The sequence below is a fragment of the Solanum dulcamara genome, chromosome 4 (assembly GCF_947179165.1).
Source record: "Solanum dulcamara chromosome 4, daSolDulc1.2, whole genome shotgun sequence".
Classification (NCBI taxonomy): Eukaryota; Viridiplantae; Streptophyta; class Magnoliopsida; order Solanales; family Solanaceae; genus Solanum; species Solanum dulcamara.
In genome coordinates this window covers 31,023,738-31,095,826 of record NC_077240.1, presented here as the reverse complement: position 1 = coordinate 31,095,826, position 72,089 = coordinate 31,023,738, and the positions used below count along the sequence as shown (strand labels likewise).

At 32.0% G+C, this 72,089-nt stretch overlaps 2 protein-coding genes across 5 annotated transcripts; one reads left to right on the top strand and one right to left on the bottom strand.

The window, feature by feature from the left end:
- Positions 1-16,155: 16,155 nt before the first annotated feature.
- On the top strand, positions 16,156-21,432 carry LOC129887247 (sodium/hydrogen exchanger 1-like). Its single transcript, XM_055962268.1, has 15 exons — positions 16,156-16,453; positions 16,727-16,915; positions 17,016-17,134; positions 17,864-17,961; positions 18,077-18,136; positions 18,224-18,270; positions 18,384-18,578; positions 18,682-18,728; positions 19,011-19,077; positions 19,209-19,309; positions 19,419-19,520; positions 19,623-19,761; positions 19,845-19,907; positions 20,022-20,105; positions 20,665-21,432. Exons 2-15 carry the CDS (start codon positions 16,742-16,744, stop codon positions 20,980-20,982), a joined length of 1,614 nt encoding a protein of 537 aa, XP_055818243.1. The 5' UTR covers positions 16,156-16,453; positions 16,727-16,741; the 3' UTR covers positions 20,983-21,432.
- A 27,320-nt stretch (positions 21,433-48,752) lies between these two features.
- On the bottom strand, positions 48,753-54,276 carry LOC129887245 (vesicle-associated protein 2-2). Of its 4 annotated transcripts, XM_055962265.1 has the most exons (12): positions 53,985-54,272; positions 53,696-53,886; positions 53,376-53,427; positions 53,148-53,209; positions 52,408-52,478; positions 52,189-52,270; positions 51,656-51,771; positions 51,401-51,583; positions 50,964-51,125; positions 50,664-50,888; positions 50,289-50,366; positions 48,753-49,168 (listed from the first exon to the last, which is right to left on the bottom strand). In XM_055962265.1, the coding sequence occupies exons 4-12, from the start codon at positions 53,197-53,199 to the stop codon at positions 49,055-49,057; spliced, it is 1,083 nt and encodes a 360-aa protein (XP_055818240.1). In that variant the 5' UTR covers positions 53,200-53,209; positions 53,376-53,427; positions 53,696-53,886; positions 53,985-54,272; the 3' UTR covers positions 48,753-49,054. The 4 variants fall into 4 exon arrangements, with proteins under 4 accessions (XP_055818240.1, XP_055818242.1, XP_055818239.1 ...); XM_055962267.1 differs by lacking the exon at positions 53,696-53,886 and having other exon boundaries at positions 51,701-51,771; positions 53,985-54,276; XM_055962264.1 differs by lacking the exon at positions 53,696-53,886.
- Positions 54,277-72,089: the final 17,813 nt, after the last annotated feature.

Here is a 72,089-nt window from a genome sequence, read left to right as displayed (position 1 = left end):
TCAAGCCAGTAAATAAACACAGAAAGATAAAGACTCAAGAGCGCCTCTGAGTGTAAAGAGGTCTCACCAATTGCTGGATGGAAATCTGATCTTCAACGATGTGCATGTTGAGGATCTCTATCACCTATGTCTGCATCCTAAAAAGATGCAATGTCAAATGGCGTTAGTACATGAAATATACGGTATGTAAAATAACTTAAAATGAAACTTACTCAAGATACTTAACTCAAGAAAATCAACTCTGAAAAATAGATCAACCCACTAAAGCATGCAGTATATGTAAAAGAATGCTTTAAAGGATATAAATAAGTAAATTACAACTTTGTATATAAAAATATAATACTTTTCTCTTGGGGAGTTTCTTTAATCGACAATCATCACTCATGAGCTACGTGATGATACAATGAAGAATGAACTATTGTCGTTACCACAACCGTCCAATACTTTGCCAGGGTAAGGGACACAAACTAATCTCTGGATCCAATAAAAGTCCTCTTTGGAACTATGAGGAGTCGTCAGAATGAACGGAACGATCATATCCTACGCTGGTTATGTAGTTTATGGGATTCAAGTTGTTCTATATACTCTTACCCAAATCGGTGCCCAATACTACTCTCAAAAATATATTTATTATACTCATATCTCAAGTGAGTATATTTATTCAATTAACTCATTTGGTCTCTTTTTAGACTTAGCTCAAAACTCAACTCATCTCTTCTCTTTAAAATAGGCATAGACTCAACTCAATGAATGCATTTAAAAGCAAAATTTGACTTCTCAACTCAATCTCAAAATAGTTATTTAAAATGGTCAACTCATTTATACTCAATAATTCTCATTCTCAAAATAGTGATTAAGAGACTTCTCAACTCATGCTCAAAATGATGAATAAAAGACTTATGAAACTTAACTCATGCGCAACTCTTTTTCAACTAAATGATGAAAATAATTACTCATTCTTTAACTCAATCAGTGTATAAAATAATTGATGCAAAACTTATCTAGGGTTCATGTGAATGCAAATATGAATCCATAATCTAACAAAAAGAACTCAAATCCAGAAATCCATTAAGGTATATTCGAATATATACAAGAACACAATGGAATTTATATAGATAACTCAAGAATCCACATTATCGGAAGTAAAACTCAAACTTAAAACTCAACTTGACTATATAGAAATGTAGGGCACGAGGATGAATTTAGTGCAATGTTCTAATAGCCTTACATACCTGGAACGAAGATTATCCGAGCGAAACTTGAACTCTGGCTTGAAACTCTTTAACTCTAGCTTCTCTTTTTCTCCTCAGTCCTTGCTCTCAAATATTCTAAGTAATAATGAGAGAAAATGCATGTTGAGTACTAATAAGGGACTGATTTTTATCCCAAAATGACCTGGGTTTAGTTTGAAAAAGGTGGAAAAAGATCAAACTAACCCTCATTAAAATACTGGACGGGAGGTCACTACGGCTCGTGAAACTCACCACGGTCCGTGGTGACGGTCGTGGTGAGGAGGTTCTACTAGTCTAGGAGGGGTTGACTTCTACGGAGGCCACCACGGTCCATGAAGTACTCTACGGTCCGTGGAGCCTGTCGTGGTTGTCTCTCATATAAGGAGTCTTGGGGGGTCAAGTCCACTGATGAGTCTACGGTCTGTGGAGTCCACCACGAGCTGTAAACCCTATCGTGGACCCTTTCCCCTTTTTCTCAAATTTCCAAGCTCCTACCATGGTGCTCTTCACGACTCGTGGTGTCTTATACGGACCGTACACCTTGCCCGTGCAAACCATCAGGTGCACAAAAAGCTAAGATTTTCCTAAGACTTCCTTTAAACTCCATTTTCCCGACTTTCCAACTCTCGAGGCCTCACACCTTAAAACATCTCCAAATCTATCTCTACACTAAAAAATTTGACTTTAACACCTATGCATAATTAAGAATCACCTGGTACGACCCTATAGTCATATATATGAAGAATGATTCAGGTCTTAGCTTAAAAATTTTGGGTGTTACTGTCCCTCCATGGCAAGCCAGTACGGTTAACAGAGGAGCCTTAACCCACCTAAATGTTGCACTTTTGAAAGTGAGATGCTAATTATTCTAGGGTCAAGTGTTGGTGTGAAAGCTTAAGGAAAGTAGACTGGTTAGATAGAGTTAGTGGTGATCCATAGTTCGAAAACTCCTCTATATGATAAAAGGGCTAATTCTTGATCTATATTAGAGTTGACAGCAGACCAAGTAGAAGGGATAAGTGTTAGGCTTGAAGACATTGGGAGGTTAATGGAAATGGTGAGAGTTGTGGATAAGGTTTGGAGGGAGTATTTTCCTTAAGTGCATGTTTTTTTTGTTGATTTCTTTATGTTATGTAGTGAACATCGATTTGACCGATGACGCCTACCAATACATGTTGTTTGTACTGATACTACTTTTGCTATGTCACTTGGCATAGTTTGGTTGTAGGTTTAGTAAAGTTTCATAGGTGAAAACGAAGATGATTCTCCAACTGTTTCTTCTCTTCCTTTCTTATGGTGGGAGTTGTGATATTATTCTATTTAATATACTGTATCTTTAGAAGCTCTTGTATCTATTTAAATTAGTATCTTTGGAAGTGTTAGAGTGTCTCTTGTAATTAATCTTGGAGCTTTAATTTAATATATAGCGGCTCCATAATCTTTTTAGCCTATTATTTGTATTTTTGTTAAACTTTCGCATGATATTTCTATTGAGGATTCTCCAACTTAGGTGTTAGAATAGGTATCCGCATGGCCTGGTGAGTTGGATCGTGACACTCATGCTCTGGATTTCAAGTGCCTTTTAATTGTCCGCCATTTGAGCACAGCTGGGGCTCCCCACTGTTTCAAAAAATTGCTACAAAGCTGGTTAAGATCAAGCACCATAGCTAATCACAGCTTTGTGTTTGTTCTTTTAAATTTGATGAGACAATTGGTAATTCCTCTTACTCTGAAAGTGTCAAATGAAATTGTACTGTGGTGATAATTTATTCAACACAATTATAAGTTAGGTGAGAATAAGCAAAATCAACTCAACACTAGATTATAAACACTTTTATATGACCAAAATTTTAGTAATTTTATCTCTAATATTTTTTTAACTCCTATCTACCTCTCTGTTTTATTTTCATCATTCTTATAAAAATAGTTTGATTTATTATCATAAATTATTCCTTCTTTTTTTTTCGCAACACACCAAATGTTTATTACTGATTTAACGTTTATATCCAAACATACAATAACTTATTTATAAAATCACTTTTAGCACTTTTAAGTGGTTTTTCAAGGGAAACTTACTGAATTTCCACTAGTTTAGGAGCTAATTACTTTGATACACGTTAGTTTGCAATATTACAATCTTATCAGATTTTCGTGCGTCCAGATACATGTATTTCTAGATATTTGAGATCAAAATTAGGTGTAATTTGTTCTAGATACACTATATTCAAGTGAATTCGCATGTATTTGAGATACATAGACAAATCTCACTTGCCTCACTCGCCTCCTTCCCATCTCGCTCGCCACTATCCTATGTATCTGGTATTATAGATACATGAGAATCACATTAGATATACACCAGATACATGTATCTGGTGTGATTCGCATGTATCTGGGATACATGACTATCTCGCTTGCCTCTCTCCCTATTTTTAGTGTATCTGATAACAAAAATGTATATATCTAGGTGTATCTTCCTCAATATATGATAAAAAAACTCTTAATTAGTGATAAGATACATAATTATTTGAAAGTATAGATAAAATTACTATATATGATATGGATGCATGCCTAATAAGGTAGTTTTTTTATTTTTCAACAGTTGACGCTTATTAAAACTTTATATAAATATAGAGTACGAGTAAATTTTTATGCCCCGAGAATGAGATATGGGCAAATTAGTCCATACAAATGGTTGATATATTCAATACGATTAATTATAGAATATTTTCTTTTTAAAAAATAATAATAAAAAAAAAGAACTTCATTGAAAACATGTTGACCTCATATGACTTAATAGCAAACATTGAGATTACCTTGATGATCTGTAAACATGTTGATTTAAACAAATTTATATAAATGTAAATCATCCATGAGTCATCCATGGGCCAAGTGACGCACAACTCATAGCATGCACTATTTGTCGCATTGATTAGATTTGTAACCAAAAATTCACCAACTAAACTTTTCATTGTCTTGTAGGATTAAGCCAAAAATAAACACTAATCATAATTATGCTTCCCTTGCATTGAAAAGGGCCAGAAGAGTGGTAGAGTCTAATGTTCCAAAGTTGCAAACATCCGTAACACACAGGCACTAAAATATGCTATTCAAACAAATTCAGTTCTGCTTGCTACATTAGTGGATATCATCATGATGAATTACCCACCACTAATGAGTTCCTCCACCTATAATCAAAAACATATTGAATTGGATTTTTGAATTATTATTATTTTTTGCCACGGAGAGTTTTGTCTCGTTTTAATTTTGTTTGTCTTACTTTTTTTTAGTTCATTTTGTCAACTTCTTAATTTTAACATTTCATACGATATTTTTAAGATCACGAGAATAAAGGACATTTTGGTGTATCCTACATATCTTTGTCTTAAGATTATAAATTCAAAAGTCATCTTTTACTTCCTCAAATTTCATGTCAAGTTAAAATCACACAATCAAATTAGAACATAGGAAGTACTATTCATAGAAAAAGTAAATCTTTTCATATAAAAAGAGAGAAACAATTTTGCATCTCAAAAATAGTTTATTAAGAAATATATTACTAACAACTTTGTATCTTAAAAGATTAGACAAATAGACATTAAATCAAAAAAATGTTAATTCTTTTTCAAAAATTTATGACCCTCAATTCATTTTGTCTGTAGGCTATTAATGTGCTTGAGCCGCTTATATTCATAATATTGTCTATTTTTCAAAGACAGAATCGAAAAAAGGCCACTGAATGTTATTATTTCTGCATGTGTTACCCCTTGTAGTGAGCAAATACTATTACTACAGCAACAACATCCCATTGAATCCTAGCTACTGAGTGGGTCTGAAGAGAGTAGAGTATATGCAGACTTTATCATTACTTTGTAGAGGTAGAGAGGTTGTTTTCGAAAGATTTCGGCTCAAGTGCGTCAAATTCAAGTAAAAGAAGAAGGAAACGATGAAGAAAGCATAGTAATTAAATAAGAAAACCAGTGTATAGCCGACAAAAGAAATAATTACATCAACAAAATAGTGTGGTAATCGAAACACAATAAAACAACATATGGCGATAAACACCAAAAGTAAGAACTACAAGTGTACGATGACAGACACTAATAAGTTTAAACCCTCACTGATAAGACAACACTCTACATCTACTAACTTTTTACCCTAATACGTGACCTCCACTATTCTTTTTTATCTAAAGTCATGTTCTCGATAATATGAAATTGTGTCATGTTCTGTCTAATCATCTCTCTCATTTATATATCCCTTGTAGTTAACTAATGTGAATCTAAATAAATTTTATTAGTAAATTTCGAATATCAAATATATATATATATATATATAATTAAGAAAAGAAAAAGATATGATGATGATGAATTGGCAAAGTATTATACTAGCAAAGATGACCATTCGTGCAGGAAGAGTGGCAAACCATATCAAATTAATGTTGCTTTCGGCATGGGCGTGGTCGATGAGCTTTTTCTTCTCTCACTTAACCTTTTTTTTTTCTATCATACCAAAAGCTGACATATATTTTTCAAAACTACATAAAACTCATTAAGAGAAGGTTTCTAAAGGACATCTGTTTGAGTACTAGAAATAATTAAAAATAAGGTTTTTTGCTCTTATTATATTGTATAGAGTAACATTTTTGCACTTATTTATACTATATGAAACTACTTTTACTCAGGGAGTATATATTTTAAATTTTTAACTCATATAGTAGTATATGTGAACGAAAGCTATTAAGTTTTATTGAACTCTACTTTATTATCTCTCATTATTATATAGGCTTGAGTCATCGATAGACATTTAAAGTTGTCTGTATATTTCACTTAAACACTTCAACTAAGGCTTGTATCTATTGAACACCTTTATCATTTTAAATTTGAACTATTTAAATATTTTTTGACAATCAGCTAAAAATGTAAAATATGTGTAAGTCAATTCGTAGTGACATGACGAAGTGACAAATTAAATAATGACATTTGTCATATGAAATTGAAAAAAAATATTAAAAAAATAAAATGTGAAAAAGAAAAAAAATATATTTTTAATTTCATTACTTAATATATATATTAAAAAGAAACCACCCATCCACCTACCCCCCCCCCCCCCCCCCCGCTTTATTCCGATACCCCTCAACACACCACTGCCATTTCTCCGATTCTCAAATATCAATTCAAATTTATTGATATTGTCTTTTTTTTGTGGGTTCTTTAGATTTAATTCTTTAACAATTTCAAAGGAAAAAAAAAATCAGATTCTTGCCAGAAAAAATAAAGTATAGCTGAATTCTTTTGACCCAATTTAATTTTTATATTTCTGATGAAATTATGTTCTACAACCTAAATGAAATCTTTGTCAATCAACTTTTTTGATTCTTTTTATTTTGACTAGTCATTTGTTAAGTTGGTGCTTCTGCGGCGGCGAAGATCACGACGGCGACGACGACATTGATGGTGTCGGAATGATGATAGAATAAAAGAATAAAGAAGAATATAGAAAAGGGTTGTGGCGAGGGATGGTGAAAAGGAATTCGTCGGTGAGGAAATGCAAAGTATTTGGATGGTATGGCATTGGGGAAGACACATGTTGCTGGGAATTGGGGAAGACGCAGGTTGTTGGGGATTTGTTTTTGGTTTAAATTTTGACTTTTCTAATGTTGACATGTCATTTTTTGATTGGTTTGTAAATTTTTTGTTTGCTTCACACGCATTTTAAATGTGCATTACACTCATGATGTCATGTCATCAAAAAGTATTTAATAGATACATGTTTTGAATGGTAAAAATGTTCAATAGGTACATATATACATGTTTATCTCTCTCTTCAAAATGTGAAAAACGAAACACTTCAATTTATCACGTCATAAGTCTACCAACACAATGTTATCTCCTGTATTATGGTTAATAAACCATAAACAATTAAGATGAAAAAAAAGAAATAGTATCTGAGTCCACAAAATTTATTATGTGTCCTTAAGGAATTTAACCTCCTTACTGTATCCGAGGTTATGAATTATTTCCTTCCAGAATAAAATAAATAGAATATTAAAGAAGTACGGTACCTCAAACTTCTTCAATTTCAACAAACTCAGAAAGTAGCAACGTAATCACACAAAGACACAACTTTGTTGTAAGAAAATATATGCAGAAGAGGGAGAGATTTCGATGTCGAAAACTAAGAGAAGACCTCTCTATTTATAGCCAACAATGGGTTAGAATATGCATATTCAGAATAATTTCATCTGTTCAAAATAGGCATAGTTTCTTATGGGAAAGAAATGTCTTTTCGGAAGGAACAGATCCTTTCCGAAACATTTTCGCAAAATTTAAATAAATTCTGTTTTAGTTAATTCGGTTATTTAGTTAATTCCATGAATTTAATTAATTCAAATTAATCCACAAATTAATTAATTAATAATCAGTAATTCCGAATTAATACTAAGAAAAAGGAAATCAAATAATGAGATTAATAAATAAATTTTGTCTAAAAAATTATCAGTCAATCACATCATTTGCCGAAGTCGAAGCTGAAGCGGAGTGACGACGACAGCATGAGGGGCACCTTCTACTTAACCCTTTATGAGGTAAAGAAAAATTTTCTTAATATAAGGACAAGACTTTTTATTTCTTCTATCAATGAGGAGAAATAACTTTTCATTTTTCCTTCACTTGATTTCCCCACATTTCTCAATTCTTATTTCTCATTCACACTTCATTTAAACTCTCATAAATATACTCTTGAAAGATAAGCAGATATAAGAAGTTGTGTTGTTGCGAGCTATCTGGCTGTAAATATCTGTGAAATTCTTCTATTTAAAATTCGCTTTGAACCAATAGATCAATGTATAATCTTTGAATGAATAATTTTAGAAAAATAATGGAGTTTCCAAATTAATCGAGTATTTCTGCTTTTTAATAATTGAAAAAAGTCTTTGACGATTCAAATTTTTTAATATTATTTATTTTATTAGGCCTAATGTCTATTCGAGGAGTTCCTTAACACACCAACAAATAATACATGGATAGCAATTAATTCAAAGCATGAAGTGTGTGGACGGTCTTGATGACTGATTAATATTTCAAAACCGACCTAAATTAACAAATAATAAATTAAATTAGCAAAAAGGCAAAATGAGGATTGATTGATTATGGCGAAGATTTCAAAGCTAAGATAATTCCATAATTCACATATCGTATCTGCAGATCCTTTTAAAAATAATATTTCTAATTCTCTATGTTATCACAATCAAGTCTACGCCACGTTTACTTTATTATTTTTGGAAATGCTAGAATTCAGACATTATTGTGAGTGGCCAAATACAATTATTACAACTATTAAAAGTATTTTAGAAGTATTCAAATGCTTCCCCAAGTAAACCTCTCCTAGTTTTTATTTTTTAATTTTTCATTTGATATTTGATATTTATAATGGGGTCCTATAGATTAATCTGAATTCACGTTATGTAAGACTTATTTAAAGTTTCTAATTAAATTCTCTTTAATAAGATTTTCTTTTTATATCCAAAGCTTGAATTCAATTTTTCTAATTAAATAAGAAAAACTTTTATTTATCTCATCGCAACTCCAGTTGCTCCTAATTATCACTCGCCTTATTAGGATGATATCTGAGTTGAAGTTGGACAAACTTAGTTAGAAGAAAATTTAGAGTAAAATAATAATATATTAATAAAATATTAATTTTTTTTCAAATATAAGTCATATTTAAACCTAATTTAACTTTCAATATTTTTTTTAAACTCCAATCAGAGATCATGATATATAAAGCCTAAGGGGGCTGATAAAAACAAGACAAAGGGTATGATTTCTTATTGTTGCTTCTCAAAATAAATGGTTACGATTATTTGATAGGATGCAAAGAATAATATTAAATAAGTTATATTATTAATATTGAAATTAATAGTAAGATTAGTTATGTTAAAATTATTTTTTATAAATTATTTGATTATTGTATTGCATAAATAGAGTGTATGAAAATAGTAATATGTACTAAAATAAACTAAGATTTATGTCTTGTAACATCACGACCTAAAACATCAAAGAAATAAATTTGAAAAATATTTCTAATGTTTGTGAATTTTAATTAACATATAAGTAAAAAAGAAGAATCCAAATATACTGGATCTCCACATGATTTATGAAAGTGATTAACCATCTAGTCAACTGTTACTCATTCTATTTACTAGATACATGAGCCCGTATTATTATTTTGTTTCAGTTTATGTAATATAGATAAAATTTAGAGAGTTAATTAAATTTTAATATAATTTTTAGATATTTTAAGTTGTTAATTATTGTAATTTGTAGTAATTTTTTTTTACGTAATTTTAAAATAATATATGTTACTCCCTCTGTCCTAATTTATGTGGTACTGATAGAATTTTGAGAGTCAACCAAGTTTTTATTTATCTTTTAAATATTTTAAGTTGTTAATTATTGTGATTTATAGTATTTTTTATGAAATTTTCAAAAAATATATGTTACTTCCTCTTTTCCAATTTTTGTGGCACTAATAGAATTTTGAGAATCAATCAAACTCTTTATATATCTTCTAAATAATTTAAGTTGTTAAGTATTGTGATTTCTAGTAGTTTTTACGTAATTTTTAAATAATATACATTACTCATTTGTTCCAATTTATGTGGAATATATAAAATTTCAAGAGTCAATCAAATTTTTTATATGTTTTTAAATATCTCAAGTTGTTAATTATTGAATTTACAATACTTTTTACGTCACTTTCAAATAATACATGTTACTTCATCCGTCCCATTTTATTTGACACCAATAAAATTTTAAGAATCAATCGATTTTCTTATATTTTTTAAAAAATTTAAATTATTAATTATCATGGATAGTAATGGAGAAGGTTTTGTTCTGAGGGGAGAACACTAAAAAGCATCTGTGGACAAAGAAGTCCATACAAGTTGTACCAAAGGTTTACAGAATTTTTATATATAAAAAAGACCAAAAAAATAAGACCACCAAATTAAAATGAAGGAACCAGAAAATTACCGAACTAACTTTAAGTGCCAAAGCAGGCATGTTGACTTGCTGTCTGTTTTGCACTTTGAAACTCCCTCTTATATAATATGTGTTTAAAAAATTATTATTTGCTTTTAAAGTTCAATACTTTTCTTATCATTGAAAAATTACACAATGCATTAATAATCAAATTTAAATTTTCAATATATATTTAGGTTAATTTAGTAAAATAAATTTTTCTTTAGAGAATATCAAGTCAACAACGGTCAAACAAAATAAAACAGAAAAAGTGGATTATAATTGTCTTAGAACTTGTTTGGAGTTAATTTCCCAAATAGTCATCTAACTTGAGAAATAACCTAATATTTTTTTTAATTCCAATAAAGTCATTCAAATATATGCATTTTTCTTACAAAAAAAAAACTGTTAAAAGTCATTTAAAAAGTTAGAATAGAAGGATCAAAATAGTTTTTAAAATTTAAACTTTGTATTGAAATAATCCTTATTCTTCAACATGGAATATTAATAGTCTTTCTTACTATTTTTCACTTCTTTTGCTTCATAAATAAGATTTCTTTGGTTGTATAGGCAAGTCCATAGATACGTCAAAAAAAGGAAACAAATCATAATATTGAAAAAGCAAAAAGAGAAAAAGGGTGTTAATCTAGAGGATAAAATAGATAGTTATATTTTTAATTATATAAGGGAAGAGTATTTATTGCTCAAAATTGAGAGTGATATTTAATTTTTAAAGCATTAAAGAGGAAATATGATTTTCTATCAAATAATATTACAAGATTGGTAAAAATGTTTTTTTCAAAACCTTAACATTTTTATTATACAATGGTGATATGAAATCTCCCAACTTTATTTAGTGTCAAATAATTTTTACTATTATCATGAGTGGATGAATTTTGAGCAACACACGAATCTGAACAGGTTTTTTATGGCACATCTCTATTGCACGATCTAGAATATGAAAGAATAGAAAACATCTCTTAAATGTTCCATAGCCTCCTGATTATAAGTATGGTGTAAGACACATGCATAAACAAGACTCTACTAGACGCGGTCCCTATGACACTTGAACTCTGTGATCTAATAACAAGTTTGTCAAGCCTTGAGCCTATATTCTGGACATGATCAACACTAGAAATTACTGCTGGCCCGAGCGAACCCCTAGCCTGGCATACTGTAAAACTAAATACTGACTAGTGCGAAAGATTTTAAAAGATGAGCATGCAATACACTAACATAGAAAACAAACTCAATAATTTTATACATAAAAAACTGAAATCTATATAATATGCATATGTTTGTAAAACAACTAAAGTTGTAACTCAACTGAAAAGATTATGGGGACAAGACCCCAGGCTACCTAAATACTCTACTAACAATATTTAATAACTATTTATACTCCGGATAAATTGGAGCCCTCCGAAAGCGAGGAGGTCTCACCAAAGTTGGATGAAAGTGACATCCTAGAGATGTGGCTACTACCGATCCTGAGTACCTGAATCTACATCATAAAATGATGCAGCGTCGAATGATGTTAGTACATGAAATGTACGGTATGTAAAATAACTGAATGAAATAACTGGCTAAAACTGAACATAACAAGTTGAATAAATAACTCTGAATAAAAACTGAAATAAACTCAATTGGTTAGTAAAACATACATATGTGCTTTACCAACAAAACTTGTAAAAATGACTATATGCAATAGTAGCAAATACTATAAATAATATTAACTTTACTTCTTTTGGAGAGTTTCTCTAACTAATAACATTCACTATGAGCCTCGTGATGATACAAAGTCTAGCCCACGTTGCCAGAGCCATTCAATACCTTCCTAGAGTAAGGAACAATAAAACTGGACTTATGGATTCATCTAAAAGCCCTTATCAGGGGTTGGGTGAGGAGTCGACACAATTCTATCTACACTGATGGGGCAATTTATGAAATTTAAGTTATTTGAACTCATATTCAAATCGGTACTCAATACTACTTCTAAAACATGCAATAACACTAATAATAATATCAGCGTGAGTAAATACTTAAAATACTTCTTTATAAGAAGATATTGATCTTTACTTTAACTGACTGAACTTTCTTTTAAATCTGTTTATGCTTCTTTAAATGATTTTTCAATCACCCAACCAGCGTTTGATCGATGAAACACCTATTCAAAATTGTTCAACACCAATGAAACGCATGCTCAAAATAGAAAACCTCCTAATTTTTCCTCAATTGGCGCTAGACCTTCGTTTCGCCTATTGAGAATTATTCAATGCCGGAGAAACATATGTTAACGACAGAATGTCTGACAAAATTAAAATGATCATAACTTTTAACTCAAAATCAATTTAACGAGAGATCGACGACTTTGAAAAGAAGAGTCAAAGTCCTTTAATTTGATAGGTAATGTGACACATAACTCTTCATATTCTATGAGATATGCTCCTTTGAAGTTGATCCAAGTAAAATCTTGCTTCGAAACACAGTCTGTAAGGAAGCTTTCAACTCAACTTTGTACTAAAGGATTCATATGACTTAAATTCCTCTCTAAAATATTCCACACACTTAAGAATTGATCTTAATACTTATACACAATTAGAAATCACCTAATACAAACCTATATGCATACGTAAAATATTTGGGTGTTAACTTAAATTTTTTTGGAATGTTACAATTGTAATACTACATTTAGGAGTTGAACTAAAATTATGTTACTGGAAAAAAACACTAAGTTATGTTATTTTGTATGGTTGAAAGGTTATTGACATTTCATGTTAACGAATAAGGAATATTTTAATTTAAAGTTTAAACTTAAGGGACCATTTTGGCCCTTTTTTGACCATACGAAAAAATTGACTATTTCATTTGGGAAGTCATATTACAATTGGATTTAGAGTAATGGAATGAAATTATATTTTTTTATTTACTTATTTGGTTAGTAATTACTTGATCAACATCAAAATTAATGTAATTGAAAGGAGCATTAATAAATAATAAAAACATAAATATATTTCACTTTATAAAATGGAAGTTTTTTTTCCACTTTATAAGAAAATTTTACTTTATCAAAGAAAAAATCACTTTCTTGATCTTCACATTCATACTTTATTAAATATTTTTTGGTGTTAACACCAAATATTGGAACAACATTCTCCATGATCGTCGTGAGACTAGGATCCGTGGTGAATAAAAGCCCCGTAGTATGAATCTAAAAATAAAATTAAAAGTTAATTTAATATAAGGCATTAATAAATAATAAAAACAGTTAAATATTTTAAAATAAATAAATAATTAAAATAAACCTGTGTTACATCAGAATCCCCAATAAATGAAGGAATGGCATCTGCCATGGTCGTCGTGGGGCTAGGATCCATAGCAGATGAAGGCCCCATAATATAAATCTAAAAAAAAGTTAATTTAATATAAATTTAAGATATTAATAAATAAGAAAAACATAAAAAAATTTGGTAAAATATGAAACATGAAAAAAAAAAGTGAAAAGTTTTCATAAAATAAAATTTTCTTATAAAGTGAAAGATTTAATTGACTGTTGTGCGGAAAAGAGTTTTTAACTGTTTTAAAGTTTTTGTGAGTATTCTTTTTTCTGATGGCACATAAAATTCTTACTACCAAACAAAAAATAAGAAGATGCATCAACACCCATCTGTCTGGACAACTGGAAATGTTGGAGACTATTTTGTACTTTTGCATTAATTACCAAAAATTTAAAAACCATATAATAAACATTTTATATGATAAATGAAAAGATATCTACAAAAGAAGGGTATATAGTGGTCCTGTTATAATATATCCAATCTTATGTCGATCTGATTATCATGTGAAAGGAGAGAAGGGGTAGTGCTTATATATATGTTTCAATTTTGAAAATCCAATTACTTTTATTGAGAAAAAAACAAATTCTTATTATTCCTAATAACAAGTACTCATCTGTTCTAAAATAGTCGTTATATTTCACTTTTTATAAATCACTAAATTCAATAAGGTTAATTTAGATACTCAAAAATTATACGTAAAGTATTATAAATTATAACTTTTTCATATCACATTTTAATATATTGATCAAAATTCATACCGTTTGACTCTAAAAAAATAAAATTATAATCAATATTTTGTTACGGAGCGAGTAAAACTCAATTCTAACTTGTCTTCTTATTACAACCTATGGGATCTTTTTTTTTGATAGCCAAACATGTGAACATGTTCATGTATGACTATTTTTATGAAGCACATTTATGTGTATATATATATATACAAGTACAATTATTGAAAGATAGTTGTTTGTATTGCTAAAAATAAAAATGAACATGGAATCGTTTCATCACGACCACAATTTATGCGGTAAATTTGATTACATATCATACAGAATAATTAATCAAGATCAAAATTAAGTATATTTAATTTGTGAATCAACAAAGATTAATTATTGAAATATTTCATATGGTATGTTAAATGTTTTTCACTTGTATAGTAAAAATAAAACAAAAAGAAAGAAACGCCATAAGTCGGGGCTACAGCCTAAGATTCCAAAAGACACAATCATCGCCATGGTGGGTGCCTCTTCTTCCTCTTCATTTTTATTAATTCCTCTTGGTCTTGATAGATCGATTCGATTCACTTTTAAGTATTAAAGATTCAATTTACTATTTTTTGGTTTTTAAATAAACTAAATCGCTAACTAAATTAATAAGATATTTATTATCAGTTTTTGATTTATCGGCTTCTAGTATTTAATGATTCGGTTTTCAATTTAACCAATAAGAAAATGCTTTCAAAACAAATATATGACTTCTCCAATAATTTAATGCGATAAAGACATACAACGAAGCAAGAAAATTAGACGTTCCTATTGTGAATACTCACAATTCATAACCCTAGTCGTCTTGCAATTCGTAGCCGTCACCGTTCTTAATTCTTTAGATTTCGACGTTGTGAACCTTAACTAATACTAAAGATTAAGGGAACGTTTGGCGTAAGGGATAAACATAAATGGTCCTGGGATAAAAAAATAGTACATAGATAAAATTTTGATGTCTTGTTTGGTTGACAAGTTTGGGGTAACTTATTCCACCATTTATACTATAGTGATGGGTTAAGTTATACCATATATATGATGGGATAAATTATCTCACTTTATTCCAGGATAACTAATCTCAAGATAATTAATCCTGGAATAACTTGTGCCAAACCAAACAATCCCTAAAGGGTAAATATAATCTGATATAGTGATTCTAATAATATTTTTTGTTTGATACTTTGATATTTATGTATGAATAAAAGTTAAAATAGTAAATTCTTATAGTCTTGATGGGTTATCGGTTTACTCAATAATTCAATATTAAAAAATCAATACCGAATCAATAAGCCAATAATTTTTTTTATATGAATCCATTAAATAACCGTTAACCCAATAATTCAATAATAATAAATCAATAACACTTTTTTGAATTTGATTTATCGGTTGATTCAATTTTTGCACTCCCCTACCTACCTCTGTCCCATTTACGTGATACTCTCTCCTCAGTCAAAAAATAAATAAATCACCTTATTATAATTTTATTATAATTAAATAACTTTAAGATTTTTCTTTTATTCTTAATGGAATGAATTTCAACTACAAAAATATTTAAGAATAATGAGACGGAGGAAATAATAAATAATAGAAGATTTTTCCTTTATTTTAGTAAGTAAATCTAATTCATTTTGATAATGTTTTACTTACTTTCCTTATAGTTAATTAAGTAAGTAGTAATAGAAATTAGCAAGTGACCAGATAGAGAAAAACGGTCACAAATGCATCATTAAGCGGTCAAAAATATATTAGAAAGAGAAGTGTGTGTGTATCTGAATTCCATCTAAACTATAAATTACTCTTTAATTCCATCTGTCCTTAATCCTTCCTCTCCTTTCTCATCTCTCTCTTAATCATTTCTCTACAACTCTTTGATTCTGAATTTGATTTTTCAAAGCGCCAGAATTTCCTACTCAATTTTGCGCTTTCTACAACTACTTCTGATTTTCTGTTCCTTTCCAGTTTTCTGAATTCTGTTGCTGTTTGATTTTGAAAAGATTTGACTGTTGAATCTGCAGCGCTTTCAGTTTTTGCCAAGTTTCATCTGAGATCTGATTCAATTTCCAGTCGTTATAACCTCAATTCGACTGCCAATTTTCATCGGAATATTGGTAAAGTTTTGTTATCTTCATTCATTTTGATTTTTTTTTCTATTTTTCTTCTGATTAAGTTTATTTATACTTTGATATAAATGCTAATTTGAAGAAATAAAGAAAGAATATCTACGAGTTTAATTCATGTGGCTAGTTTTGATCCTGAATTTTGAGTATTTTATTTATTTAATATTCACAAGCGCCACGGAATTGTTTGTAGCTGCATTTATACGCTTTGTATATATGTGGATTTTGTGAACTGTGTGTTATTTATTGGTTTCTTTGTTGCAGGAATTGGTTGCAAAAATGGCGTTTGACTTTGGGACGCTGTTGGCAAGTTTGAACAGATTATCAACTTCTGATCATCAATCTGTTGTGTCAATTAACTTGTTTGTTGCGCTTATCTGTGCGTGTATCGTTATCGGTCATCTACTAGAGGAAAATAGATGGATGAATGAGTCCATAACGGCCCTTGCTATCGTGAGTTGGTTTGGTTGATGCTATTACTGTTTTTTGTGATATATAATGAACTGACTGATCTCTCTATATGTGTTTGTGGTTCTTCGCCTTTCGATGACAGGGACTTTGCACTGGAGTTGTCATTCTACTAATAAGTGGAGGAAAGAACTCACATATTTTAGTCTTCAGCGAAGATCTTTTCTTCATTTACCTTCTTCCGCCCATCATTTTTAATGCTGGGTAAGTTTTGCATTTAAAATATGTATCATCTTTCCGCAGAACAAAATGTTTAGTCCATAATGTTTATGTAGCATTATAGATTGCAGTAATTACCCAATGACTGCTTACGAGTAACTGATGCATTATCTTGAAAGCTTAGAGCTCAATTTTTAGAAGGGAAGGTATTCATTAGTCAATCTTGTTCTTTAAGCTTTGTGCAATGCAAACTAAGCAAGGTATATAAGTGGAGAAGGGTAATGGGGTGAGTCTATTATCCTCAGTTTTGAAGTGCTGCGGATGGTCATATTTGTCAATTCATTAAAGAAAGTATTACTTGTTCATAGTAAACAACTTCGAATTTTTTAATTGATGTTTGGACAAAACAGATCTGTCATTAAGTCTGGCTTGTAGAACCGACTTTCGGATAACTATTAATCTTAGCCGGTTAGCCCCTTACTCAAAAGTTTCATCAAAACACCATATGATATTACTAATTTATACTATATATAGCTTCTACATAAAATATTTCCCACCACCAACCAAACAGAGAAAATCATATTTTGGAAAGTAATACCAAACACAAACTAATGCTTTTTTCTTTTACAATGTTGAAGTTCTTGTGGCCTTCGGAACTCATTGGCCTTTTACACGGCAAGCTACTCGGTAGCATGTGATATTTGTTTGATTTGACTAGGTTTTAAATTGTTCAAGCGATGAGTTAATTTTTCTCCTTCTTGTTCTGTTCCTCAGGTTCCAGGTGAAAAAGAAATCATTTTTCCGCAATTTCAGCACTATTATGCTTTTTGGGGCCGTTGGCACCTTGATATCATTCATTATCATATCATTTGGTGTGTATTTCTATCCTTTCCATCCTTTGTTTTTGTTTCCCTGTGTAGGAAGTTTCATAGCATTTATTACACTCATGTTTCACCCATTAGTAATAATGTCTATTTTCCTTATCAGGTGCTATTGGCATTTTCAAGAAAATGAATATTGGGAACCTTGAAATTGGAGATTACCTTGGTACTTCCTGTTGGTTCCTCTATGTTATTTATTTTCGAAACTGTGATTGATTCTGCTTGTCTCTCATCTATCTCTGTTCGTTTCCAGCTATTGGAGCAATCTTCTCTGCAACAGATTCTGTTTGCACCTTACAAGTCAGTATAAGTCGAACTTACATAATAAAACAACTACAAAGTCGTAGCATTGTAGGCTGTCAGACTAGCTTTTCTCTTACTGATCAGGCATATTCTATTTGGAAAATGTGTAGGTGCTTAGTCAGGATGAAACACCCTTACTGTACAGTCTAGTGTTTGGGGAAGGTGTAGTGAATGATGCCACATCTGTAGTTCTGTTCAATGCTGTCCAGAACTTTGACTTATCTCATATCAGCACAAGCAAAGCTCTGGAATTAGTTGGAAACTTTCTATACTTGTTTGCGTCAAGCACCATCTTAGGGGTTGCTGTGAGTCTCTCTCTCTCTCTGCACATGCTTGTGTGTCCTTATTTGTGACTTTGTGTGTGTGCATGTTGCAGCAACACTGACATTTAATATTTCCCTGATGCAGGCTGGTCTACTGAGCGCCTATATAATTAAAAAACTCTACTTTGGAAGGTTCGTGTATATTTGCTTTCACTAATAAACATCCTTTTGTATGCTCTTCTTAGTTAGTTGCAATAGGCAAATATTTGTATATATATATATATATATATATATATATTAGTCCTGAAGTTGGTAAATTGGGGTTTGTGCAAAAGACTAGTCAAGAAAATTGACTACTGGTGTCTTCTTAGAAATTTTGTACTCTTAGATTGCACAATTTGAAGCTTACATGATAGACAAGAAAGATGTCTGTTTATAAAGGTCTTTGATTACTTACTTCTTGATGATCTCCAGGCACTCCACTGACCGTGAGGTTGCTATAATGATACTTATGGCTTACCTGTCATACATGCTTGCTGAAGTAAGTTTCTTGACTATGGGCTTGCTAACATTTTTTCCTTCCGAAAAGAAAATTAACCACTTCCTTTCTTGGAAATATTTATCTTTCTATAAAGTTATTACGCTGAAAGTCTGAAACTATGTCGATTGCAGTTATTCTATTTAAGTGCAATCCTCACTGTGTTTTTCTCTGGGATCGTCATGTCTCACTACACCTGGCATAATGTGACTGAGAGCTCAAGAGTCACCACCAAGTATGTTTGTACAACTTTCGGAACTATATTGATGGAGTGTGTTCAATTGCTCCTATTTCTGCCCTTAAGATGGTTTAATCCTAACATATCATCTTCATCTGTTTCCCAGGCACGCTTTTGCTACGTTATCATTTATTGCTGAAATATTCATATTCCTTTATGTTGGGATGGATGCCTTGGACATTGAGAAGTGGAGATTTGTAAGCGACAGGTGAATTTCTATATCATTGAAGTTGATTATTTACTATTGATTATATGTAAGTGGAAAAAGTCTTACATGATTGATGGTTTTTTGTTTCATATCTATTTGCAGCCCTCAATTATCAGTTCAGGTTAGCTCAATATTGATGGGTCTTGTTTTGGTTGGAAGGGCAGCCTTTGTTTTCCCCCTGTCATTTTTGTCCAACTTGATCAAGAAGTCTTCGGATGAGAGGATTAGCTTTAACCAGCAAGTATGCTCTAATAACCTGTTAGTTACTCAAAAAGTCCTTCAAATCATATGGCCTCTCGTTATATCCCTTTGCTGATTTTGCAGATTACAATATGGTGGGCTGGACTTATGCGAGGTGCTGTTTCAGTGGCACTTGCTTATAATCAGGTAAAATACAAGTATCTGATATCACTCTGGTATCAAATTTGATGGATTCTTTTATCACGTTGCATATAGTCTTGAGAAAGTTTTTTGACTGTTTACTCAATTTTGTGCTTGCAGTTTACCAGGGCAGGTCATACTCAGTTACGTGCCAACGCAATAATGATCACAAGTACTATCACTGTTGTCCTTTTCAGCACAGGGGTAAGATATCTTACCTCTTTGTATACATTTAACAAACATATATGAAGTAGAGAAACACACACCAAAAAACATGCTCCTTCATGGTCAAGAAATTGAGCATCTGAATTTTTTTTCTTCTGGAAACTTCAGTGCATACATTCAAACAAAATTTTAAACCAGACTTGTCTGATACTTCCCAACTTGTAAAAGATTTAGAAACAGCTTTCCAAAATTCATGTGTTTGCCTTGTTATGCATGTAGAAAAAAACCTTGGAACCAAAGCCTGGGTGGCTCCAAATTATAAATTACAAGCCCCTTAGTCGAGCTCTAATATTGTTGATGGTGCTCATGCTGGCGCCCTGTGGTAGGTAGGGAGCAGAATCGGAGTGAAACATATCAGAAATGGTTTTAGATTACATCAGATGTGAACATTTTATTGAGAATCACTATGTCCTGATTCAAATGATTTTATTTGAGACCTCATTCTTTCAACAAGAAACAATTCTAGAAAAAGAAAATACTCTAGGAAAAGTCAAACATTTTGAATGGTGTTTTTACCTTCTGTTTTTGGCCTTTACAGGTGTTTGGATTGATGACAAAACCTTTAATTAGATTATTGCTACCCTCACCAAAACACTTGAGCAGAATGATCTCTTCTGAACCAACGACCCCAAAATCCTTCATTGTGCCACTTCTTGAAAGTGCACAAGACTCAGAAGCTGATCTGGGCCAAAATGTACCCCGTCCCCACAGTTTGCGGATGCTCCTATCAACACCATCTCATACTGTGCATCGTTACTGGAGAAAATTTGACAACGCATTCATGCGTCCTGTTTTCGGTGGACGAGGTTTTGTACCTTTTGTTCCAGGATCACCAACTGAACCAAGTGATCATTAATTGCATTGCTGGAGTTGCAGATTACAGAAAATCATTTCTGTCTTGGAGAGTGAAGATGGGAGTTTTTCGGTTCGAGTTTTTGTTTACTGTTAATAGCTTTTGAGTGTGTCCATGTGGTTAAAAAGGGGTTGTCTAGTTTATAGGTTGATGCTAAGTATATTCATTTGGGTGATCATGTTTTCAGCTCAGTTCTCTCTTTTGGTCATTGCTGACAATTTCTGTCTGAATTCCTAGGTTTTCTCCGGGACAGTTATTTTCTTTCTTTTTTGGGGGGTAATTTATCAGAACACCAGATAGGTGTATATTCTGTAAGGCATATGGCATAGCTACATTAATTATCTTGTAAAATCCTTCTACAGGTTAGAGAGTGGTTCTTGATGATGTAGATTTCACATGGTTGTAACATTGTCATTGCTCAGTAAAGTTGCTTAGATACAAATTCCTTGTGAATTCTTTTGCAAATTTCTAGGTTAATTTATTAGTTATTAATGTCGTGGATGAGTTTTATAATTATATCCCTTCCTCATACCACCACCACATTGCACTTAAGTTTACAACTATATTAGGAAGAAGAACAACTTTTTTACCTAGCTAGGTAGTGTATTATTTACCAGTTATAGTATAGCTTTTACTCTTATAGATTATAGACGTAGTTTTCTTATTGAAAATAGCAAAATCAGTAAACGTGTGATTGCTTTCCTATATGAGTGAATGGAGCATAATTGAATTACAAATGTGTAGTGTTTTTGTAGTTACTATCAATTCAACTATCTGCTTCTGATTGACCTAAAATATATACATTTATACTATATGAGTAAGGTTTTTGACTGGTTTCTAAGATTTCACATCAATAAAATGAAAAGAATGGCCTAATTTTACTTGAAACGAATTTAAGAAAATACAGAAAACTTTTCAATTTTAATCCTAAATTAAAGTTTGAAAACATCAAAAATATTTAAGACTAGAAATTATATCAACAAAACATGCATGTCTACTAGGGACAAATTCAACTTGTGATTAAAAAAAGTAACAATATCAAATATTATTACAGGCAAAATTGTTGAAACATAAACATACATATTAAGAGAGATGTTGGATGATTATGATAATCCTAAGTTTCATGTGAGTTTGAGAGATAAGTAAAAGGCTTTAGAATTTGTGAGAAATGATCTTGGTGGGTCATACAGGAGACTGCCTAATTTTTTTATATTTTATTTTTACATGATAGAGTATTTTTCATCCAGGTTCACATGAAAATTATACAACTTAGAGGATGGACATTTTCTTTGTGCATTCATAGATGCATCAATAAAAAATGAGAGTATTTTAGGCCAATTATGATTATTAAGGAAGTTTCTTTAAAGCCTCATACAAACAAACAATAGTTAGCACATTGAATACAATATGTTAGTTATTTTGAATTCAAAATCAGATGATTAATACATACCTTAAATAAAATAATATGCTTATTTAATAAATATTAATTTCTACTTTCAATTATGTATTAAAGTTATATCTAAATTGTATTAACACTAAATTGTCTTCTATTGTGTAGGAACTATATTGTCACTACTAATGCAATTGTAAATTCTGAAAACAATGCATCATGACGATGATTTTTTTTTATTTGAATAATTAAGAAAAGTATGATGAATACAGTTTCAAATAGACATGAGAGCATTATTAAAGCAACTTCAGTAGTTTATAATGGAATAATCATTTTTGCATGCATTTGACATTTATGCAAAAGCATAATGATTTTTTTTTTCTTCAAAATATCAGTATAAGATAAATGAGTTATTCCACGCTATGACAACTATAATACATAGCGTTAGAGTTTAATTAAAACATGAAGAAGATTGAAGAGACAGACAAAAGAATTAAAGACTATTTGATTGATATTAGGTATACAAAATAATTGCGTGTGTATGTCCAGATAAATAAAACTTGAACAATGACTTTCAATATCGTAAGACAATACATTCAGTAAATAAGAAAGTTAGATAGTTGCCAATTGTATAATAAAAAGGCGAACCCATCGATGACCCTCTAAAGTTGGCACCAATTTTCATTTAAACACCTCAACTAAGCTTTGTTCATTTTAGACACCTTATGTCAGATCCAAATGTGTCATTTTGACACTTTTTTCACAGTCAGCAAAATATAACGTGTGTATGTTTTACACTCGCGAAATGACGTGTAAAATGTCAAATGAAATGATGACATTTGTCATTTGTGTTCAAATAATTTTTAAATAACGATTTTTTAATAAAAAGAAAAGTAAAAAATATTTTATTAAAATCATTTCTGGGCTTATTTTGCAAGAAGTTTCAAATGAGCTTTAATAGAGTCTTCTAATTTCTATCTCAAATACTTCAATCCAAAGTGATGGAACAATGTTTAAATCAAGCATTGCAATACGAATACTATTATTGTTCATTCCAAACAAAATTTAGCACTCAATATTTTTTTCAACTTTTTTTTGAGATTTTTTTTTGAAAAACTTTACTTTTGAAAAGATTCAAAGGCAAAGACGAAAAACAGGCATAGAAACATCTTCTTGAAGATGAGAATTCTCCGGATCTTAACAAAAATACTCCTTTCTTCGCAGATTCGAAGCACAACTCATTCACAATCTTCCAACTTTTTTTTCCAGTCAACTTCACACTCTCCCGATCCTTACTTAATAAAATTAATTACATAGCTTTTATTCAATAAGAATTTTCAAGTTGTGGATATATGAAATGAGGTTTCATTGAAAATTATTTTAGATCCAGATTTAATTTTTTTGAATTATTATTACGGATGAATTAGAAGAGTGAAAATTTGGTGGTTCTTGGTGGAGAAAAAAGTAAATGAAGGAGATGGATGATTCCGGTGGTAATAAAGAGGGGTGGATGACGATAAATGGTGGATGTGTGGTGGTGGAAGGTGTAGTTGATGGAAGAGAGAAAAAGTGAAGAAGAAGAGGAAGGAAAAAAATATATTATACAAAAAAACCTTTTCACGCGCTCAGATGTCCGTGCAATACAAATCATGTGCCAAATCAGCGAAAAGTGTCAAAATGACACATTTAGGCCTGACATAAGGTGTCTAAAATAAACAAAGCTTAGTTGAGGTGTCTAAGTGAAAGTTGATGCCAACTTTAGGGGGCCACCAATGGGTTCGGCCTAATAAAAAAGCTGCATATAGCATAATTGTATAATATTTATGTCTCTTTATTAGGTTATGTAACTGCTACTGAAATAAATAATGTATTGTGATGTAATATTTCAAAGTGATTATTTTTTACTAAGTATACATACGAAAAATATCTGAATACATGCATACAATGATTGATGATATTACACACTTCACAATTAACCTTCAAGCAAGATAATACAGCTGTAAAATATTTCAGTTGCATGAATTGACAGGTCCACATGTTTTGACGGTTGTGTATAAAAAATATCTCAAATATAAGAAATATTATTTTTTATATCACACAAAAACAAACTTGTTACAAACATAACCAATAAACTTCCTGATCAAACATTTGGATATATCAATACATATTTACAAAGATAATATTGTCATTAATTGGAAAAAAAAATCAAAAGTTGAAGAAAACAAAAATAAAACTAAAGGAAGAGGGCAGAAAACGTAAGAGATCTAAGAAATGTTTGAAAAGAAAAATAAAGACACAAAATTTTACATACTTTCAAACAATATATTTTTGTTGAAAATAATTTTTTCCCGCGTTATTGATATCAAGATGTATTTTTGAATAACTTTTCTGAATTGATTTTTTTTTTGATATTTCATATATTTTTTCATTATCCTTTAAATATAATTGTAATATGAATGTCGATTTTCTAAACCTGAAAACTAAGTAGGATTTATGTATTACAAATATATTAATGTCACGACCTGAATTCGGGTGTGATGACATCTTTCCTTTTCCACCGGACAAGTCAGCCTAAAACCCAACATTTCGATAAATAAAGCGGAAACAGTCTAAATAAGTAAATAATAAACAAAAGCGGAAGTACTTCAACTTAAGTACCACCAAGATTGGTTGTCACATGTACAAGCCGCTAAAGAAAACAAAACTGAAATGAAATACAAGTCTCAATATGTCTTCAACCCTCAAGTAAAGTAAAACATAAAAGTACAGAAAATCTGAGAGTATGTTGAATGTCAATAGTTATCTTTTTCAAAAAATCCTGAAAGCCTCGAATGATCAGAAAGAGACGGTGATCAAAGTCCAGGCTTAGAACCTATACAAGAGTAGAAGCAAGGGTGAGTACCAAACAACGTGGTACCCAACAAGCTAACCAGTAGAATTAAGTAAATCTAATAGAATACATGAACTCCTTTTTCAACCCAACTGAACCTCCAGACTACAACCTGCACGGAAATCAGCCCAACCTAACAGTTCATACTAAACAGTTCAATAAGGTTCAAATCACATCTCAATATCACAAGATATATCGTACAAAAATTCACAAGTCACAAATAGGTATCAAATTGTCAAACAAAGATATGCAGAATATGTATATGCACACTTAATGATCATGCATGTGTGCAATTGCCGACAAAGATCTGGGCATAATAAACTCTGACCGAAAATGAGGTCGATCTAACAATCATATACCTCTAATCACAGTATTTCAGAACTAATGCAAACAACATGCTCACACAAGTAATGAGGAATAATCAATTCAGACAAACCGCAATCACAATTAGACTATCAAGTATTTCATCAAATACACATAGATAATCTAGATTACGGCATGTAAGTTTCAATACTCAACAATATCATACATTGTCTTTTATTAACCCCGTTTATTCATTTTAGATTAGTTCATATCACAATTAAATTCGTAACCTCATCCCTATTACGCCCCAATACATATACAATGGGATATTCGGGAATTGTAAGAGATTCACGGAGTTTTAAGAGTCCACTTGCCTTAGCCAAGACACGATCAATTAATCTACGAGTGCCTTGCCTTTCCGATTATACTCCGAATATCCACAATCTATTTAAGTATTGTTTCACAATCAGAAATCAAATTCAACGATACTAAAAATGTGAAATTCAGCAAAAAATGGGTCAAAAGCTCAAAATTTGACTTCGGAAAATAGAGGTTTAAACCGAGAAATTTTGGGATGAAATTATTCCTCTTAGTTTTAGGAACTCAATAATGAAACTGTTTAAAAAATCCAGCCTAAATCAAGTCACAATCAATGATTAAAGATTGACCAAAGTCAAATCTATGGCCAAAAACTCAAATATTTTCAACTCAACATCTCAAATCCACGGTATGACCCCAAATATGATTCCGTCAACTCTCGTATACCAATTTCAATATTCTGGAACTGATGAAATTGACATAATTTCATTTCGAAATTCAAAACTCTGAATGACCTCAAATACCACTTTTGAGTCATTCTAAACTTCTAAAACTCAAAGTTTACCAAAATCTTAACTTTTCAAGACAACCACGGAACCAACCTCAGATATCAATTAAACCAAAACAACTACTGGGAGAGGTAAAATGGTCATTTTATGAAAATTTTCCAAAATGACTTTCAGGGTCATTACATCATCCACCACTAAAAACCATATTCGTCCTCGAACATAAAGTAAAAGAAGAAGAATACTTGCCTCTACCAAGAGTTCGAGGTGTAACCTCCAAGTTTGGTATTTGTCTTCATTAAGTAAGCCCATTCTTAGATCATATCATCAGAAATCATTGCCAAACTGAACTTTCAAATCAAACTGTGGTGAATCTACAAGTCAGGAGTAATTCTCTAGTCACGGACTATTTCATGGACCAAATCTAAATCAAAATCCATCTAAAGCACAACATCATCAGGACCAAATCTTTCATCACATAACCACGAGAGAATGTTGAACCAATACTCACTAAAATCAGGGTGAGCCTGAATCATCCACTACCCACTCATAACACACGTACCATCACATACTCTAGCAAAATCCCATTCTCATAGCTAAATCTCTCCACAAGCTTAAGTTATACAAACCCGATTCATAGACATCAGGTACTCATCAAGGGGAATCAAATTTATCCAACCCAATGGATGAAATGGTCAAGCAACTATTTAATGAGTGATACCCTCAGGCACACAAAAGCTTAAACAACACTATCAAATTGCCAAATCAGTAGATGTGATTGAAAACAACCCCTCAGAGCGACAACACTAGGCCAAATGACATCACACGTTCAATAATACATAGTCGGAACATAAACTCAATGATAAGATATACAATAAGACTGCCAGTCGGTGATAATATATATGGTAGCTCTTCGATAAGTTTTCATAAGCAAGGTGGCACTTGTAAAATTTTTAAAATCCTTCAATCGCCCCAAGGCAACACCAAATCCGCCATATATGAACTGACAAAACATACAAAACATCTTACCCTACCAAGAGGACATGGATCGGTACATTCGATCCATCACTAAGAATCTATCCACGGAAGTGAAAACACACATGGGCACATACAGGATATCATGCTCCAAAACCACGTCTGAAACAAAGTAGGTGGTTACATAAGAATGTACAGAACTGAAGTCGAACAACACAAGATATTTCTTTCATAGTGTCTATATCACATATTTTCATCTGTCTGCCTTCACAATCAGCCAGTCTGGTCTCATATCAATCGTAGACATACTCGATTTATCAACTTTCTCATATATTTTTGGTCCTCCATTGAAGCCAACACTCTCAATACTAGAATGTCACAGTCACACCGGAGAGTTACTTTACCCTCAGGCTGTCACTAGTATTCGGGTATTCTTAGCAACATATTGTTATCTCCCAATTTTGAACTATGGTCCACTCTCTCTCTCTCTGTTTAAGCATTCCATGACAGGTATGGGTCCCACCCAATTTCTAATAACCTAAATTTTCGAATCTCATAGTACTTTTCCATTGAGATAAAATTATTGAATCACGACCGATAATAATTCCACGCAATCCTTCACTTACCCAATTTCAAATACTATTCAACCCATCATATACCTTATGCCAAACTTAAAGAAATTCTTGGTCACCTCAATAATTCTGCATACCATGCGAACATCACCTCTATTTATCACCAATTATCTATGTAACGCTCTATGTAACGCATTACTATAGTCTTGCTAGTCCCATCAATAGAGTTAGCAATCCAACTCAAGATCTTCAATAACCAAATAGAACTATCCTTCTGGTGGAGCATCTATAGATCACCTACCATAATTTGAACAATCTGACCCACATCAAAATGCATAACCTTTCATACATCACTATTTATCACCAACACCAAAACCAAGTGTTCGAAAGGTAGATGATGATCCATCATACATCTTTGTTGAACCAGTCTACCTTGCATTGTCGTATCAAAATCAAAGGCAAAAATCCATACCATCTCAACCTTGAACTAAGGATTTAATATCTTATTTTTTCACTCCTCTTAACTTGTGCCCATTGCGCAAGAATCGTGTATCTTTGTGTAACTCATTTATCATTATTGTTCCTTGGCCAAACATCCATGGCATAATACCTTTTTACTTTAAATTAAATTTCTCGAATAAAACTTCATCGAATCCTTTTACAATCAAAAGTAATAAACTCTATAACTCAACCCATGCACATGCCCTTCCAAAGGCTCGATGATCTACACAATCAATCATTTCTTACCTTGGCAAAAGCCAACTACCACGAATGTAGACTCACAATGTAATATCAAAATTCGATTCAACCTAGGTAAACCAATCTCATTTATCAATCGACATTAGTCCATACCTTGAAGATTTTCTAAAATCACACACCTTAGCTCATCATCAAGCACCTATCCATCGATCTTACCATATTCCTCATTAGGAACCTAAACCGTGCCAGTCATCAAACTTGACATTACAATAGAACTAACCACAACACTAGATCCGAATATCCGTAGGCTCCACTCTCAAAACATGCTCAACTCAACTGATGAACATCGGATACTATTCCCATACCCAGAACAAGATAGCCGAAGCCATGTTATCCTGAATTTTAACTCATCAAATCCGAATGATAAATCCTTGTCCTTTACAATCTAAAATTAATATATTTTCTCTCGCATCCTTCCAAGGATCAGATTACCTCATATTAAATTTTTATAAGTTGATATCCTTTCAATTCTACTCGAGTGTTTTTCAACATATCATACACTCTCTATGCAACTATGCTACATGTCAAGTAGTACCATGCCACAATTTTAGATACCCGCAAGTCATCTTTACCATAATGTGTCTCCTTAATCGAAAACCCTTATCACATAGATGTATTCTTCTCATGGAACGCCCCACATTGTTAGAACTATGTTCAGTACCCATGCCATCATCTCGAAGTTAGCTCTATCATCCACATGATACCTTAACCAAATCCAAAGGACTAACCCATTTTAATCGCACTATCTCACTAATATTTTCAATTGCCTTCGCATAAGTATATTCGTCGGAACTTTTCTAACCCATACCTTATTATTTTAATATCAGTCTACTATTTTTGGCTTATCATGAAGTCATCAGTCCCCAATATAATAATGTCAACCCTAGTGTTGTACCTTTCCAAAGAGATGAGACACGATCGATACACTCGATCCACCACTATAACTTTTCTTATAAATAATGGTTAACTCAAGCGTTCATAGTAACAACCACTTGATTTCTTAATCGAGAATGCAACATCAAACTCATTAACAGAGTAGGTGAAATAACTGACAACTCTTTAGGTGTCTCCGCTTCCACAAATCACTAGTACCACACCATGAACATCCACTAGATCCACCATTTTATCACATCATTTCCATTAAGAAGGTCGTACTCAAATAGATCGCACATAGACTCTCGGAGATAAGTACAGACGTTTATGTATCGATCCTCAAGACTCTACTTAGACTTGGCTTGTACACATGAGACCTATGAACATGGAACTCTGATACTAATGTTTCACGATCGGAATCCAGGTATTATGGCACTTATCCTTTCCTACTGGATAAGTCAGCCTAAAATCCAAAATTTTAATAAATAAAGTGGAAATAGTCTAAATAAGTAAATAATAAACAAAAATGGAAGTTCTTCAACTTAAATACCCTCAAGATTGGTTGTCATATGTACAAGTCGCTAAAGAAAACAAAACTAAAATGAAATACAAATCTCAATATGTCTTCAACCCTCAAGTAGAGTAAAGCATAAAAGTACAGAAAATCTAAGAGTACGTTGAATGTCAATAGCTACCTCTCCCAAAAATCCTGGAAGCCTTGAATGATCAGAAAGAGACGGTGATCAAAGTCCAGGCTCAGAACCTATACAAGTGTAGAAGCAAGGGTGAGTATCAAAAAACGCGGTACATAGAAAGTTAACCAAAAAAACTTACAACGCGGTACACAGAAAGTTAACCAGAAAAATTAAGTAAATCTAATAGAATATATACAAACTCCTTTTCCAACCCAACTAATCCTCTAGACTACAACCTGCATGGAAATCAACCCAACCTAGCAGTTCATACTAAATAGTTCAATAAGATTCAGATCACATCTCAATATCAAAAGACATATCATACAAATATTCACAAGTCATAAATAGGCATCAAACTGTCAAACAAAGATATGCAAAATATGTATATGCACATTCAATGATCATGCATGTGTGCAATTACCAGCAAAGACCTGTGTATAATAAACTCTAATTGAAAATGACCTCTGTCTCTCGATCATATACCTCTTGTCACAGTGTTTCAGAACCAATGCAAACAACATTCTCACACAAATAATGAGGAATAATCAATTCAGACAAACCGCAATCATAATTAGATCATGTCACGCCCCGAGAGGGTACCCTAGGCATGGCCGGCACTCAGAAATCATTTCTGACTTCTGAGAGAACCACTTGGTCTCATTTCTTATTTATTCATCAGCGGAAGACTTAAGAATACTAATGTGGGCTTGTCATAATCAAAGGAAAAATAGATAATTATTAGAAAAAGTAGTTTCTAAGGAGAACTACTCTGATTACATCATCAGACTCTGTCTATGAAGCCTCTAATACTCTTAGATGGTGTCAATGACATGTCCATGGCTACCTCAAAAGAAACATCACACTCAACAATAATAAAAGGATAAGGAGTTCCTTCGAATACAAGAAGGACTCACCAAATAGCTGAAAAGAAATGATCTTCAACGATGCGCCTGTTGAGGATCTCTAACACCTGTATCTGCATCATAAAACGATGCAGGTCGAATGACGTCAGTACGTGGAATGTACGAGTATGTAAAATGGCAGGAAGGTAAGGACAGATATCAAGATACTCCTCTCAATAAAACTCAGCTCAGAACTCAACATCATCTCAACATGAATATGTAATGCAAGTTTAAAATATAATAATAAAAATAATAGTAATAAGCAATGCTTACTCAGTTGGGAGTTTCTCTAACCGACAACCATCACTTATGAGCTAGCGATGATACAACGAAGCGATGTCGTTGCCACATCCATCCAATACCTTGCCAGGGTAAAGGACATCACCATCTTGGATCCACTCATCAAAGTCCTCTTTTTGGGACTTAAGAGGCATAGCCTCCATCCTACGCTGGCTACGTAGTTCTGGGGTTTGAGTCAATTAAACTCTTACCCAACTCGGTGCTCAATACTACTCCCAAAATATGTGCTCATATTAAACTCATCATCTAGTCTCATTGGACTTTAATTTAAATCATCAAACTCATCTCATTTTATGTTTATCAATCATTATACTTCAAAAATATCATTTACATCTCATCAAAACATCTTACTCAAAATATCATTTGCTCAAATTCATTCAAACTCAACTCTTTTGCTCTTTCAAAACTCAATAAAATACATATATAGTATTAATTCATATAACTTTCTTTTTATCAATGAAAATAATAAAAAGCCAACATCTTTACTCAAAACATGTATAAAAATATTCATGAACATCAAATCAATTAGGATTCATGGGAAAGTAGCCATGAACAATAATTCCAATAATATGAGAGATAACAATAATAATAATATTAATGCATAAATATATCCAACTCAATAGAAGAAGAATTATTTCATTTAGAATTCAAAATTTGGATAAAATTCAACTATAATTCAATTATAATGAATTTAAATATTGGGCGCATGGACGAACTCAATCCAATGCTATAAAAGCCTTACATACCTTAAATCCGAAGGTTTACTCCGAATTGGAACACTCTTGGATCCCTAGCCTTTTCTTCTCGCCGGAGCGTTTTGTGTACTACCCGGAGTATAAGAATCACCGGAGTAGTATTTTTATACTACTAAAACTAAAACTATATTTGAGAAGAAGTATATAGAGAGAAGAAATGCTTAAGAAAGCTTGATGAATAAAATGAGGAAATAAGGTGGGTATTTATAGGTGGGAAAGAGGGACCTAACAATAAATAAAATAATTATAAAGAAAAATCTGAAAATTTAATGGAATATATTGATGTCATGGATGATGTTAAATGGAGGACAATTTATGTCATGCATGATGTCAAATGCATCTAGATGTTTCCATGGTAGGTAAGATGAGTTCTTTTTAACAGAATACTTGTTTTCGAAGCTGCGTTTGAATAAGATAAACTCCTTATTAGGATTTGGTGTCTTCATAAGAATTGTAGATATGGAAGTCTAGTTTCATATCGTTCAAGAATCAACCAATTTGGAGCAACCTATAGTGAGATATGAATTTTCTTCTATCAACACTCAATTCCGTCACAGCAAAGATTAATTTATTTGACCTACTTATACTCTGAATTTGAAGTTATATTCTTCATGAAAGTTGTAGGTAAGGATGTTGTGATTACCCAGAAATTTGAATCACCTAATTTGGACCAACCTATGAAGAGTTATGTCCAAAATACAGAGGCTGTATTATTTTCGTCGACAATTGAAATATCGACATACAACATTTTAGGGGTTGTTATAGATCATCAAGTATTTCATCAAATACACATAGATATCTAGATTACGACATGTAAGTTTCAATACTTAACAATATCACACATTGTCTTTTATTAACCCCGTCTATTCATTTTAGATTAGTTCATATCATAATTAAACTCGTAACCTCATCCCCATTTCACCTCAACATATCTACAACGATATATTTGGGAATTCTAAGAGATTCACGGAGTTTTAAGAGTCCACTTGCCTTAGTCAAGATGGGATCAATTAATCTACGAGTGCCTTGCCCTTTTGATTATACTCCGAATCTCCACAATCTATTTAAGTATTATTTCACAATCAGAAACCAAATTCAACGATACTAAGAATGTAAAATTTGGCGAAAAAAGGGTCATAGGATGAAAATCCGACATCGAAAAATAGGGGTATAAACACAGAAATTTTTGGATGAGATCAAGTTGTTCCTCTTAGTCTTAGGAACTCACTAGTGAAAATCATTTCAAAAATCCAGCCCAAATCAAGTCACAATCAATGATTAAAGATTTTTCTCAAGTTCTTAGAAAAGGGTCATTTTCACCTATTGAAATCCCCAAATTCATGTTACAATCAACAATTAATCATTGGAAGATGGCGAAATAGTGTCAAAATAACTTACCTAATTTACCCAATGAAATCCCTTGAGAAATCCTTCTCCAAATCGCCCCTACCAAGCTTCAAAGTTTTAAAATGGAGAAAATAACATAATTCCTAGGAAAAACCTCTCAGATGTTGCTTAAGAGACAGGGGTTCGCTTAAGAGAACCCTTGCTTTCGCGAGAACTAGGTCGCAATTCGCTAAAGTGGCCACTGCAGCTGCTTTTGCGACTCCATCATGTGGCACGACCTTCGCTTTCGCGAAGGTGTTCTCGCTTAAGCAAGTATCGCGAAAGTGACATACCCCTCGCGATCGTGAGGTCTGCATCAGTTGCAAAATAAACCAGCAAATCTTCCGAGTCTCAAAATTCTGAATTGACCCTCGGGATTCATTCGGAATTCCGTATAGACAAATCATATATGTAACCTTACTAAAATCGACGTTCCAAACTCAACTGAACCATCAAAATTCAATTTCGTGGCCTCCTTGACCCGAAAGCCAAAAAGTCGCAACTAAAACAACTTTATCCCTCAAAAGACCAAAATGCCCTCGGAGCTTTCAAAAAATACACAAAAACTCTCTCTAGACCTAAAATCACCCTCCAAAGCCAATGGAGTCGTCGGAATTCAGTTCTGAGCATCCAATCCCAAATGTTGACCAAAGTCAAACTTATGGCCAAAAACTCAAATATTTTTAACTCAACACCTCAAATCATGGTATGACCCTAAATATGATTCTGTCAACTCTTGTATACCAATTTCAATATTTCGAAATTGATGGAATTGACAGAATTTCATTTCGAGACTCGAAACTCCGAATGACCTCAAATACCACTTTTAAGTCATTCTAAACTTCTAAAACTCAAAGTTTACCCTTAACTTTTCAAGACAACCACAAAACCAACCTCAGATATCAATCAAACATGACCAGGAAAAACTACCGGGATGGGTAAAATGGCCTTTTTACGAAAATTTTCAAAAATAATTTTCAAGGTCGTTACAATTAAAGGAATAATTATAGTTATACCCCCCAAAGGGAAACTATTTACCATTGGGTACTCTGATACTTTCATACCCTTTATTTTTAACTATCTTGCGCATTTGATACCGTGAGAGTATATAATATACTCTGATGGTATCAAACAGTTTCACTGAAGCAGTGTTTCTTCCTTCTTGATACCATTAGAATATAATATACTTTGATGGTATCAAGAAGAAACTATTTGATAAATTATTTGATACAATCAAAGTATAAAATACTCTGATGGTATCAAAGAGGAACAAGGGAAATGACACTGGCGTAAATACACGTTTGCTACCATGAGAGTATATATATACTCTAATGGTATCAAGAAGGAAGAGACAATGCTTCAGCGAAACTGCTTGATACCATCAGAGTAGTTTCTTCTTGATACCATCAGAGTATAATATACTCTAATGATATCAATGAGGAGCAGTGATGCTGCGTTAGCATGATATTATGCGCGAAATTAAAAGAGAGAAAGTGGGGTAAGAGGGTAAATAGTTTGGGCCATTAGTCTATTAAGATAAATAGTTTGGATTGGGTCCAATTTGGATAAATAGTTTCACAATTGGTCTATTTTGTGTAGATTTTCCTTAATTAAATTTGTATTGTACTTAAGATTGAGGAACACCTGAAAGATCTTATGTATTATGAGTATTTTATAATACTATTTTATTATATATATATATATAAAATGTGTTGTTTACTGTTACCTGATAAGTTCCTACAAGATATATCACAATGTATTTTTATTAAAATAAAAGAAAGAAATCAGGTGCTTTATACTTGTATTGCAATGTATTAAATTACAGTTATATATCAGCACGACATCAACAAGTCAAAAAGATTCATAGAATATGAATCTTTTTTAAAAACGTCAGGTGCTTTATACTTGTATTGCAATGTATTAAATTACAGTTATATATGCATATCTCATCTATTACTTATAATTGTACATTAAGTGAATTAGATTTGTATTTTTTAATTATATGCATATTATTATTAAAAAGATATCTAAATTGTATTAACTTTAAAAATGAATTAAATAATTTTTTATATTTCTATTAATTTATTTATTGATCTCAATACCTATTATATAGTTGTATTGAAACTGCACTATAAATAAGAAAAGGAGAAATGTACATGGAAAATACAAATTCTTCTTATATATAAGCCACAATTAATGTGCTTTCCGTCAACATGTGTGCTTAATATCAATAACGAAATTTAGAGGGTCCTTTGGTCATTTAAATTTAATCTTTGTGTAGCATTGTTAGCTTTGTATGCTTTAATGTTTATACATTAATTTATGGAGAAATTCCACAAATAGCTATTATAAATATCTTTGATTATGTTTCTTAGCTACAGTTTGCATATTTATGGGTTGCAGCTATAGTTTAAGCTGCCTCATTTGTATAATTCGCGGGTGACTTTGTATAATTGATCTATTTTTGTATAAATTCGAAATAACGAATTTATACAAACATCTGAATTTTAAACAGTTATACAAAAATTATACAAATTTTAAATTATACAAACATCCAAGTTACACAAACTCGAATCGTAATAAATGCTAAATGTTAGTGAAGAATTATAAATTAGCTAAACTATAATTATATTAACGAATTAGCTAGGATATGTTTGTTTATTCATGTAATTTTCTCTTAATTTAATCCTTGATAGTAAATGACAAAAACACCAGACTAGTGCTTACATACCAAATGAATCCAAAGTCCTGCAATCTGGGACCATCAGGATAATTTCATATTTACATTTATGATAAACTTACATAAATAACTATAATTATAGGGTTATTAAATTTGAATAGTTATAAGTATGTTATTTATTAAAAATGATTACAGTTTCTATTTATAGTTAGTTGTATGTGTGTATAATTTTTATTTATTTATTTATACATTAATACACTTATAATTATAATGCACTAAATAAAGTAAATTTATTAGTATAACTGACAACCCTATATTTACGTCCATAAAACTTTTAATTTCCTATTAACAGTGCTTAAATTGTGCATCAGTATCTTTATTAATAAGAAAATTTAGCACAATATTTCAATCTTCCATGATCAATGGAACTATGAAATCTCACAATATTTTTTTTCATAATAAACAAAGAAATGGCACTAAAAAATCTTTTCTTCTTCAATGATTTTGTTGCATCACCAACTATTACTTGTATGATATTGATACATAATTTTTTTTGTTGTTAGACTTTTTTTAAGTTCAATACATTGGTACAACATTAATATAAATGTATTTTGTTGATGAATACATTATAGAAATACTAAAAAATATTGATACAAATATATAATAGCGAACAAAAAATACACTCAAATACGTGATACAAATGTAAAATAAAGAACTAATAGACTTGGATACATTAATATAAATATATAACAAGTTAAAATATACACAATACATTAATACAAAATGAATAACAAAAAATATATACATGTTCATCTCGATGCGTAACTTGTAAATGTAGACATAAAATATTTAAAACCATCGTAACTTGTAAAGGTAGACACAAAATATTTAAAAACTATATATTGAATGAATGAGCACCCACAAACAATAATGTGTGATAGGTGTTTTGGTTGTTTGAATTTGAATTACTGGCGCCTAGCATGTGAGAATGAGGGTTTGATTCCCGGTTCAACTTTTTTTCTTAGGGAAGGCTTGTTATTAGGTGTGTGTAAAAACTTAACCGAATCAAAAAAAGTATTATTAATTTATTGTTGTTGGATTATTGGATTAATGATTCTTTAATGGTTTTATAAAAAAAATTATTGGATTATCAGTTTTGTATTGATTTTTTAATATCGGGTTACTAGGTAAATCGATAACCTATTAAGACTAAAATAATTTACTATTTTAATATTTACTTATACACAAATATCAAACAAAAACTATTAATATAAATGTATAATCACTATATCATACTATTAGTGCCCTACACAATTCACACTTCATAGTTCACACTGTATTTATCCTTTAGACTTTGACGTTTTAGGTTCACAACATCAAAAACTCAAAATCTAAAGAACTAAGAACGGCGACTGCTATGATTTGCAAGTTGCAACGCCGACAACAAGGGTTAGGTGACGCTAGCGTTGTGAATTGTGAGTTTGATTTCTCTCTTTTTACTTCTCTTCTTCTCCCTTTCTGATTTCTCCTCTTCTCCGTACTCATTTTCTCAAAAAAATCGACTTCACTGGTAAATTTGACTTCGATGGTAAACAATTAGGAGATCATTTCATCCTAATTTGGGCTAACTCTGATGAGCATTTGAATATTTTTCTTAAGAAACTATTTTTCCTTTTTCAGTAACGTCCAAGATTTCTGAAATTTTTTGAAGAAGTCGTATATTTATTTTGAAACCATTTTCTTACTTGTTAAACCGAGAACCGAACCGTTAAAGACCTAAAATCGACAAACTAAAAATCAATAACAAATATCTTATTGATTTGGTTATCAATTTAGTGTATTCAAAAATTAAAAATCGATAAATCGAATCGATAATACTTAAAATTAAACCGAACCGATCGACATGCTGTTACTGTTACTTTTCTCCTCTTTTTTCTTTCTTTTCAATCTTGACCCCCTTTTTCCTGGTAAAATTTCAATCTTAACCTTTTGTTTTAGTTTATTTTTTCACTTTTTCAATTTCCTATAGCTCATTTATTACGACAAAAAACTTAAGCTTTAGACAACTTTAGAGGGTAAATATTTGTAATTGTAACCATGCATGATATCAGATACAAACAAATACATTTGATACACAAATATGTAATCAATATCAGATACAAACAAATATATTTGATACAAAAACCGTGAAATAAATACACTAAATACCTGAATACATTGCAAATACAAGTACATTGATACATAAATAAAATGCATATATGCGTGCATTTGATTCCTTGAAAAGTCTCCTAATTCGCATCAAAAATCTCTCAAATTCGAGATATAAACTCCTCTTAATATATCCAATCTTTCAAAACATCACTCATTAATTGTAGTAACAATTTCATAAATCCGTAATTTGAACTTAAGCTTCAAAGGTTTCTTTCATGGTTGACAATAAAGTTTTATAAATCATTGATCTCTAGCCAATAATGACAATGCTTTATTGGAGAAAGAGAGAGGAAGCACAGCGTCATTAAGTTTGAAATTGAAAAAAAATTTATTTGAAAAAATCGTCCATGAAAGAAAAGAAGAAGAAAAATAATCATCCATGACAGAGGATGAAATGTGCTAATTTGGGGTTATACATTAATTTGGAGAGAGCAGAAAAAAGATAGATAATTGAAGTAAATACATCAATTGCTAATCCTTAATTGATTAGATTTAGGAGTGCATTAATTGTCTTGAATTAAATAATTATTTAATTATACATATAAAATAAATTATTATTTGTGTATAAGTAACTTTGCTATTTCATATTTAATTTTATCCATATAATATAAAAAAAGATAAACTATAGCTATTTATATTAAATATATATTGATGTTTGCTATATTCTATAGTTTTTCCTACATTTAATTTAGAAAATTAGATAAGGTGCCCTCCAAATGTAGTAGTCCTATTTTTTTGTTCCTCATAGGCCATAAGAAAAGTCTTTAAAAATGATATTTCTTCCACTTTAAGTAGAGTAAAAGTACATGTTTACCCCTCTACATCTCAAATATTTTTAAACAACTCTCCTCCATGCTCAATTGTCTCTCAATTTTTCATTTTTTAGTTCATATTTCTCTTTCTTTATTTTTCTTTTGTTTATTGTTTTTTCTTTTCTCTTTTTTTTTTAAAATTTATTTTTCTTTTTCATTTTCTTACCTCTATTTTTTTATTTTTCCCTTTCTTTATTTTTTTTTCTTAATTAATTTTTTTTTCTTGTCTCTATTTTTAAGAAAAAAATATTCTCTTTTTTATTTTATTCTTACCCCTAGGGTTTAACTTGTTGTTGGAAAGTACTTGAGCTAATAGGTTTTACATCTGAGGCAATAGTTATAAAATATCTCATAAAATTAAGACCTTTTGCCTATGGAGCATATCTTATCTTTGAAAGTCATTTGGCTAAGTCTTGCTTATAAGACAAGAATTATAGAGCATATGATAAATCAAGACATAAGATGATAGTGTCAAGCCTTGCTCATGGGGTGTGACTTATTCTTTGAAACACCTGGGGCTGACTACTAAGTCTTGCGTCTAAAGGCAAGAATAATAGAACATCTGATAAATCAAGGCACAATATAATATTGTCACGGCTTGCCCATGGAGCGTAACTTGTTGTTTTGAAGTTCTTGCTCTAAAACTTGCCTTTAAGGCATGTGTTATAGAGCATCTCATAAGTTAAACATAGTGAAATATTATAAATTGTTGCTCGTGGGGCATATATATATATATGTAAACCATTGAGTTACATTTTGCTTTTAAGGCAAAAGTTATTGTGTTTTCCATCATTACTAAAAAACTGTGAAAAAACGACACAAAAAGCGACGGACTGCTTCGCTTTCTAGGTCAAACTCGACAGAAAAGCGATGCAGTATATATATATATATATATATATATATATATATATATATATATATATATATATATATATATATATATATATATATATATATATATATATGTAAACCATTGAGTTACATTTTGCTTTTAAGGCAAAAGTTATTGTGTTTTCCATCATTACTAAAAAACTGTGAAAAAACGACACAAAAAGCGACGGACTGCTTCGCTTTCTAGGTCAAACTCGACAGAAAAGCGATGCAGTATATATATATATATATATATATATATATATATATATATATATATATATATGTAAACCATTGAGTTACATTTTGCTTTTAAGGCAAAAGTTATTGTGTTTTCCATCATTACTAAAAAACTGTGAAAAAAAGACACAAAAAGCGACGGACTGCTTCGCTTTCTAGGTCAAACTCGACAGAAAAGCGATGCAGTGACTTCCATCGCTTTTTCTTGACGCTTTTAAAAAAGCGACGGACAGCTTCGCAAAAAGCGACGGACTGTGTCGTTTCTAATATTTTTTAATTAAAAAAATATAAATAAATATAAATAAAAAAATGATGGAGTCCATTATTTTTTTTAAAATTAATTATTTAATATAAAGCGACGGACTGTGTTATTTTATTTTAAAATTTTTAATTTTTTTCCAGAAAAGCGACGGATTAGTGGTCTCCGTTCGTCGCTTTTGTTCTTGGTGTTTTTAAAAAATTCCAAAAAAGCGACAGAAAGGGTCCTTTAGTCCGTCGCTTTTCTGCAACCATTTTGACAGCAAAAACCTACAGTTTCTGCTATCCACCTGCAATCAAAATTTTATTCACTTTATAGCAATTCAGTCCATTCCAACACAACAAACAACAAACAAAATAGGCAAAATACATAATAATAAACATAATTAAACACTTAAAACGAATAAAGTCATAATTTAGAACGATTTAAAGTCTTTCAAAGTTAACAAAAAAAATTCAAAATGTTCATAAACTAACATAGGGAACCTAATTAGGACTATTTGCTTTGTATTCAACACTATCGTCGGAGTCATCCGAAGTGGACCCTCTTGATTAACGGGGCGGAGCCTGACGGGCGAGGTTGAACACTTGTTCTTTGATTTGCTCAACTTGTTGATTCATAATTTGTTGCTCCTCAACCCTTTTTGCCTCAGATTTTGCTAATGCGCGTGTAAGTTCTGCAATTTGCTAAGACATAACAACTATTTGAACCCCGTCAACAGTCTCAGCTTGACGTGGCGATCCAATACCTTCTAAATCTGATTGGAGTTGTGTAAGTCATTTCTAGAGCCCATTCCATATATTCGGCCCTTATGGCTCTCTTCAACCATTTTTTCTGTCCAAATTTGAGTAGATTGTTCAGGCGTTAGCTGGATCAAATCTCTCATAATCTTGCTGCATATTAGAAAATAAAAGTTATAATCAATATATATATTATGTTAAATAATTTACATAGGCTCATTCGGCCCTTTCCTCCACCCACTCATCCGAATCTGACGCATTAGTTTTTTTCTTCACATGAGTCTTTTTAAAGACTCCATGACGATAGAAGCGCGTTCCAATTCTTTTTTCTATAAATAAAAATATAATTAATGAAATAATATTTTGTCAAATTATTTATTTAAGAAAATGAATTTAAACTTAAAATTTAGAAACCTTATCATCTCCCTCTGAATCGTACCAACACTCATTGCACCTTCAGTGTGCAATGAGCCACCCTTTAGGCTGGCTCTAGCTTTTTTTCTTGATCGGACGAAGCCTTGAATTCTTCAATATCCCAATACAGGTATAATTCTTCAAATATATGAGGCAACATCCAACTCAAATGTGTCCGATCATTCCTAGCTTTCTTTAGCCAGCTAGACAGTCTGGCGTTCGCTTTTATTTCAAAAGTGATCGCAATGACCATACCTTGGCTCCCAGGTACATAAAGTCTAAAAAAATAACGTTAAATAATTAGTTAAGTAAAGTATAGTAAATATATTAAACTTAACTTAAAAAAATAGATTTAAACATATATATACCTTGAATTCATTAAAATCATCTGGTGGATACTGTTTGGAATCTCCCGCCAAGAATGATATTGTTTAGTATATAGTCTCCTAACACTCTCTTGAAGAGCCCTAGCAGCCTCCTTCGAAGGATGCCACTTGCAAGACACAAAATAAACATGTAATTAGTTCATGAATAATTTATTAATGTAGCAAAAATAAATAAATAAAACATTAAACTTACGACAATCCATTAGGCTCAATCATGACTCTCCCAAGTCTGTCCCTCTGCCCAGGAGCTAACCCAGGCACATAATGTGCTGCCTCTGGTCTAGCAGCAGAAAAAGGTGAAGCTGATGATGTAGGAGTGTCAGTCTCAACACTAGAATCTCCAAGTCTCAGAGTAGATATGTGAGGAGACTGAGATCCGGGAGATGGAACTGTGGGAGATGGAGTAGACGAAGATGCTACTTTCTGGGATCGAGCAATAACCTCTGTGGGTAGCTGGTAGGTCTGATCATATAAAGTATATCTGACCTGTGAAGAAGAAGAAGCGCCGCGTGATCGACGGAACTGATTATGGTAAACTAAAAAATTCATAGTCCCAAAAGGCACAACATGAATATGTGTAGGACTAGTTCGGCGGTGCTGCATCTCCGACGCTGAAAAAATATGTCCTGGGATATCCTCAGGATCAACAGGTCTCCTAGACTTGTTTTTACTCCTACCAGAATGGCTAACCCCAAGATAATCCCAGGGTCTATCACCATCACCAGATGACATCTGTATGTAAAGTAACAATACAATATATAAAAAAACATATATTAAATAAATTTAGGGGTAGCGAAATAAATAACTTACATACTAGTAATAATCTACCACTCTATTTCTCCTCGCTTGTTTCATTTTCGTCATCCTTCCATTCTGCCAGCTCAGTTGTTTCATATTCATTGTCATCCCATTCCTCCTCCTCAAATGATTCATATTCCTCGTTTACTTCTTCCTCAACATTTTACATTATAAGTTCATAATCAGAAACCTCATCTAGTATGTATTGAGGATGTTCTAGTGTGGTTTTCAACTCAACATCAACTTGTTGTTGAACAAGTGCAACATCATTTTGGTACGCCACATCTAATATATTCTCAATTTTAATTCTTCCCATAGACTTTGTCTTAATAACAACCCACCAATCAGCCTTATCTATACACAATGGATATGGAGCATAATAGACTTGCTTAGCATTTTGGGCAATGATAAAAGGATCATAACTTTCGTATTGTCTGATGTGCTTAACTTCAATTATATTATGATGTTGGTCCACCCTTGTGCCTCTGTGTGATGAGTCAAACCACTTACACCGAAATAATGCTATCTTTTTTTAGGCCAACCTGAATATCTTACTTCAATAATCTCTTGAATGACATCATAATATTCAACAGTTTGGCCATTACCGTCGATATCACCTTGAACACACACACCACTATTATTGATTTTCTTGTGCATAGAAACTTCTTTAGTTTGAAACTTAAAATCATTCACACAATATTTATTCATTTTATGAATTTGAGATTCAGGCCCGAGTGCGATCTCTCTCATTAATGGCGAATGTTCCACATTTGAGTATCTATCATAAACCTACAAATTGATCTCAAAATAATACAATTTACTATAAAATAAATATATTATACCTATTAATTCAATATAAGCTTTCACACTTAGATAATCCTTTAGCCATTTGAAAAATCTTGTATATATAGCTTCATTGATCCATGTGTTTACGAATGAGCTGATATTGATATGTACAATGTTGTTAATTAGTTAATAATCACTTATTACTATGTAATTTGATAATATAATTTAACACTTACTTAAGATATGACTGGATTTCTGGACAATTAAGAAGAATATGGGTCACAACTGATTGTCTTTCCATAGTAGTAAAGCCTCGTTTTTCACACCGTTTAGATCCTCGACCACTTTGATTAAAAATTGAAATCAGTGGAAACATCGGATCACTATCACCTTCATCATTACGATTAGACCTATTTCTCCTACACGAAACTTCATCCCCAAAGTAATAGGAATAAAAGTCACCAATTTCTCTCACAATATGAGCTTCAACTATTGATCCTTCGACCTTTCCTCTTTGTTTAATTGTTTCTTTGCAGCTTCCAATTTTTCTGAATATATATATCAATATATTTTATACTAATAATTATAGTATATATAAGAAAAATAACTTAATTACTTATATAAGAAATTAACTTAATTATATAATTAATTAATTAGTTTTAAAGTCTAAAAGTTCAAAATTTATCCAAACCAAAATAATTTATAAAATTCTGAATTCCTAAAATTCAAGTATCTAAAGTTCAAGTTAATAACCACATGAACTTCTAAGTTCTAGTTACTTCAAAAGTTTAAAGAGTTCAAACATATACAAACCTAAAAATTTCAAAGTTCAACTTCAAAATTCCTAAAGTTTAAGTTCATGACTTTGAATATCGTCTAACTCTAATTAACTTAATTAGTTCATAAGGACTACAATTCAACAAGATTTCTAAAGTCAACAAAATTCAAAATTCAAGATTCTAAGTTCAAGTTCTATATTATATTCAAGTATCCTAAAATTCAAGTACCTAAGTTATAATTAGTTTCAAAGTCTAAAGTTCACAATTTATACAAATCAAAAAAAAATATTCTAAGTTCAAAAATCCTAAAGTCCAAGTTCATAACTTGAATATTTACCAAACATCAAAAATCATTCAACCCAATATTTTTCTAACTTGAATATCTTCCAAACATAAAAAATCCTAAATTCTAACTTCTAATTACTTCATGTTCTAACTTTAATTTTATCTTCAAAAATACTTCAAGTCCAACTAAAATAATACCCAATTCACAATCTAATTAAAAAAAAACCACAATTCAAACTAAAGCCCTAAAATCATCATTCACATTCTAACTTCAAGAACTAACCAACTATGTTAATAACAGTTGAACATCAAGAACACTTTAATTCCAAATCAAAAAATATTCAATTCACAATTTAATTCAAAAAAAAAAACCAAATCAAAGCAAAGACCTAAAATCTAATTTCTAACATTCACCAATTCAAAATTACATATACAAATTAACTATGTTGATAACATACATTAAACAAACTAAATAAAATAAATTAACTAACAAATCAACAAATATTTTTTTTTCAAAATTAAAATCCTAACTAGCTAACCTTATTAACAATAAGGAGAGAGAAGGCTGACGGAGGGAAGTGGCGGCGGCAACAATGGAGACGGGGGAGGGAGTGGCAGCGGCGAAGGGGGCGGGGGTTGGGAGTTTAGAGAGAAGGAGGAGGGGTTTTTAGAGAGAGAGAGAGAGAGAGAGAGAGCAGAAAATAAGAAATCTCGCGTACTAAGATGTAATATTTTAGAAAAAGCGACGGACAACGTCGTCCTATCCATCGCAAATTTTAAATAGTTGATCGTCATTTTGACCAAAACAGCGACGGACTAGGAGACGTCCATCGCTTATTTTAAAAAAAATGATAAATAAAATGTAATAAATAACGACGGACGACGATGCAATTTTTAAATAATATTTAATTATTTTAAATTTAAAGGGATGGACTCCGTCACTATTTATATTTTATAATTAATTTTTAATTATATTTATAAAAAACGACGGACAAGGAGTCCCTGTCCGTCGCTTTTTATTAAAAAAATTTAAAAAGCAACGGAGAGCCTCTCAAATTCCGTTGCTTTTTTAAGCAACGCAGTCCATCGGTGTTTTTTGGACTGTTTTTAGTAGTGCATAAGTTTGATTTAGTGAAAATTTTTGTCCATGAGGCACAACTTGCTATTCGAAAGTCCTTGTGCTAAGTCTTGCATCTAAAACAAGAGTTATAGAGGATCTCATAAATCAAGATACAATGTTGTAGTGTCAAGTTTTGCCCATAGGGAATTACTTGTTATTTTGAAGTTTTTGATCTAAGTTTTGCCTCTAAGGCAAGAGTTATAGAGCATGTAATAAGTTAGACATAGTAAAATAATGTAAATTATTGCCCATGAGGCATATGATATTTTTTTAACCCCTGGGCTATGTTTTGCATCTAATGCAAAATTGCGTTCTCCATAAGTTAGACTTCGTAAAAATGGTATAAAATATTGCTCACGAGGCATAACTTGCTCTTTGAAGTCCTTGAGCTAAGTCTTGACTCTAAGTCAAGAGTTATAGAGCATCTAATAAATCAAGACATAATGTGGTAATGTCAAGTCTTGTTCATGGGGCTTAACTTGTTGTTTGGAAGTCATTGGGTTAACAAGTCTTACCTCTAGGGAATTACTTGTTATTTTGAAGTTTTTGATCTAAGTTTTGCCTCTAAGGCAAGAGTTATAGAGCATGTAATAAGTTAGACATAGTAAAATAATGTAAATTATTGCCCATGAGGCATATGATATTTTTTTAACCCCTCGGCTATGTTTTGCATCTAATGCAAAATTGCGTTCTCCATAAGTTAGACTTCGTAAAAATGGTATAAAATATTGCTCATGAGGCATAACTTGCTCTTTGAAGTCCTTGAGCTAAGTCTTGACTCTAAGTCAAGAGTTATAGAGCATCTAATAAATCAAGACATAATGTGGTAATGTCAAGTCTTGTTCATGGGGCTTAACTTGTTGTTTGGAAGTCATTGGGTTAACAAGTCTTACCTCTAGGGAAATAGTTTAAGAGTAACTCATAAATCAAGACATAATGTGATATTATCAAGTCTTGCCAATGGGATTTAGCTATTTGTTTAGAAGTTCTTAGGTTAGGAGGCAAGAGTTATAGAACATATAATAAATTAAGACACAATGTAGTAGTGTCGAATCTTGCCCATGGGGCGTAACTTGTGAAGTTCTTGGTCTAAGTCTTGCATCTAAGACAAGAGTTATAAAACATCTCATAAATCAAGATACAATAAAACAGTGTCAACTCGTGCCCATGGGACATAACTTGTTCTTTGAAAGTCTTTGACTAAGTATTCCCTCTATAGACAAGAGTTACAGAGTATCTCATGAAATTTCAAACAATTATCTTAAACTTTGACAGTTGAATCTAAAGATAAATTTTATTTAAAAATACAAAATGCATAAAATAGATAGTTTTTTTTAGTTCCATAATTAAAAAATAAAGAAAAGAAAAAAGAGAGAGAAAAAAGAAGGAAAAGAAAAGAACCTAGGAAAAAAAAAAGAAAGAAATAAGGAAAAGAAACAAAATACGTATGAAAAAGAGAGAAAAAAAAACGCAAGTAAAAAAGGCAAAAATTAGAAGAAAAAAAAAGAGAGAGAAAAGGAAAAAAAAGAAAAAAAAGAAATACAACTTTTTTAGTTTTATTTAGTTATTAAAATACAAGTTTTCTTTATTTTGTTAGGTTTGGAGGACAATTTTATTCAAAAAAATTTCATTAAAGGGAAAAGGGTAAAATTTCTCCTTAAACTATTTGAAATGAACAAACATACCCTCTATTTATAATTTGATCCAAAAATGCTCTTGCCGTCAATATTTTGGTCCAAAAATGCCCCTATTGTTATTTAATGGGTCAAAAATGTCCCTATTGTTACAAAATGGGTCAAAAATATCTTTTTCCGAATAAATATATATTTTTTAAAAAAAACAAATCTTGTTCCTTATAAAAATATTACTTTTAAGGAACTCTATTTTTTTTCTTTCTTTTTAAACCACTTTAAGTAATAAAAATGTAGAAAATTATTTTTATTCTTCATAATATTTTATCAATTAAAATAGAATAATTTCATGTACTCTAAGTTTTAACGGATAATATATGTCATATATATAAGATCATAATAAATCTATCTTTAATTTTTATTCAAATAGTGATAAAAAATAATTATAATCAAATAAAAAATATTTTTAATTTTTTAATTTTTTTCTAATTGAAGTAGAATAAACATTTGCTAATAAAAAAAAATATTCAAAAAGAAAATAAATAATATATATATTTGAAAAAGGGCATTTTTGACCCATCAAATAACAATAAGGACATTTTTTGATCAAAATATTGACGGCAAGGACATTTTTGGACCAAAGTATAAACGAAAGACATTTTTGTTCATTTCAAATAGTTTAAGGGCATTTTTGACCCTTTTCCCTTCATTAAATGAATGAATGCTATTTTTGTAAAACATTTCTCATGAAGGACAAAATATCAAGACGACTTAATATTTAATTGATGCAGTTTCATTGTATGAGAGGTGTCCTTACTGTACTGTCTGTAACTTCTTCGTGTTTTTGTTATAAACCTCATCATCACTTTAAGGATTTTCTACGTGCTGTATTAGTCCATATTTTTATGATAGGTCAAGCATACTTTTCTTCCATTTTATGGAATTGAAGAAGATGAAAATTAAATTAATGCCCAGCTCAACCTTCTTGCCCATCTCCAGCTGTTTGCTATTGAAGGAAGGGTTTATCAATTTTTGCATGTAATTAATGGATCCAAAATGGCTTATACCACTTCAATGTATGAACACGGAAGTCTTCAAAGAGAATCCACATGACTAGAGGCCACAGTTCGAATCACAGTAGTTCAAATCCCAACAGTTTCATATTAATAATGGGATAATAATACACGACAATTAAGAAATGAACAGTAAAAATTAGACCAACCCAATTGCCATTTGCTCTGCTCCAGGATACACAACTCTTACTCCATCCTTTACTGAATTTTTTTTTTCCCTTATGAACTCCACTCTCTTACACACTACTCATTTTGAAAAAACTCGTTAGGTTGACAGCTATTAAAAAAAAAGATGCGATGTCAATATGCTGAAGACATTGTAAGTTCCTACACAGTTACAATAGACCAAAGCCATACAAAATCCTTGTTAAGCACGTACAAGATACCCAATGGTGAGACAAATTAATGCAACCATGCAAAGGAATAACGGGGGGAAACCAACTTGAGCTCTCTTTCCAACACCCTTTGTCCTTAGTAATGCCTGTCAAAAATGACAAAATCAAGTTTTTAAAGGTAGATACAGCCTTGGGGTCAATCTGATCCCACGTTCGTATGCAGAAGAATTTACAGAAAGTATTTTAGCTTTTTATTAAGAACCAGCACAGAAAAAGTCTCTTTGTTTCAATGGGACTTCAATTTATTATGAAGTCACTTCAACTCAATGTAACCTTTCTCTGAAACATTTCAATCAATATCGTTATTAACTGAGCAAGTGATTTTCATAGACATTTTGCAGCATCGAGTTGCATGGTGGCAGCCAATGATCTTTATTGTTCCATTAGGAGGAGACTGATTTATGGTCAATGAATCAATTATTTTCGAAGTTCTTCATTGCAAAAGATTGGAAAATGCTGTTCTTTCCGAAGACATTAATTACCCCTCAACTAAGAAAGCAATGCATAAAATGAAGAACTTAGAGCAAAATTCTTCTCTGAAAAGGCTTGAGATGGATAGCTGAGTTTCTTTGAGATTCGAAAGACAACAATATCTAGCAGGACTCTAATCCACTGTAATAGAAAGGAGCATACATATTTTCTAAAGAACATAATCAACATAGCCTTAATCAGCATAAAATGGAGATAGAACACTTTAAGAAAACTTGCACTTCTGCCTGAAGCGCAAACGCGACATTGCTTCAGATTCTAAAGCAATCTAGCAGGGTCATTCAATTATTTGTTTATATGTACATAGGATCAGTATCATAACTGCTTCATCGAACTTCTTTATCCAGATAAATGGTCCTTGTTAAATTTTTTGGAAACTGGTAAAGTTGGTTTTATTAAACTTCACTCAAAAAATTCTTGACTATTTAAAAATTGAGTTTTAGGAGGTGAAAAGGTTCTGCAGTTCCCAATTCTTGTCAGTTAGCAGTAGGAAAATCAACAACAATAAACTCCTCATTAACCTGGTAACACCTTTTGAACAGAAAGGAAATCAAACTGATAGGAGTAATAAATCGTTCGACCTGGAAGGTTCATTGTCTTGGCTTTCTTTAAGGATATATTAGGAAAATAGCAGCACAATTTGTTAGAGAAAAGCGCAAGATATGCCACAAAGGGTACAAAGACAAGAGACAGGCATAGAGAGCTTTAGTGACTAACCAATTCTTGCTTCAAATTTTCCACGTCTTTGATGGTACTTCGCTTCTCTTCTTTAAACTTTGCAATTATGCATTCAGCCTGCAAAGAAAATTTCATCAAGTTCCAAACTCTTTGTTTGACACAGAAATGCTAGGCCACGAGATTGCTAGAGGATCCTTGATTAATCAGCGCCAAGAGTGTGTTGGGTTGGTTGGGGTTGGGGGGGGGGGGGGCAGAGAGGAACAAAAATCTGCAGGCTTTAACAGTTGATTACTGACGAAAACCAGTACAAGTTCACTATCCTGGTTTACAGGATATAGAAGGGATGCCGTGATAGTGCATAACCAAATATACTCAACTTGTGGAGTATGAAGAATCTACTACAAGAAGACTAACCTCAATTAGCTGAGAATCCAGTGAATCTATCTTGAACTTTAGCTCCTCAACATCTTTGGATACTGACAATTTCGTCTCCATGTTCAGATGTCTTGATTTGACAACGTCATTGGTATTAGACTCCCTGTGCTTAGGAGAATTTAACTTGACGTCTTCTGCAGTCTTAGCCAATCTTGGTTCCTCTTCTTCTGCATCAAAATCTGCACCCTTGTTGTTCTCAACCACCTGCATTGAGAAGCAATTGTCTAATAGATAGTCACAGTCCAAAAATTTCTCATTATATAGATGTCTTTTACATACTTGGTATATTGTTTCGTCAATCTCAACAATATTGGACTCGGTATTTTTTTCAAAGTTCAGATCTTTGACGTCTGCAATGTTACCCAATCTTGGCTCCTCTGTTTCTTCCTCAAATTTAATATCCTTGATGTTCTTAACCACCTGCATTTGGGAAGATAACTTCTACAACTGAATTAACACAGTTTCAGAAAAGGAAACGTGTCAAGTTAATATGTTTTTTTCTTGCTGATGATAGCCAATGACCAGCCGCACGAAAAATTTAATGTCATCAAAGTTTCTAACTGACCTAAAGGTATGGAAATATGCAGGGTAAAATCGTGACCAACCAGTAATTCACTAGTTGACATTCTCTATGGGTTTTATCAGATAATTAAACACCCAAATCCTGGAAGGCACTACCATACAGGTTAGTTAAAAGTGAAGATAATGAAACTTACAGGTTGAGCTAGAGGAAGGTTTTCAACACCACTTGGAAATTTTTCCTGTTGCATCGAAGTATCAATAAATGCACCTTGCTTGGAAATTCCATTAGCTGGTTGCAGAACTGGAGACTGGGGTGGGCTAACCAGAACAACCTTTAATTTGCACTCTTCGATATATTTTCCATTATCTTTGTTGAACTGACAAAAAAACAAAAAGAAAAATGAGAAGCTATAAAATAGTAGATTCAGATGATGCACTGCAATTTTCACCATGCTGGAAGGAATTTCATCTTCACTAGTTCCAAAAGGGACAACCGTGCACTGAATCAAAAACTTATCCTTGCGTTGCATATCGGATGGAGCAGTCTTCTGAGCTTGCATGGTAACTGCATCCCAAGATAAAGTCAGTATCAGAAACTGAAAAATGTAGTTTTGACCAGGGTCACAATCAACTAGCACAGAGCAAAAGTTCAACACAACTTTGCTTGGTTGGACTAGTATTTGAATTCACACTCAAATATGAGACAGATACTATTCTCAGGGTCAAATCTGACTTGACATATCTTGTAAACTCATCTTGATAGGTCAAATCACCAGAATCTTACACTGCCAATATCAAGCATGAGCATTGAAAAGAGAAAAAATAGTAGAATGAAACTTCCTCTCACATGTTGCTGATCTCCAGACATTGACGTTAACATCACTAAAAAGATACAGTAAGCAGGAGCACTAACAGAAGCTACAAGGATAACTGACTTCATCGTTGTCAATGAGTCAGAACCAGTAAGGGAAATTATATATACCTGTGAAGTCGTATGTTGACTTTGGTTTGATAACACCTATATTAGGCCGGACACAGTATTTCTTAGGTGATGTGGTCTTCACCTGAAAAAGAAAAAAGAAAAAACAGAGTTGGATGGCCTCTCTCAAAATCTCAACAAGGGACAGCTGTGCATGTATCTCATCTCTAAAGAGTTTGTATGAATACCTGGTTATTCATATTGTCAACAAAATTATCATACCTTGAAAGCTACATATTGGTCTGTGATATTAGCTATGTGAACTGCACATGAACTTTGTTTCTTCACCTCAACTAAAACCAAAGATAAGAGTTAGAAGCACATCCATTAATCCAAGACAAGTACAAAATGAGATAATAGGTGAACTCAAAAATAAGCAAACATTTTTGATGGATCTTAATCTGACTGTGTCAAAAGTTTTAACTCTTTATTAAACTGTCTTTCTCCTGAACTACGAAGGTCAACGTTGTAAGAAACATTTCTTATTTAGCTAAATATCAAATAGTGATAATATGATAGGTAAGTTAGTTACAATCCAGTAATTACCTTTTTCATCTATCAACCCAAGTAGGGAATAAGAAATTAAATAATTGCCTTTGCAGTACTTCTGGATACCGTTACAAGCAATGTGAGAGAAACACATCTAGTAATTCTAGAAGAATATGAAACCACAACAGGCTTCCTCAGCTTACTGTAGTCTAAAACCAGTCACTACCACTCAGAATCGTAGTCCATAACAAATCTAACTCTGTACATTGATTTGATTAAATAGCATGTATTCTTAGTTTAGCAGATGGTGATGCTTTCATAATCATATGATTAGTTCAATATGGTTGGTTCTTAATGCAATTGAAGGAAATCAAAAGTACTTGCCAGAAAATGTCAAGTGCCCCCCATATTTTCTTTCTGATTTCATTCACCAAAATTTGCAAGGAAGTAACTGCAAGGTTTCAAGTACTTACATGTGAACTTGAGTTCACGAGGTTGAATCTCCACTAGTTGTGTGTTTATCATTATTCCTCACCTGCATCCATGGTAATACAATACACATGATTTGACCAGGGAGTAATAAGTTAATCAACAAAGCAAAACAGAAAACACCACAAAATAAAAATGAGAAAAAAAAAGAAGAAAAAAAAGGAAGAGGGATGGCCTGAAGAAAACATAATCAAGTACTTATAATAACATACCTTCAACTTAAAAGATCCAAATCAGAATCAATTATTCACACTGCCGGCTTATCTGAGTGCAAAATAAATTTGTACATCAAACCATTGAACACAATTAATATACATAATTACCTACTTTATATCTTTACATTTGTATTTTATGGCTTTAAGCCAGAAAACAGCAGGCAAATTTTGAATTAAATGAATCGCATTAGTGCAAAATTAAAACATAAGTCCAGTATTTGCCAGTGATCACTCAAGGAATCAAAAAAAAAAATATAGCATCAAAGCCAGTGCTTACTGAGAAGCATCTAATTTTATCAAGTTCCTAAAAATTTTACCTTCGATTTGGTGAAAGTAGGTGATCTTAAACACTTGTAAGAACAATGTTAGTAGGCGTAGTAGTAAGCGAGGGCAGATCTTTCACTCTTACACTCACTCGCTCACACATAATTTGTATCGACTAATTTCAAATTCTGTTGCGCTGTGGTAGTAGTTATAAGCTTAGAATCAGAGAAATCGCATCCGTCAACTGAAATTCCAATTTCCGATGCAAAAACTAGTGATCATTCAACAAATCAACAACAATAAACGACTGATTAAGCAAAATCAAATCCAATTATTGCTTACAGATGTTCAAACTCCGAATACAAAATCGCGCAATCCTCCAGTTCTGGTGAAAGCCAATTGTGAAAGAGAGAGAGAGTGTAGGTGATCTGAAACACTGGGAAGAAGAAAAGGAGGAAAGTAGTTGCAGAAATGACGAAGACTTGAAGCGAAGGGGTTGTGGGAATGGGGGAACGGTTAACGGAGTTATGATGATTTACCGTAGCGCTCCATGCTGCTATTTCATAATTTCAATTTAATTTTTTGTTTTTTTTCATCCACCGTATTGGATTAATTCGCATTCGCTTTACAAATAGCATGTTGCACCGCTAATTTGAATTTATTAATGTCTCTCTCCCTTTTTTCCAATTTTATAGGTAGAGAAGGGGTCAAATTTCTTCTAAAATTATTATATATAGCACAGTTCTGTCATTTTATTTTCTTAATCTTTTAGTCCTCAATGTTAGTCAAGTGGAGCATTTATGTTCCTGCCGTTAACGGAGCTCCAGCGAGCCTAGAGGAGAACTTTTGGTGTCAAGGATAACGTTAAATAGTTTCAAAATTAAATTATAGTGCTACTTAATTAGTCGTTTGATTAACACGTGTGGATAACTTATTTCGAAATTAATAATTAATATCAGGATAAGTTATTCTTTTTCTTGGGTAATATAGTAATCCCATCTCGAAATAAAATACAAAAAATGACAAAATATCCCTTTATACCCCTTTTATACATCACTTTTCATATATTCACATTATTTTTAATATCATGTATAATAACATATACCATCTTCACTACTCCTTATTTTTATATTAATTCTTTATAGTTTCTTATTAAAAAATTAACTATACAAATATAATTTTTATTTATTAATTTATTTGACTAATTCTTATGTTTATTTATGTTTTGATTTCTCTATTACTAAATTACATATTTTTAATTATATATTTTTTTAGTCACTTGAAAGTTTGTATTTTATATATCAACTAAAATGAAAAGTTTATTATTTAACAATCTAAGAGTGATATGTGCTTAAATAAAGTGATATAAATAATAAATTCTCTTTTACTTTAACAAATAAGATCAAAGTTTTATTTTTAAGCTAAATAAGATGAAGATTTTATTTTTAAATACATATGGTACCATCATGGGAAAGCACACACAAAAATATTTAAGCTAACTATAATAAAAATTTTATTTTTAAGAATGAATAACTAAAGTTTGCAAAGAAAATATAAAAAACTAAATAAAGTGAATGATATTTTTATAAACAAACAACTTGTTCTTAAAATTTATGCAATGCATATTATTTTTAATACAACAAACCAAACAATCAATAAAAAATAATCCCAATATAACTTATCCTATCATAATTAATCTCATCATAACTAATTCCATCATAATCCTTAGTTTCCAATAAAATTCAGTAATTAATGTGTGTGTGGTTAGGTTTGAGAAATTTAATTTTCATGTGATAATCACTAATTTGTAATGTGAATATCTAGGCATTATTTTATGGAGAAGCAAAAAACAAAAAATATGAGTATAGGTGTTAGCAACATATTCATTAAATTTTCTATAATGATAAAATTAAAGCTTATTATATTAAGAATATTTTTCTTTAAAAAACATATAAATATTTTAAATTATATACTATTGTATAGTATATAATTTAAAGTGCAAGTTCAGTAACGTAAAAAATGAAGTTGACATGGAAGTGAAGAGATACATAGGTCATTCAAAAAAGAGAAAGTTTCAAGTATCTTGGATATATTATCGAGTGAATTGAGGAGATTGACGAGGATATCACTCACCATATTGATGTAGGGTGGATGAAATACATGTTTGTATCTAGAGTCCTGTGTAATAAGAAAGTTTCACCCCAACTTAAAGGTAAGTTCTACATAGTGGTTGTTAGACCAATTATGTTGTAAGGGGTAGAGTGTTGGTCAGTCAAAAACTTTCAAGTGCAGAAGATGGGATTGACAAATGCGAGATGCTACAATGAATGTGTGGACATGCTAGGAGAGATAAGATTAGAAATGATGATATTCGAGACAGGGTGGGAGTGACTTTAGTGGCCGAAGGACAAGATACAGAGAGCAAAGTTGAGAATGTTATACATATAATGAGAAGATGCATAGATGCACTAGTACAGAGGTGTGGAAGATTGGCTATGGATGGTTTCATGAAGAGTAGAGGTACACCGAAGAGGTATTGGGGAGATGTGATTAGATTAAACATGACACAATTTTAATTTACCGAGGATATGACCTTAGTTTGGAATTTGTGGAGGACACAAATGAGGATAGAAAGTTGGTATGCATTGTTGAAGATAAAGATAAAGTTGAAGATAGGGATTGAGTTGATCAACATGGTATAATTGTGTTAGTTGTTAAAGAGTTAGAGTCGGACTAGGATTAGACTATGTAACTGTATTTGTAATGTAATATAACTCTAGTATCTGTAATATAGTATAACTCTAAGTGTAGCTAGTCTAGGACTCTTCAACTCCTATATAAGGAGCATGTACTCGACAGTTTTAATCATCAATACAATCCTTGATTTTTCTCATTCCTTATGTGAGAATTTTACATGGTATTAGAGCATATAAGATTTTTCCCTCTTTGAGTATTGAATCTTAAAATAACCACATGTTCAACTGCAATAGCTCCCCCTACCAATACCCTATCCGCTTCTTCCCTTCACCATCTCATTACATCTTATTTCATTAGACTTAAGTCAACAAACTATCTTATATGGAGAACACAAATAATGCAATTGATTTAGGTGATGAGACTAACTTTTCTCATCATGGGGAATGAACCAATTAAAGGTAGTTGTTCCACTGAAAAAGTTGTTGAGAAAGTTGCAACCACTACTGTTGAGAAAGATGCAGAAAATAGTGGCAGCATTGATGATTGGAGGAAAAAGATGTATTGCTAAGGAGTTGGATCTCAGGCACATTAATAGAAGAAAATATATATTTCATTGTGGGCTGCTCAACTGTTAAAGATATGTAGGAATGATTGAAAGAAGCCTATCTTCAAGCAACAAAAGATAAGGAGTTTCAGCTTAGAGCCATGAAGATTGATGAATACATGAAGGAATTAAAAGGAAATATGTGATGGCCTTGAATCCATTCACAAGCCTGTAGATAAAGATATCAAAGTAATCAATTTTTCTAGAGGTTTAGGTCTCAAGTACAAGACCTTCAAAACTTTTATGCTAGGTAAGGCATCGTATTTCACTCTTAACCAATTTGCTAATGCTCTTAGGGATTTTGATATAAGGTAGGATAAAAAAAGGTGTCACAACAAAATCAAAACATGGCATTCTCTACCCAAAAGGGCAAGAAAAGAGGAAACTACTCTCAGAAAAAAGGAAAAAATAATTTCAACTCCAGAGGAAGAGGTATAAGCTTTCTGGACAAGAATCAGGTTCCCAACATAATCAAAGTTTTCCAAGTGTAAATAAGGAAATGAACACTACTAAGTCATATCAAATTTTTGGTAGGAATAATCATACTGCTATTAAGTGTTTTTACAAGTGGGACTACTCTTACCAATCTGCAGATGAACTACTAGAAGCACTAACTGGTGTCAATTTGCAATTGGATAATAAAAAACTGCGTCTTTTTTTTTGAATCGATGACACCTTGTATGTGGGTTCAAGAGCCAATAGTCATATGACAAATAACTCAGGTATTTTATCTGATCTTAAACACTACAATGGATCTGATAAAATCAATGTTAAGAATGAATCACAATTAGACATAACACATGTTGGAAATACAATTAAATCGGATCTGAAATTACAGGAGGTTCTTATAGTTCCTAAGATTTCTAAGAATCTACTCTCAGTTAGTAAAATTGCAAAGAATAATTAGTGCACTCTTGAATTTGATGAAACTACATTTGTTGTAAAGGACAAGAAAACAAGGACACTACTGGCCAAGAAATTTAAGAGAAGTGGACTATATGCTTTGGAAGATAACAACCTTCATGATTTGAAGGCTACACACAAATGGAACACATCAAAAAACATGTGGTATACTAGATTATGACATTCTAGTTTGAAGTCTTAAAAAGTTTTGAGTAGCAATAGTTGCATAAATATTAGTAGTTAAAATAAAATTCATATTGTCTGCTCTAGTTTTCAGTTAGGCAAAAGTTGTAAACTTCTATTTGGATTGAGGAATAAAATTGAGAAGGAATCTTTACTGAAAATACACTATGAATTATAGGGATCTGCTCCTATTAAATCTTATCAGCATATGAGATATTGTGTAGTGTTTGTAAATGATCACATAGCGTATACTTGACTTTATCCACTGAAAAAGAAGTCTGAATTTTTTGAAGTATTTGTCAAATTTTAGAAAATGGTAGAAAAATAGTTTTCTACATAGATTAAGATATTCCAGTGTGATGAAGGTGGTGAATTTATCAAAACGGACTTCATTAATGTAATTATCCTGAAGGTCATTTTTAATATTTTTAATAAAATTACCATTTTACCCCTTCTGTCAGTTGCTCTGAGTCATTTTAGATTGGGTTTAGAAAGTTGATTTTTGGAAATCTTGTGAAAAGTTGAGAATTTGCTAAAGAAATGAGTTTTAAAAGCTTAAGTTGTCAATTTTTGAGTTTTGGAGTTATTTTGAGTTTCGAGTCTTGAAATAGAATTTCATCAATTCCATTAGTTCCGGAATATAGAAGTTGGTCTAGGAGAATTTTTGGAATCAGATTTAGAGTTGAAACGTGGATTTTAGATCCGGAGTTGAAAATTGAGTTAAAATTGATCCAAGTTTGACTTTGGTCAACATTTGGGGCTTGGGTGCTCGAATTAGATTTCTGATGGTTCTAGTGGTTTCGGGGGATGATTCTAACGCTAGAAATGACTTCGTTGTAATTTTTAGAGGTTCCAAAGGTATTTTGGATATTTCAAGTGCCAAAACTAGTTTAGTTACGACTTATCAGATTTTGGGGCAAGAAGATCTCAAATTCGAATTTCGACGATTCCATTGAGTCCAAAACGTTAAATTTAGTAGGGTTGCATAAATGATTTGTGTATGCGGGGTTCCGAATGAATTCCAAGGGTCTATTCCGCGACTTTGAGACTTATTGGAATCTGCTATCTGGTGCCTGTGAGGTCCTTCTCTGCGTTCGCGAAGTCTTCTCTGTGTTCGCGAAGAGTAATGATTTCCCTCTTCTCATTCACGGAGGCAAGGCCGCATTTTAAAGGGGATAGTTGTTCCTCCTCCGCGTTCGCGATGCCTGTGTCATGTTCGCGGAGGGTTGTTTCTGCTTGCCTCTGCATTCGCAGAGGGCAAATCCATCCTGGACAGTGTTAATTCCCCCAAAGTTAAGGTTAAGCCACTGTCCACCATTTTTGAGTTTCCAAACTTAGGATAGGCGATTTGAAAGAGATTTCTAGCGGGAAAACATTGGGTAAGCTATTTTAAACTATTATCTTGATTACCTATTACTTAATTTTGATTTTTAAACACAACATTGGTGATTTTGAATTGGAGGAATTGGGGTTTTTCAAATCAAATTTAGTTTTCTATTGATTGTGGATTCATTTTAAGCCCTTTTTTCAAAACTGTTTTCACTATTAGTTTCCTAATTACTTGAAGAACATTTTCGTTTAAGAATTGATAGATTTGAACCTCGATTTTTGATGTCCAATTTTTGGACCATTTACCCATCTTACCCGAATTACTTGATTTTAGCATCATTGACTTTGAAATATGATTGTGAGTCTATCTTTGATTAGATTGTGGTGATTTGGAGTATTGTTGGAGAGGAAAAACTTCAATTTTGGGTTGATCGTGACTTTAACTAAGGCAAGTGGTCTACTAACCTTTGTTAAGTATGTTGAACCTTGTATTTTCCTATGTGATGTGCTATTGTGTATTTGAGGTAGTAGATTGAGTATGATTCACCTATTATGAGGCATTGATTTTGGAATTCAGGTATGTGTAATTGTCTAAATATTGTAAATTCTCGGGTTATTACCTGTTTGTGTGATTGTGGACTATATGGTTTTTATATTATGACTATTTACTTTGTATTCACTCATTACTTATGCATATATCTATATGTGATAGATGAGAAAGTGATATGAGTGAGGCACTGTATTGGAAACTAGGTTTCTACCGATCGAGATGATTTGTTGAGGTTTCTTTTGGCCGTTGAGATCTTTTCTGACGGACATTATGTCTGAGGTCTCTTTCAGCATGACGATAGATACATGGTCCATGTGAGGGCTTCATGGGTTTTGATCTGAGGTGATCAACGGATGTGTATCATAGGACAGACATGCATCACGATTATTTGACATTGCACTTGCATATATTTCATCATATGGCTATATATTATTGAGATTGCGTGTGTATTCCTGAGTATGGTGATGAGAACATATATGTACTTTCTACTTGTGGACTGTCTAGTATTTCTGCGATAATTACTATATAAACTGTATAATAAGCTGGGTTATCTGAGTATAGGTGTGTAGTCATGGAGGATTGTGGTTGGGATGTCAGGAGTACCTGTGTTCCGCATTGCTTTACGTAGGATTTAGTTTCTATTTTTTTGTATACCGTGTTGTTGGTGTTCACCCCTTGCTTCTACACCTGTGTAGGATTTGAGCCAGGTGCCTCCTTCTCTTAGCATTCCTGTTGATTGGATCGAGCTTCTAGACATGTTAGAGGTAGAAACTTGTCTTTTTCGTCAGACCCTCACCGCTCATTTACCTTATACTTTGTTTTTGTTGAAGACTGAGACATATAGACTTGTACCATTTCATTTCTGTTGAGATAGTGACTTGTACATGTGACACTAAGCCTTGGGTAGATTATAATCTATTTTTCGCTTATCCTTGTTTATATCATATTAGATTTTACCCTTCTATATTTATTTCTATTTATTGATTTGTTTAGACACTTAAGCTGACTTGCCTTTAGTGGGTTAGGCAAGTGCCATCACATCCCAATTTCGGATCGTGACAATTAAACATCTGAAAGATTGTGGTATTGTCAGGCATATTTCATTTTCTAACACACCCAAACAAAATGAAGATGCAGAAAAAAAATATAAACATATTATTGAGACTGGCTTAAATCTTCTATTTCATGCTAATCTTCTTTTATTTCTATGGATTTAGGTCTTTTTCACTGTAGTATTTCTCATTCATAGACTGCCCTCTTTAGTCTTAAAGATGGTGACTCTATTTGTTAATTTATATGGTAAGCAACTTGATTACCACAGGTTAAAGGTGTTTGGTTGTAGGTGTTTTCCATATATCAAGGTTAGCAATAAGTTCAGTTGAAAAACTCTCTTGTGTGTTCATGGGATACATCAGTTTGCATAAAGGTTATAAACATTATCATCCTTTTCACGATTCAAGCTAGGCCATAGGCGTGACACGAAAATTAGAATCCCGAGGAACCTTAACCAAGCCTCTTAGTATATCTTTCATGAGCATACATAAGGTAATTAAAGCAATAAAGCAAGCCATAAACGCAAAAATAAAGTCTCAAATGAAAGATTTAATAAAGGAGAACAAGTTTCAAACTTGATTGAAAGACTACATAGATTCTGTAACATCCAACATGTCTCTACTAACTAGATAGGGGCATAAGACAAGCTTCTAGATCAACCCTGAAAGCATAAGAAATTCATAAGAACGATGAAAATATAAAAGTCTTATATTCAAAGCATGAGAACTCACCAACAATAGAAAGTAAAGCTCTACTCTAGCCACGAGTGAGAGGTGCATCAAAATATCATCATGAGAACTTTATACGTTTTTATATACCTTGATATAGGATAAGACCTTTAATCGACATATAAGACCGTGCAAGCTATAACATGGAATTTGATATGTTCCACATCGAGAAGGGGGAGGCTACTTTGCCAAGGTAGACTCCGTGATGGTACTTTCTCTAACTTTGTTCAATATATGGATCCACTAGCTACACCATATTAACACTTTATACCTATGTGGGCGACATAGTTAGGAACTAAAGATTGCGACTAGGATTTTCATGGGTAGCTACAATGGCTATTGTGCCGAACCCCACCTTAAATTCCTCTCGAGGCTTAGTCATTATCCCAACAAAACTTCATGAAAACATAGTCATTAACATCATTAGGAAAGACAATAAAAGATATCAATCCTCATCATAAGAAAATCATAGAATAGCTCATTAACATGATTGATTCATAAGAATCCATGAGTTGGTGAGAACTATATTATTACACTATAATTTCTCACTTAAAGCATCATTGAAACATCATTCATAGTCATTCATAAGTCATTCATAAGCTTTGATAAGCATTCATAAAACTTTTATTAAAATCACTTGAAATTCATGATCATAATTCATTGAAAACATATTTGAAACTAGCATATAGCATAGGTCATTGAAATTCATCTTGAAAATCATGCAATATGATGTGAATTGTGCATAATTTGATCAATAATCATAAGTAAGAAGACTCAATTCAAATTCATGAAACTAGGGCTTTTAGAAGAAGAATTCATAAGAGATTTTGAGAGAAAACTTGGGACTCCATGGGTAAAAGGGACCATAGATGAATTCCCACCTACCTTTGATCTAGAAAGCCCTAATTTTGCTCTTGATTGGAGACTTGACTTGAATTTCCCTTTGAATTGCTTGAGGAAGAAAAAGAATCTTGAGAGAATACCTTAGAGGGAGGATTTTGTGTTTTGAGTGTTTGGGTGAGAATGAGAGGGTTAAGAGGGCTTAAGGTATTTAATAGATTAGAATAAATCTCTAAAAACCATCCACATTCATTAAGGAGACATAGAGAAAGGACCAAAACACCTCTAACTTAAACTGAATTCTGGCTCCTATACGGAAGGCTCTTTACGGATCGTGTACCCCTTTATTATCCGTAAAGGGTCTCATGAACTGAAGGGGGTTCCTAACTTGAGGGGTTTCACCCTTCACGAGCCACATCACGGCATGTGAAGAGCTCCACGGCCCGTGGTGGGTGTCATGGTGTGAAAGCTGACTTGGGGCTTTGAAGGGGGTGACCACCATGACTGTGGTGCCTCTGGTGGTTCTCACTCATGGTTCAAGTTGCATCAAGCTGGACCAAGATGTCTCTTCACAGCCCGTGAAGGGTTCCATGAAGGCCACCTAGTGCCAACAAACTGAGATTTTCTGATAAACTTCCTTTGAACTCCGTTTTGCAACTTTTTCACTTTCGGAGTCTTACAATTCTTTATCAAGTGTGTTCAAACATGTTATTTTTTTTATAAAAACACATTACCTTTTGCGCCTCATCTACCTATTTTGGTTGAGTTTTTCTCAAAATTAAAGGCACATGATGATACTAATTTAGGGAAAGTGTTGACTACTGTGTCAACACAGGCTGTTGGTGATATACAAGTTGTTAGCTATAATATAATTAACATATAACATCATTCATGCCTATTGATGATGATAATGATATTGACCTCTCAGATAATAGTGATGATAAGGATTGGTCCATTGATTCCTACTTTTTTTGTGACAAGTCCACAAAGGATACACATTTAAAAGTTGATCTCTCTGAATGGAATACAACTAAGAACCAACAATCTGGAGTACTACGCTATAACCAGATGCCCTAGTTGATACACCTCCTGCACCATAAGGGCATCACATAATCACTTAACACAAGGAAATGGAGCATTAGTTATCTCTTATTGCTAACAACAAAGAAGAGATTTTGAGAGAACCAAAGACTACCAATGAAGCACTAAAGTCACCACATTGGCTTGCAACTATGCAAGAGCAAATCAATCTTTTATATAGCAACAAGACATGGACATTAGTGCCTAAATCTATTGGTATGAATCTTGTTGGTTCAAAATGGGTGTTCAAGACCAAGTTGAAGGCCAATGGACTAGTAGACAGATACAAAGCAAGAGTTATTGTCAGGGTTTTTCACAGCTTGAAGAGATAGACTTTGAAGAAATTTTTAGTCCCGTGGTTAAGGCCACAACTATTAGGGTGGCTGTATCAATTGTTATTAGCTCAAAGTGGGTAATCAGGCAGCTAGATGTCAAAAATATTTTCCTACATGGTCTGTTGCAAGAAGAAGTATACATGAGTCAACCTATTGCATTTATTGACTCTAGGTACCCTCACTATGCTTGTCCGTTAAAAAAGGCATTATAAGGTCTTAAATAGGCACCAAGAGCCTGATTTGATAGTTTTAACATGCATCTTCTACACCTTTGTTTCACTTGTAGTAAGACAGATCCTTCAGAAAGTAATCAAGCACATGTCTCAGAATTGGTTTTACAACTTGGAAGAGAATTTGCTATGAAAGATCTTGGTTCTCTACATTTCTTTCTGTGAGTGGAGGTCAAATATTTTGCAGGAGGAATTCACTTGAGTTAGAGTAAGTATGTTTTTGACACTCAATTTTGACCGACATATAACCCATTTTTGGATTGCTATCTAATTAATTGTGTATTTTAAAAACCTATTTCTTTTAGTGTATGCTTAAGTTTATATTTAGTCTAATATTCATAATTTTCAATATTATTATTATTATTATTATTATTATTATTATTATTATTGTCGTCGTCGTCGTTGTTGTTGTTGTTATTAATTCTTCACTTACAAAGGTATTATTTATTTACTTAACTTTTGGCATTTATCTTTCATTTATTTTATAAACATTTGAACAAGAATATTTTTTAAAAGTTAAGGTTAATTTATCGTAAATATTGGTGGATTATTTTTTGACAATAAAATATAATTAATAATTTAATAATATTTATTTCACTTAATAATTTAATAGTTACTTATTTTATATATTTTGGTAGAATTTTATTTAACCTCATTTACATTCAAATTTCAAACTTGATAAAATCTCTTCATAATTAGAAAAATCCTTTTACTATTTTTTCCTTTCTTGTGAAGAATAATTTTACCCCAAAGATCAGCCCCCAAATGATTTCTTTTCCTTTCTCATTTCCACCCTCAACGTTCCTTTTCCCAAATTCTTGCTTCCTTCCCCAACGTTTTCTTTCGTTCTTTTGGCTTTTCCTTTTTGTTTTTTCTTGAATGGGATTTGGGATATCTATTCTCCTGGGAAAGGGGACGGGAGAAACACACATCGAACCTCTTGGAAAATTCGTCCTTCTGTCCTTCGAGACAATTCCCGAGCGCACTTCCTTCGTTTATTTTCCACCATGGAAACAAGATCTTACACCACTTGTTCTTCACAATGTGTGACAGCCGTCTAAGTCATTGAAAAACAGTCATGAACGCCACCAAATTCACCATCATCATCATTACATTCGCTGCTCTCTCTCGATCATAGGCAAGGTCTCGTTCGAGTTCTTTGGCAAATTTTCCGAGTAAAGTTCAACCATGAAGAATCAAGGAATCAACGCGTGAAGCAGAGCTCAAGAGGAATCGTCTCCGTTTTAGGGCCCAGGTACGTTTTGGGAAATGATGAAAAAACAGACAGGTTATAACTGACTTTTTGTATAAAGCGCAATAAAACAACTCGTTATTCCCTCCTATTCTAATTTTATAAATCATCTTTTTAAAAGTCTCAAAAACTGAAAAATCTTTAGTATTATGTTAAATTATTAACATCCTTTTATATAATCTTAACATCAATATATATATATATATTTTAGCTTCACACGATTTTTAAAATATCACAATCTTTTATTAGTACTCTTGAATAATCTCTTTAAGAATTCTTTTCGTTTTGTCTTCAGACGTTTAACGTAATCAATCATAAAAAAATGAATAGAGGAAATAACATCCCATTGGACCCATTTTTAGCTTTGTCATACCCTGATCCCACATTCTCCCTTACTTTTTACTTTACTTTCTGTATTTTTGATTTACTTATTTATTTTAAATTCCTACATTAATTTACCACCAAATTTGTGGTGGCACATATATTACTAATAAGTTTTCTCATTATTTATCGTTGATGATTACTTTATTTTGAGCTCATCATATATGTATTCATTTAACCAGATTAGTAACTCTATACGTTACTCTTCTAATTTTCAACTTAGTTTATTTGTATTATTCAAATATCTTAAAATATTTTGTTGGAAGTGCCCAGATCAGTATCCTTATATAGATTATTGCTATTATTCTGTGTATATTTTACTGCTTATTTGTTTTACTTAGCTAGCATCTAAAACATAAATTGTTAATTAATAGTGTTTTTGTTGTAAAACTGTGATATATATTTAATAGTCACTTTCCTACCGTATTTTGTGTTAAATGATTTCTATCAAACACTTAATATTGAGCACTTAGTAAAATCACGTAAAAAGTTTTAATATAACTTTTGACTTATTCTAGTTATATATTTCTTGGTAAATTTGACTTAATTTTGGAGTCCAAATAAAGTATTTCTTTGTATATTCCCTTTTGGCTTTATTTAATTCACTTAGTTATTGCCTTTTTTTGTGTGTTATGTCTCATTATTCATCATGTAACTTTGTCACTTTAAAACATTTTAATTAAAGATAAGAATGAGCTTTTCATGCGAATCAAGTGTTTATTTCATGCTAAGTGCTTAATACTTTATTTATTGTTAGCTTTAAAAAAGAAATTGATTATTTAGAGATCTTATTTGCTATACCTTTAAACCTCTTCATAAATTATGAGATTCGATCGGGAGCCACATTTGTGGACCTCGAAAGGAGCCTCACACTTTTTTTGATGTAATTTGAACTCTTACCTGATCTCTGGCTGTGTTTGACCTTTTTAAAATTTAACTTTATTAGTTATTACTATAGAATGTCCTAACGTGTCTTTAATTCGTTAGGTGGCGACTCTTCTCTTTTTAAATTCTAAAAAGAATTGTCATGTCGTTATAATCCATTTTGAGAAAAATAAAGCGCGACATATGCTGCTGAATTACTTGACAAAACTGAAATTGGCAAAAGGTGTAGTTGCTCCTTTGGCACAAAAACATGGTTTACATAAAGTTGTGGAAAGTCTTATAAATGTCTCTTTCTACATAATGATAGTAGGTAGTCTCCAATATTTGACACTTCTAGACCTGATACCACTCATGCAGTGAATCTAGCCAGTCAGTTTATGCAATTCCTAATATTGAACACCTCCAAGGAGTAAAAAGGATTTTCAGGTACATCTAAGGTACTCTACACATTGGACTCAGACTTATCTCACAATCATCTTGTAGATTGTATGGATATTCAGATGCTGATTAGGGAGGATGCACTACCACTTGGAGATCCATTACATGCTATAACATTTACCTAGGTGCAAACTGTATTTCTTGGAGTTTCAAGAAATAAACCACAGTAGCAAGATCAAGTACTAAACCTTAGTATAGAACATTAGCCTTCACTGCAGCAGAGATGACGTGGATCATCTACCTACTTTATGATCTTGGAGTATACCTCAAGTCAGTGCCTATATTGTATTGTGATAATTTGAGTGATTTGTACATAAAAGTCAATTCAGTTATTCACGCTAGAATCAATCATGTAGAAATGAACTATCATTTTGTTCGAGAAAAGGTGGCCAGAGGTCAGTTTCTTACACAGATTTGAGGTCTAAGAATCAGTTAGCTGACATTCATACAAATGCATTGACAAAGTAAGCCTTTACTGATTTTAGAACCAAGTTAGGAGTAATTGTTTCACCATTCACTAGCTTCAGGGGAAGTCATGAGTGATCATTATCTTCATGTTTGCCCATACTAGTAGTATTGTTACTCTTGTAGTTTCTTATCCTTCAATTTTTGTTACTATCTATTTTTTTGTAATTCGACTATCGTATTATTTTGTTGACGTATTATTTGTTACTATTTGTTATTTCTTATATTTTCATTGTTTCTTTTATGGCTTTGAACTATTTTTTTCTTTCTTGAAATGTGGGTCTATCAGAAATAAAATGTCTATGTCTAATGTAAGAGTAAGGTCAACGTACACTTTATATTTTCCAAATCTCATTTCTTGGAACTACATTAAGGGGTCATTTGGTAGAGTGTATTAGAAAAAATAATATATGTATTAACTTTGTGCATAAGTAGTACTTTATTTAGTACACTTTTTTAGCCTTTGTATAACTAATGCTTTCATTAGTTATACACTCTATTATATATTAAGGTGTGTATTATTAAAATATGAAAATTCATGGTGTTAGTAATATAATGTGTTTTAATACATGCATTAGCATGATTAAAGACCCAATTGCACCTCAAACCTTTTTTTTATATCTTTTCTACCATATTTGTGGAGGGAATCTTTACAAGTCAATATTTTTTTAAAAAAATTATACAATGCATGCTATTTTTAATACACCAAATCAAATAATGCATAAGGAATAATCTCTGCATAATTAATGCAACCATAACTAATACAAACATTACTAATGCAAGTATTACTAATATACTCTATTTAGCATTAATCTTATACACTTTACTAAACGACGCCTAAGTATGTTGTTGTTGTATAGTAATTTGTAACATGTCAATCATTCAATCAAAAATCGATGTTATATTATTAATTCATATTTCCTTTAGTCCAAAATAAATTTTTTTTTGATATTTTTATGATTCAAAATGAATTAATTTTTTTTAGGTTCAAAGATGTGTTTTATAAAAAAAATTCAATATCCTTTTCTTTAATAGGGGGTTTTCAATTCTTTCTAATTTTATGAGAATTTGAAAAGTAACAAAGGGGTGATATTGATAGAATAGCCTTTAATTAATGTAACTAACTTTAAAGGGGTCTATCACACTTCAAAATATTATTACTTTTGAACTGAAAAATATATTATTAATACATACATCACAATGTTTCCATTACCATACATACCTTATTCATCATTTCTATACAATTTCTTTTTAAAACAAGGGAAAAGGGTCAAATATGCTCCTGAACTTGTCAAAAATGTCTAGATATATCTTCCGTTTGAAGTTTAGCTCACTCATACCCTCGCCGTCTACATTTGGGTGCATATATATCCCTTTCAGCATTAGTTGGTTGGTTGAATTTTTTTTTTATATTACATGTGGAATTGCCAAATCATCATTTAATTGACACATGACATTTATATTAACTAATAAAATTCAGCCAAAAACTGACCCATCCGACCCAAAAAAACCTTTTAAACCTATTTTCATCAAAAGCCTTAAATGGGTCTTTTCTTCTCCACTTTCTTCTTCTGCGCCGCTAGGTTTTTGAGAAGATTACTCCTATCGATTTCATTTCAAGTTTTTAAAAAATGAGTCAAGGTTTGAGTGTTTCAAGTAGGTCGACGATGAACTGTCATTGTGGTATTGCAACGAGGATTTTCACGGCTTTTTTTGATTGATTTTGTAGTAATTTTTTGGTGGCTAGGTCATGTATCAGCTATTCTCATGTATCAGATTTGAATTTAAGATGAAAGTTTATATATCAGATTCTCATGTATCAAGCTTTACTGCTTCTGATACATCTACAACTTATATCAATACAAGATGTTATGTATCAACCACAATTCAGTTGAAAACTACTACAATAATCTTCAATGTATCAACCCTTAATCTATCGAATGGTCATGTATCAGTTACTCTCATGTATCAAACTTAAATTTAAGATGAAAGTTTATGTATCAGATTCTCATGTACATAAGCAACTTTACTGCTTCTGATAACATGAGAATCTGATACATGTATCAAGCTTTACTGCTTATGTGAATCGGATACATAAGCAGCTTTACTGCTTCTAATAACATGAGAATCTGAAACATATATCAAGCTTTACTACTTATGTGAATCTAATACATAAGCAACTTTACTGGTTCAAAAACCTCATCTGAGAACTTGAATAGAGAAGGATTTCCTGCGGCACAGCAGTTCTTTGCTTCTGATAACATGAGAATCTGATACATGTATCAAACTTTACTGCTTATGTATCAGATACATAGGAATCTGATACATAAGCAGCTTTACTGCTTCTCATAACATGAGAATCTGATACATGTATCAAGCTTTACTGCTTATGTATCAGATACATGAGAATCTGATACATAAGAATCTGATATATAAGTAGCTTTACTGCTTCTGATAACATGAGAATCTGATACATGTATCAAGCTTTACTGCTTATGTATCATATACATAAGAATCTAATACATAAGCAATAAAGCTTGATACATGAGAATCTGATACATAAACTTTTATCTTAAATTCGAATCTGATATATAAGAATAGCTGATACATAACCATTCGATATATTCGACAGATTAAGGGTTGATACATTGAAGATTGTTGTATTAGTTTTCAACTGAATTGTGGTTGATACATAACATCTTGTATTGATATAAGTTGTAGATGTATCAAAAGCATTAAAGTTTGATATATAAGAATCTGATACATAAACTTTCATCTTAAATTTGAGTTTGATACATGGGAGTAACTGATACATGACCTAGCCATCAAAAAATTACTATAAGCTATATTGTTTGTCAACCAACTGTTAACTATGAGAGGATTAAGACAAAAACTAACATAGAAAATAAATTACTAGAAATCATCATCGAGTACTGGTTCTCCTCTTCCCTTAACCCCCATCATCTTGATCCTTTTCTTTTTTGCCACCCATTTTCTACAAAATCATTCAGAAAAAAACCCGTAAAAATCCTCGTTGCAATACCACAATGACAGTTCATCGTTGACCTACTTGAAACACTCGAACCCTGACTCATTTTTTAAAAAACATGAAATGAAATCGATGGGAGTAATCTTCTCAGAAACCCAGCAGCGCAGAAGAAGAAAGTGGAGAAGAAAAGACCCATGTAGGGCTTTTGATGAAAATAGGTTTAAAAGGTTTTTTTGGGTCGGATGGGTCAATTTTTGGGCCCAGATATTGGCTGAATTGTATTAGTTAATATAAATGACATATGTCAATTAAATAATGATTTGGCAATTCCACGTGTAATATAAGAAAAAGAAAATTTTTCAACCAAGCAACTAACGCTGAAAGGGGTATATATGCACCTAAATGTAGACGGCGAGGGTATGAGTGAGCTAAACTTCAAATGGAGGGTATATCTAGATATTTTCGACAAGTTCAGAGGCATATTTGACCCTTTTCCCTTAAAAAAACACAAGAGGTGTCAAACTGTGTCACGCCCTGAGATCTCAGGTCATGATGACATCTACTAACATTCTACCAATAGGTAAGCCTATCTCATATTCTTGAGCAAGAAGCAACGGGCTATCACGCAGAAGAGACACATAAGAAAAGAAAAGAACAAGATAAACAGATAGAAGAAAGAGGTATAGCCAAATATATATAACATACATTTCTCAAGACCTGATATTAGCCGGTGCTCGAGCTACTAAATCAGCATAAGAGATATAATGCAATGATCCTAAAGGTCATTTTTGATATTTTTCATGAAATGAATATTTTACCCTTTCCGATAGTTGCCTCAAGTCATATTTGATTCATATTCAAAACTTGTTTTGGGGAATTATATAAAAAAGATGAGTTTTTCAAAGTTTTGAGTTTAAAAGGATTTAAGTGTTCAAAAGTGGTATTTGAGACCAACCAGAGCTACGGGTCTTAGAACGAAATTTTGTTAATTCCAGAAGCTCTGGAATGTGAAAATTGGTCCAGGAGAGTTTACAGAATCAATTTTGGAGTTGTAACGACGATTTGAGGTCTTGAGTTGGGAATTTGAGGAATTTTAGGGTAAGGTTTGACTTTGGTCAACTTTTAGAGTTTCAATGCTCGGAATGGAATTTTGATAACTCCATTGGATTCGGGGGATGGTTTTTTGTCTAGAAGAAATATTGGTTGAATTTTTAGAGGTTCCGAACCCATTTTGGTATTTTGAAGGTCTAAGTTGGTTTAGTTGCAACTTTTTGAGTTCTGGGTCAAGGAGACCGCGAATTCGAATTTGAGCTATGTTGGTTCCAACAACTTCAAAATGGCCAAATTTAGCTAGTAGCATTGTCGGCATGCGTATCGAGGCAATTGATATGAATTTTGGGTCATTTGATGCTTTTGACTTTGAAAGTACTATGGTTGATTTTGGTCAACATTGTTGGAAAACATACTCAGATGAAAATTCTGAGAATGTGGTTAGTTTTAAAATA

Excerpts from the sequence above, each read along its gene's own strand:
- LOC129887247 (XM_055962268.1), top strand. The coding sequence starts at position 16,742 with ATGGCGTTTGACTTTGGGACGCTGTTGGCAAGTTTGAACAGATTATCA. Across the intron at positions 18,271-18,383 it reads ATTCTGTTTGCACCTTACAA|GTGCTTAGTCAGGATGAAAC; the intron begins GTCAGTATAAGT and ends GAAAATGTGTAG. Across the intron at positions 19,762-19,844 it reads GGATTAGCTTTAACCAGCAA|ATTACAATATGGTGGGCTGG; the intron begins GTATGCTCTAAT and ends CTGATTTTGCAG.
- LOC129887245 (XM_055962265.1), bottom strand. The coding sequence starts at position 53,199 with ATGATAAACACACAACTAGTGGAGATTCAACCTCGTGAACTCAAGTTC. Across the intron at positions 51,772-52,188 it reads GTCAACATACGACTTCACAG|TTACCATGCAAGCTCAGAAG; the intron begins GTATATATAATT and ends CTTGGGATGCAG. Across the intron at positions 51,126-51,400 it reads ACCTTCCTCTAGCTCAACCT|AAGTTATCTTCCCAAATGCA; the intron begins GTAAGTTTCATT and ends ATTCAGTTGTAG.